This window comes from Papaver somniferum, chromosome 11, assembly GCF_003573695.1.
Source record: "Papaver somniferum cultivar HN1 chromosome 11, ASM357369v1, whole genome shotgun sequence".
Classification (NCBI taxonomy): domain Eukaryota; kingdom Viridiplantae; phylum Streptophyta; class Magnoliopsida; order Ranunculales; family Papaveraceae; genus Papaver; species Papaver somniferum.
In genome coordinates this window covers 105,395,018-105,467,106 of record NC_039368.1, presented here as the reverse complement: position 1 = coordinate 105,467,106, position 72,089 = coordinate 105,395,018, and the positions used below count along the sequence as shown (strand labels likewise).

Genomic DNA, 72,089 nt, shown 5'->3' with positions numbered 1-72,089 from the left:
TGATGGGGACAAATTAGTAGTATTAATATTTGATAGAGGGTAAAATGGTAGTTTCATCAAACTTAGACACCCCTTATCATTATTTATGGGGTGGATGAAAAAATCCATAGGCCCCGATTAAGTGGCAAAGGCCCCAATTTAGCCAGGTAAAAAAATATATTTAGGCTTGATTAGAAAAATTGGGGGAATATAGATGGTCAAAGGGTTTGTATTTAGTCTAAACAAAATTTCGGAGGGTTGCATTTATTCATTGTCTTTTTTACTTTTGGGGAAAAAGCCTCGCATTTTTAGGGGAGACCCCAAAAGAATTAGGGGCGACAAAAAAAGGCAAAAAAGGTCATCCAAGCGTAAATCTAAGCTACCCCTTATCTTCGATTTTTTGAAATGGCCAATATGCCCATATACAATCGGTAGCAAACACAAGAATCGGTAGTTACAGAATAATCGGTAGGTAGATATGTACTAAGTTGTTCCCGATTAATGTGTGGATATTTCGGCTAATATGCCCTTTTATAATCGGTAGATAATCTAACTTATAAACTTATCGATTATAAGTAGCCCAGATTCAACCTTGGCCAAATTCCAACCATAACCATTTGGTTCGTGTTGTGGATGTAGACATAATCGGAAGACACATAGGTTACACCACCTCCCAATTATAAGTTGCCCCATGATAGACACATTTTTGTGACCAAATTGTCCTCAATTTTTAGTATTCTTGGTACTCGATTTTCTACTTATTATGGTGTTTCATGTGTTTGTAGGTATTTTTGGAAAATTCGGATTGAAAAGTTGGTATAGGCACCCGGAGGACACACGTTATTCGAACTCTCAGTTTTGGATAAGGGGAACCTAACTGATAAGGGGCACCCCAAGGAACCAACTGCTGATCGCACCCCATTACTGGTTAAGGGGGTTCCATCTTCTTCCTTGATTTGACAAGAAAAAATTGGCGGGAAATTTGGTTTCAACGGTAAAGGATTTATTATCTTTAAGATAAGAATATATTCTTGCCTTACAAACATGAAGTTTTTAAGAAAAAGGAAGTTATCTTGTATTAAACAAGAAAGATATCCTTAGAAGATTTTATCTTGGATTTTATTCTGCGAACTAAAGAAGATATGGGTTTAGTAAAGAAATATATAGAATAAAGAGATGGAAAAATTCTGAAGATATTTTTAATTAAAAAGAGAAGATTTTGGAGTTATGGAAGAATATATTCGAGTGATGTGTATTTGTGTGTGTATAAATAGAGAGCTAGAGAGCACATTTGGAGAGTTTTTGGGAGAGAAAAGAAAATCATTGTTTTATCATTGTTTCTCCCATTTCATCTTTGTAAACACCCTTTGAGCAATAAAAATGAATTTTGAGCGTGTTTCCATGATGATGAGCTAATTCTCGCGCAACCAAGGCAGTGGATGAATCTATCTACGCATGAATGATTGGTAACAATTTTATTTTCTCTAATTTACAATTTATAATTCATTCAATCACCGCTTTTGCGGAGTTTTAAATGTTCACATAATTTTCTTAATTACCTGTGATTCAATTTGATAGATTATACTTTGTTTAATTGATTGATAGTCGATTCTTAGGGAATACAATTAATATTTGGGAATATGTTTGATTATGTGTGAATTAAGAAATAAAGGACTTAAAGGATAGTTAGAGTTTTGAAACATATTTGGTATCGTTCATTCATATGTAATAGTGGAATCTAGTGTATTGGTTACTTTTAATATCTTGAAATCAATTTTGCAGTAAGTTTTCTATTTTTAAGTTTTATAAGTCTAAAATCTTTTGCTTTCACAAGTCTCAACGAACTTATTACTACAACATCATTGAAAAATATCATCAGTTTTTGGCGCCGTCGACACGGACTTGTCTTTAGGCTAGAGTTTTTAGATTTTTTTTTTTTAGGTTTTTATTTGTTTTTCATTTTCATTTTATTTGTTCTTCTTTACGTTTTTGGGTTTTTGTCTTTTCCTTACAGATTTTGGAATTTGGAGCGAAAGAAAAATTTGCCAAAGCTTTTGGTGAATACTTAAAGATTTGGAGTAAAGGCAAAGCGAAAGGAGCGAAAGAAAAGGAGAATAAAAATTAATTAAAAAAAGAGAGAGAGAGAGAGAGAGAGACAATTTTTATTTTTTTAGAATTTTTTTTTAGATTATCTTTTTCTTTTACACTTTATTTTTGGACTTTGGACTGTGGACTTTGGGACTTTATTTTTTTAAATCCTACGAAAGGGTTGTTTAAATATCAATTGTTTGCAGAGAAGGACGACAATTACGATATCGCCTCGGCCCCTCGGGTTCGTACATGACATAGGAGTCGTGGCCCGAGTCGACTTCAGCGGTTCATCCCCCGTCTTGTACGGGAGGTAAGTTTGTCGAAACACTCGCGAATCCCCTGTCAGCGAGTTACTGTATTCATTCGTTTGCATATATGCTGAGGATTTGAAAACGGCTGCTTTAATTTCCTAGTAAAGGGAAAGGACTGGCCATACAAGATAAGGGTTCGGCTTTCATCACCGTTCCCTTCTTTCCCGCCTTAGGAAAACGAAACCAAACGCGAACCTAAGCCTAAAATTTGACTAGAACGAGACCTATAGGGTAACGAGCTTAATAGGAAAGTCATTCGAAAAATATAGGTTACTCTTTTAAGCATGCTTCAAAGTTCATGATGGTTTCTGTGAGTTGAATACGCCGCCTTGTAACGCCGGTGAGGCCTTGGGTATCAAAGCTCCATTGAGCTTCCCTCGTCTCGATTCAACTTACTTAAACTTGGATTGATTCTAGAGGGGTCTGCTTAAATTGTAACGAATTCCCTTTCGGAGGATTAGAAGCTGGTCTAGAAACAATTTAAGTGGAGCTATCATGCTTTTTGTTTGTTATAAATCTTTAGGTTTGCTTTGGTGGAGTCAGCCTTGTTTGTGTTTGCATAGAACTTCCCTTCCTTTTAGGATTTCTTTCTTTTTCTTTTGTTTTTCTAGTGTATGCCCAAGGTTATTAAAGATCGGGCTTGGAAAATAAACACTCTAGGTCGTTTGATTAGTGATAAACCTAGTATTTCTTCTTGTGAAGACGGGGAGCTCGAAGACTCTTCTTTTGAGAGCCCCTTTTTTGGAAACTTCAGTTTTGAGAATTTGTCTCTTCGTGAGGAAAATACCTAGTACTTCAGCTGTTCCAGCATGGAACTTTGAAAGATTACATGTTCCCAACTAGGTCCACCCGAGCTTCGTGCATTAAATTGCCAGCCACTACGGCTAATTTCGAGATAAAACCTAGTATTCTTCAGATGATCCCTATATTCTTAGGGAAAGATGATGAGAACCCTTATTTTCATATTAGGGACTTTGAGGAAATTTGTGGGACAATTAGAATAAAAGACCTTACTGATGAAGTCTTGAAACTTAAGATGTTTCCCTTTTCCTTGAGAGATAAAGCCAAGACCTGGCTGAACAACCTACCATCTGAATCCATTGAAACATGGCAGGAACTTATTGCTGCTTTCTATATGAAATTCTACCCTAAGCATAAAACTGCGTCTGTTAGGCAGAAAATTAGTGCTAGTGTGCAACAAGAGGGAGAGTCTCTTTATAGGTTTTGAGAGATTCAATGATCTCCTATCCCAGTGTCCTCACCATGGATTTGATAATGAAACTCGTAGAGATTATTTTGATGGTTTAGACTATTCAACCAAAGCCATGGTTGAGTCTATGTGCGCTGGTGAGTTCACTAGTAAAAGTGTTGATGATGCTTTCACCTTCTTAGGAGTGTCGCTGAAAAATCCCAACAGTGGGAGTGTGTTGAACCCCCCAAAAGACTCTTGGTCAATAGAAGTAGCACCAATGTGGTAGATACAAGCTTCGGGTCTGATGCTAAGTTTGCTGCTTTGTCTAGAAGGTTAGAAGCTTTGGAATTGAATCATCCTAAATAGGTCTCTTGTTGAACCTGATGATAGGTTTAGAGCCTCTCAAGTGTCTAGTTGTGGAGTAGAACCCAATAACTCGTTTTGGGAAGGTCAGGTTAGTGAAGAGCAAGCCCATGCTGTCTATAACAATGCTAGGTTTGAGAACCGTCAGAAGTTTGACCCATACTCAGAGACTTACAACCCTGGTTGGAGAAACCATCCTAATTTTTCTTGGTCTAAGGGTCAGAATCAAGGACAGTCTAGTAATTCTCAGCCTCCCCGGTTTTGGTTATGCTAAGAACTCTTCAGGTCAACCCCAGTTTCAGAATGAGAAAAAGATCTCCACCTTAGAAGAAACCCTTACTATGTTAGCAAAGAACCATGAGATGTTATCAAAGAACCACTGTGGTTTTCAAGAAGAAACCAGGCAGAATTTTAAGAATAATTCCCAGTCTCTTGCTAACTTAGAACTTCAAGTCGGCCAAATAGCTAAGTTTCTTAGTGAAAGAGAAGATGGAAGATTCCCTAGTCAAACTGATCCTAACCCTAAAGAGAGAAATCGTACAATCATGTGAATTCTATAACAACCCTTAGGAGTGGAAAGAAAGTTGACAATAAGGTTGCCATGCCTGATAGTGAACATGTGTAGTTCACCCTTCTGAGCCAGAAAATGAGGAGACTGATAGAGTCTCCAAAGAGACCAATGAGGGTCATGCTGAGCCCGATTTGTTCCCAGAGCCCCGTTCCCCCAGCTGCTAGTTCCAACTAAGAGGGAGTCCAACTTTAATGATATATTGGAGGTTTTTAAGCAGGTTACTATCAACCTCCCATTGTTAGATGCGATTAAGCAGATTCCCGCTTATGCCAAGTTTCTTAAGGATATGTGTACGCGAAAGCGAAAACTTAGTGTCCAGAAGAAAGCCTTCCTAGCTAGTCATGTGAGTTCTATTATTCAGAATACCACTACTCCTAAGTATAAAGACCCAGGGTCCCCTACTATTTCTTGCACAATAGGTAAATACCGTGTCGAGAAAGCTTTGCTTGACTTAGGAGCCAGTGTGAACTTACTCCATACCATGTGTACCTTAAGCTAGGACTTGGTGAGATGAAACCTACCCAGATGACACTTCAGTTAGCTGATAGGTCCGTTAAAATTCCTCGTGGTGTGATCGAGGACGTTCTTATTGAGGTCGACAAGTTTATTTATCCAGTGGATTTTGTTATCCTAGATACCCAACCTGTCCCTGACCCAGAGAACCAAATACCAGTGATTTTAGGTCGCCCGTTTTTAGCTACATCCAATGCGATCATTAACTGTCGAAATGGTATTATGAATTTGTCTTTTGGTAATATGACTATTGAGCTGAACATTTTTAATATTAGTAAGCTACCCTCTGAACTAGATGACTCGAGCATAGAAGAGGTGAACATGATAGGAACATTAGTCGAGGAGTCATTACCAAACACTTTGTTAGAAGATCCATTAGAGAAATGCCTAGCCCACTTTGGGATTGATTTTGATGATGACGATGTGATTAATGAGGTGAATGCTTTGTTAGATTCAACCCCTTTGATAGACACTAGTAATGGCTGGAAACCTAAGTTCGAACCTCTACCCGTTTCTGAGTCTACCCTAGTTCCTTCGTTAGAAAAGCCTCCTAAGTTGGACCTTAAACCATTACCAGATTCCCTGAAGTATGTGTTTTTAGGCCCATCTGAAACTTTACCTGCGATTATAGCATCCGACTTGGATAGTGATCAGGAAAGTAGGCTAGTGACTGTCCTTCAGAATAACAAGGAAGCTTTAGGGTGGACCATAGAAGACATTAAGGGTATAAGTCCTACTGATTGTATGCATCATATCTATTTAGAGAGTGACACCAAACCTTCTAGGGGATGCAACGTCGACTGAACCCTAATATGAAAGAAGTAGTTCGAACCGAGGTTCTTAAGCTGTTAGATGCAGGCATTATCTACCCCATTTCAGACAGTAAGTGGGTCAGCCCCGTTCAGGTTGTTCCCAAGAAATCCGGTATTACTAGTCCAGAATGATAACAATGAGTTAATCCCAACCCGGGTGACCACGGGTTGGCGTGTCTGTATTGACTATAGGAAATTGAACAAGGTCACTAGGAAGGACCACTTTCCCCTTCCCTTCATCGACCAAATGCTAGAGAGATTAGCTGGACGTAGCCATTATTGCTTTTTAGATGGATACTGCGGTTATAATCAGATTGTCATAGCCCCAGAAGACCAAGAGAAAACCACTTTTACTTGTCCCTTTGGTACCTTTGCGTATAGACGCATGCCTTTCGGGCTATGTAATGCCCCTGCGACCTTTCAGCGTTGTATGTTGAGCATGTTTTCTGACATGGTAGAACGGTTCTTAGAGGTCTTTATGGATGATTTTTCAGTGTTTGGTTCGTCTTTCGATGAATGCTTGCATCATTTGTCATTAGTTTTGACTAGGTGTAAGGAAAAGAATTTAGGACTTAATTGGGAGAAATGTCACTTCATGGTTCGTTAAGGAATTGTTCTAGGGCATATTGTATCTTCGAAGGGTATAGAGGTAGATAGAGCCAAAGTTGACCTCATTGAAACTTTACAGGTCCCAAAAAACGTAAGAGATATTAGGTCATTCTTAGGGCATGCAGGATTTTATCGTCGATTCATTAAGGATTTTAGCTTAATTTCTAGACCTCTTTGCAATTTGCTTGCAAAAGACGTTAAGTTTGTCTTTGATGATGCTTGTTTAGATGCTTTTGAGAAAATTAAGAATTTATTCACTACCGCCCCCATAGTCCAGGCACCCAACTGGAACCTACCCTTTGAGATCATGTGTGATGCTTCAGATTATGCTATTGGTGTTGTGCTAGGTCAGCGAGAAAATAAGTTACTTCATGTGATTTACTATGCTATCAAAACTATGAATGATGCCTAGTTGAACTATACCACTACGGAGAAGGAACTATTAGCTACTTTGTTTGCCTTAGACAAGTTTAGATCCTACCTCTTAGGTTCTAAGGTCATAATCTTTACTGATCATGCTTCTTTGAAGTATCTTCTTTCCAAGAAGGATACTAAACCTAGATTGATTAGATGGATCCTATTGTTGCAGGAATTTTCCTTAGACATTAGAGACAAAAAAGGTGCAGAAAATGTAGTAGCAGACCACTTGTCTAGGCTTTTTGTGGATACCCTTAATGATTCTTCTCCTGTTAGGGATAGTTTTCCTGATGAACAACTGTTCTTTGTTACCCAAGCACCTTGGTATGCGAATATAGTGAATTATCTTGTTACTGGTCGAATGCCCCAACGGTAAACAAGATCGTTCTAGGTTTTTAGCCATGGTGAAGCACTTCTTTTGAGATGATCCTTATCTGTTTAAGTATTGCCCATACCAGATTATTAGGAGATGTATACCTGAGAGTGACCAGTCCAGTATTATTTCCTTTTGTCATGATCATGCTTGTGGGGGTGACTTTAGTGCTAAGAAAACTGCTGCTAAGATATTGCAGTGTGGATTCTATTGGCCTTCGTTGCTTAAATACTCCCATAGTCACTGTGTTACTTGTGAGCGTTGCCAGAAATTAGGAACCATTTCCCGTAGGAACATGATGTCCTTGAACCCTATTTTAGTTGTTGAGGTCTTTGACGTGTGGGGTATTGACTTATGGGTCCGTTTCCTAATTCTTTTGGTAACCTTTACATCCTGGTCGCTGTAGACAATGTCTTTAAGTGGATTGAGGCAGTAGCGTGTAAAACCAATGACCATAGGGTTGTGATTGAGTTCTTGAAAAATAATATACTTACACGTTTTGGTACACCGCGAGCTATAATTAGTGATGGAGGGACGCACTTTTGTAATGGACCTTTAGGCTTTTGATGAAGAAATATGGTATTGCACATAAGGTAGCTACCCCATATCATCCACAGACTAGTGGTCAGGTAGAGGTTTCCAATAGGGAGATAAAGCGTATATTAGAGAAAACAGTTAATCCTAATCGGAAAGACTGGTCGTCTAGGCTTACTGATGACTTATGGGCTTACCGTACTGCGTTTAAGACCCCCATTGGAATGTCGCCTTACCGGCTTGTGTATGGAAAGGCATGTCATTTACCTTTTGAGTTAGAAAATAGAGCTTATTGGGCTGTTAAGCAGCTAAATTTTTCACTTGACAAGGCAGGAGCCCATAGGAAACTCTGGCTCAATGATTTGGAAGAGATTCGTATAGATGCTTACGATAGTGCGAAGGAGTATAAGAACAAAATGAAACTTGTGCATGATAGAAATATTTTAAGGAAGTCATTTTCTCCAGGTCAAAAAGTTCTTCTGTATGATACCCGCTTGCATCTTTTCTCTGGTAAGTTACGTTCTCGGTGGACGGGTCCTTTTATTGTTCGCACTGTCTTTCCTCATGGAGTTGTTGAAATCGAGACACCAGATGGTAGTAGTTCTTCGAAGGTTAACGGTCAGAGATTGAAACCCTTTTTAGTGACCTTTCCTTCAGGTGATGTTGAGGAGGTCCCTCTGGAGGACCCTGTTTACACTTGATTGACCATCGAGGCGATTGTATGTTGTATATTAGTTTTTGATTTCTCTCTTCACCCATGTACTATCTTTCCAACTTCTCTCTTTACTGATTCCTCGTGTTACCTTACTTTTTGGTATTGCTCTTTCATTAAAAACATTGAAGACAATGTTAGATTTAAGTTTGGGGGTGGGGAAGAAACTTTTTGTTAGCTTTTAGTTGCAATAAATAAACTCCAGAGCCTAGAAATTTATGCTTATTAAGGTTGGCACTAACCAATCTAAGTGGATGGGAACATCTTGGTTGTAGGAGTTGAGGAACCAATCTGGTTATATGGAAACATCTAAAGAGTCTATTCATAAAAGCACAGAGCTCAGGTGTTAGAATTAAAAAAAAAACATGGTAGTTTCTCCATAACTCGTTGAATCCTAATCCCTTCTGTTTTTATTTCTTAAGTGATTTGGTGGGGCACACGACTCAAATTGTTACCATTGCTAGGGTGAAATGGGGTGATTGAGATACCTAAAAAAAATAAAAATATATAGAAAAATAAAAAAGAGAAAAAAGAGAAGAAAAAAAAAGTTTGAGACCAGACCATCAGACCAACCGGAATAAAATCAATAAAGTCGACCACTAGTGCCCTTGTATATGCCAGTTGTGTTGACCTAGAGTTAGTTTTATCGACCACTGGTCCCCTTGTGTATGCCAGTTGTGTTGATATTAGTCAGACCGGTATCTCAGTCCATTAGGATAGGTTCATCTTGGCATAGGCCTTCAGACAGATATGGGAAACACCGTTCACTTTGAACCATCTATTTTTCTCTTTATCCATCCTCTTAATCTTTCCATGTGATTGGTTGACTCCGGTTATGATGTCTAGAAACTATCTGAGTAGAGCTCTGTCACTTATATATGAATTTTAGTATGTTGAGTGCAAACTCGTGTACAACAATTGGAATTTCGCATCAGGGTACTTCATCCTATAGTCAATGATTGTATGCCAGCCATGGAGATTCTTTAGTACCTTCCAAGGTTCTGCGTAAATAGCTAGGGTCTGGAGTAAAGGTTTTGTGGGTACACCTCTGGTAAACCCTCCGGAGACAACGCTCCGCCGCTAGGGCCACCTAGCAGTTTAACGACTTGCTGCACGTGCTAAGTGTAGTCATTTTTATTTTTCTAAATTAGATTTGCTCGAGGACTAGCAAATAATAAGTTTGGGGGTATTTGATTGATAAGTGCATATTTTACATATATTTAGTGTTAATTCCATGCTAGTAATTGTTTATATTCTTGCAAATTATTGTACATTACGCTTGTTTTCTCTTATTTGTGTTTTATTAGGTAAATCATCTGAAAGAAGTGAATTGACACTTAATTGTGCAATAAAAGAAGCTAGCTACAAGTGAAGAAGGGCCAAAGACTAGTGGAACTCGTTCAAATGGAGGATTTCTAGCCATCATTTTGTAGAGGACAGGAAGATGAAGTCAACGACGAAAGAACGAAGTCTTTCTGAGTTCGTATGAAGAAGTTACGAACAAAACAAGAACTTGGAAGATTATAAGGGTAATATGGTTATTTTAAAGGGAAGTGTTATTAACATCCCATTGTACGTTAAGGGTCAGTCATCCTGTTAAGGGGTGACTGTTTCAAAGGAACTGCTAAAGGAAGTCATGTCATTTACTGAGGGGAAGTTAGAATTCAAATAGTGTTAAGGACACCAGGCCATTCAGTTCAGGGCTGCCACCATCATCTTCTTTCCCTCAACAGAACACGATGAGTTTGCCGGCCAATCTCCTGTTGCCGTACTGAAGATTAACAGGGAAGTGGTGATCGATGGAGTTGATCAGAGACTAAAGGATATGGGTTCGGAGTTCGAGAAGATCATTGGGTTGTTGTTAGATGAGATGGGTCGATGACTGATTCTCGAGTTTATCATCACAGGCAACTCGAGAATCAATCATCGACCCATCTCATCTAACAACAACCCAATGATCTTCTCGAAATCCGAACCCATATCCTTTAGTCTCTGATCAACTCCATCGATCACCACTTCCCTGTTAATCTTCAGTACGACAACATGAGATTGGCCGGCAAACTCATCGTGTTCGGTTGAGGGAAAGAAGATGATGGTGGCATCCCTGAACTGAATGGCCTGGTGTCCTTAACACTATTTGAATTCTAACTTCCCCTCAGTAAATGACATGACTTCCTTTAGCAGTTCCTTTGAAACAGTCACCCCTTAACAGGATGACTGACCCTTAACGTACAATGGGATGTTAATAACACTTCCCTTTAAAATAACCATATTACCCTTATAATCTTCCAAGTTCTTGTTTTGTTCGTAACTTCTTCATACGAACTCAGAAAGACTTCGTTCTTTCGTCGTTGACTTCATCTTCCTGTCCTCTACAAAATGATGGCTAGAAATCCTCCATTTGAACGAGTTCCACTAGTCTTTGGCCCTTCTTTTCTTGTAGCTAGCTTCTTTTATTGCACAATTAAGTGTCAATTCACTTCTTTCAGATGATTTACCTAATAAAACACAAATAAGAGAAAACAAGCGTAATGTACAATAATTTGCAAGAATATAAACAATTACTAGCATGGAATTAACACTAAATATATGTAAAATATGCACTTATCAAATTCTCCCACACTTGGCTTTTGCTACTCCTCGAGCAAACTACCTAACTTAAAACAAAATACAACAACTCCATTTCGCCGAGGATACGATTACACTTAGCATGTGCAACAAGCCTTTAAACCCGTAGGTGTCCCTAGTGGACGAGTTATAGTCTCGTGAGGGCTTACGAGAGGTATACCCAAAAAACCTACTCCAACTTCTAAGCGTTCCAGCGTCCCAATCATCCAAACATCTATGAGGACATAGAGTTTCTGCATGCTAGTAATAAGAAATTAGAAATATCAAAGAACATATTCATTCTTAAATCTTGAGTGAGAAATAACCACACCATAATGAGAGAATGCGTGTTTGAGAGCGATCAATAAGCATTTCGCCTCGACTTCTGCCTCACTTAAAAGGATTTTATGATAATTGCACTCAATAAGACAGCTTTTTTATGGGTCTCACATGTGTGCAGGTAGGAATGAAGAGAGAATCCTACACACGTTGAATAGTGGGAAGGAAACCTTCCGAATTATTTCTGGAGACCCCACAAGATCGAGGGAAATAAAAATATTTTCTGATGATCTCTAAGAAAGGAAATCAACCACTATAGCAAGGATGGGAGTACTTACCACCTTCACATCCGATCGGCAGTGACGAAAGCACCACTCTCACAGCATCCAATAGAAACGTAGTCTTCAGCTCGTCTTCTTCATCTTCTCGGTCTTCGTCTTCGGCTTCAACTGTTGATGATAAACTCTTAAACTTCGCAGAACTTTGACAATTTGTAACTCTTTTCCTCAATTTCCTTGTTGTTTGAAACTTCTTTATCTGTTTTTCTTCCACATGGCCTTATTGATGAAATAACAACCTAAATGCAAATCTCTTTGTATTATTATTATTATTATTATTATTATTTTATTTTGAAAAGAGATTGCAACTAAAACAATAAATATGAAATACAATTAACATGGCCATGTGAGAAGTATGTTACCACTTTGATCTTCACAACTTGTAATGTCTTTGTATCATAAACTTCAATAATTCTCATCTTTTGATTTTCTTGCTCTTGTAATAAGTCTTCAACATGTATATAAAAATCCGCTCATTATATGTTGTTTTTACTTGGATATGAAATTTTTGCTCTTCCTTGAATTGTTGCTTGTAAACCTCAAACGTCTTGAACTTCCCTTGTAGATTCTGATGTCGCTCCACTTGTTGATGATGATGGTGTGTTTATATGGAGCTGTCGTTGGCGAGAGAGAATGGTGCTAACTGCAAATCAAACTACAAGAAGGTGGTTTTCATCTATAGACGTCACCCTCATGATTGACAAAATTAGCACTCAAGAGATGAAAAGTAGTGATTCTATTGGTGGGAGGTTGGGTAGCTCACCATTCTACCCGGAATTAACGTGCGGTGACACACACTCAGAAGAAAGCTCTTTAGTCATTTATAAAAAAGAAATATGGTCTGGTGCCTCGGTTGATATGAAAATGGGTAGTCTCCACTAATGATAGATCAGAAATTCTAATAATGCATTTCTCCCTGCACCTCATTTGCATCACCGGCATGATTAAATCCATTATTTAACACTCCAATTCGTAAGAAATCCGAACGTAGTTCCCTAACACTTCCAAATTCAGTTATGCCGGTCAGAATTCTCTATGTAAACATACCTAGAAGTATGCTAGTGACTCTAAAATCTCTACAAGTTGAAGGTTTTATGCAAAAAAAAATGAAAAATCTATATGCAAAATACTCCCCCACACTTAAACTTCACATTGTCCTCAATGTGTAAAACCGAAAATTCTGCAGCAGATAAAACGCAAAAACTGTGCAAATTGGTGCGGAATTTGGAAAAACTCTGTTTCACAAAAGTTGTTCATCTAAGTGTTTTCTACAAAGTGTCAGGGCACAGTGTTTTGATAAACAGTCTGACAGTTATGGTCTCTGGACTGAAGTACGCGCAGTCCGAATATTTCTGACGAAAAGGTATTCGTCATAATTCTCTTCTAAGATAGATTCCGGATTCAATGAAATTAAACATGGGGATGAAAATATGATATGAAAATAATAAAAACAAAAAATAAAAGGGTTTAAGATACAAAACCTATAGGTTGCCTCCCATTAGCGCTTGGTTTAAAGTCGTCAGCCCGACTAGGCAGTCTCCTTACTACTCCTCCAGAGGGAGTAAATCTTGAAGTCTAATTGCGTCCACCTTCTCAGTAGAGAAGTTTTCGTAATATGGTTTCAATCTATGGACGTTGACCTTGGATGTTATCCCGGTTTTACTACTAGTAATTTCAACTGCACCATGAGGAAAAACATTACTAACAATAAAAGGTCCAATCCATCGGGACCTTAGCTTACCAGGAAATAAACGAAGACGAGAATTAAATAAAAGAAATTTTTGTCCCACAACAAAATTCTTTCGATAAATCATCTTGTCATGGAAAAGCTTAGTCTTTTCCTTGTATATACGAGCACTCTCGTAAGCATTGTTACGTATCTCCTCTAGCTCAATGATTTGTAGTTGCCTTTGTTTCCCCGCTTTGTCATACTCCATATGGCACATCTTTACTACCTATAAAGCCTTGTGCTCAAGTTCAACTGGGAGATGGCAAGCTTTTCCATAAACCAATCGATACGGAGACATACCAATCGGCGTCTTGTATGCTGTTCTATACGCCCATAATGCATCGTTTAGTCTAAAACTCCAATCCTTTCGTGTGGTGTTAACGGTTTTCTCAAGGATGGACTTAATCTCACGATTTGAAATTTCAGCTTGCCCACTAGTTTGTGGGTGATACGACTTACCAATCTTGTGTGTAATGTTGTACTTCTTGAGGAGAGCGTGAAAGGATTTCTTGAAGTGCGAGCCTCCATCACTGATAACCACTCTTGGTGTACCATGTCTAGAGAAAACATATTCCTTTACAAACTCACATAAAACTTGAGAATCATTAGTAGGGGTGGCTTTTGCTTCCACCCATTTAGAAACATAATCCACAGCAAAAAATATATAAAATTTTCCATTCGAATTAACAAAAGGACTCATAAAATCAATGCCCCACACATCAAAAATCTCGACAGTGAGAATAGGATTGAGGGGCATTTGATTTCGAGCACCTAGATTGCCTGTTCGTTGACATCTATCACAAGATTTGCAAAAAGAATATGCATCCTCAAATAGGGTAGGCCAATAAAAGCCACTCTCAAGGACTTTGAGAGCGGTACGTTTTACACCAAAGTGACCACCACAAGCATAAGAATGACAAAAAGATAAAATAGATTGAAATTCAGAGTTAGGTACGCACCTGCGAATAATATGATCATCACCATATTTCTACAAGTAGGGCTCATCCCACACATACTGCTTGGCTATTTTCTTAAGCTTTAACTTTTGAAAGTTAGACATCGTACTAGGTACTTTCCTTGTAACCAAATAGTTTACTATATCAGCATACCAAGGTGTTGATTCTTCAATTGAGAAAAGTTGTTCGTCTGGAAAACGATCTTGTAAAGGAAGTGCTTCTTCGGAAACAACAAGTCTACTAAGATGATCGGAAATTGTATTCTCAACACCTTTCTTATCTCTGATTTCCATATTGAATTCTTGTAGCAAAAGAATCCAACATATGAGTCTTGGCTTGGCCTCCTTTTTTAATAGGTACCGTAGTGCTGCATGATCAGAATATACAATCACATTGGTACCCACCAAATAAGCTCTAAATTTTTCTAATGCAAATACTATAACCAACAACTCCTTCTCAGTAGTAGAATAGTTGATTTGAGCATCATTTACGGTCCTTGATGCATAATAAATCACATGTGACCTCTTTTCTACTTTCTGACCCAAAACAGTTTCGACTGCATAATCACTTGCATCACACATTAACTCGAACGACAAACTCCAGTCAGGTGACTTAATAATTGGTGCAGTAGTCAACAATTCATTCAATTTATTAAAGGAATACTTGCACTTCTGGTTGAAGTTAAAGGCAACCTCCTTTTGCAACAACTTGCACATCGGCATTGAGATTTTGGAGAAATCTTTGATAAACCTCCTACAAAAACCTGCATGACCAAGAAACGAGCGAATATCCCTCACTGAAGTGGGGTATTGTAAGTTTCTAATCAAGTCTATCTTTGCCTTGTCTACCTCGAGATATTGAGAGGAAACGATGTGGCCAAGTACAATTCCATGGTTTACCATAAAGTGGCATTTCTCCCAGTTTAAAACCAAATTAGTGTCTATGCATCTTTTAAGCACAAGTTCAAGATTATTTAAACAAATATCAAATGAATCTCCATAAACACTAAAGTCGTCCATAAACACCTCAATGATGTTTTCCACGTAATTAGAAAATATACTAACCATACATCTTTGAAAAGTGGCAGGCGCATTGCAAAGGCTAAATGGCATTCTTCTGTATGCAAATGTACCAAAAGGACAAGTAAAGGTAGTCTTCTCTTGATCCTCCGGTGCAATAACAATTTGATTGTAGCCCGAATAACCATCCAAAAAGCAATAATGAGAATGTCCCGCTAACCTCTCTAACATCTGATCAATGAAAGGCAAAGGAAAGTGATCCTTGCGGTTAGCCGAATTGAGCTTTCTGTAGTCTATGCACACTCGCCATCCTGTTTGAACTCTTGTTGGAATAAGTTCATCATCTTGATTTCTAACAACAGTGACACCTGATTTCTTAGGCACACTTCCACCGGACTAACCCATTTGCTGTCAGAAATTGGGTAAATCACCTCCACACTTAGTAATTTGAGGATCTCTTTCTTCACGATCTCCATCATTGAGGGGTTAAGCCTACGCTGAGCATCACGTACTGGCTTTACATCATCTTCCATTAGGATTCTATGCATGCACATGGCTGGACTAATTCCTTTGATATCAGCAATTGTCCAACCAATAGCCGTTTTGTGCTCTTTCAGAATCCGAAGAAGGCGTTCTTCCTGTACTGCTGTGAGATTCTTTGCAATAATGACTGGAAGCTCTTCCCCATCACCCAAGTAAGCGTACTTTAAGTGATCTGGTAGAGGTTTCAGCTCTAATTTAGGTGCCTGCACAACAGAAGGTAAAGGAATTTCATCAGTTACAGGTAAGGAGATATATGAAATATTACCTCTGGTAACTTCTTGTGATGCCGTTAAAGCACCACATGTTTCAACAAACTCTTTGGTAATATCAACATCCAAGTTAGGAATGCCATGGACGTCCATATCTATGTTATTTTGTAGCACAGATTCAAGTTCATCTTCGTTGTGCAAATCAAACATCTGTTGTGCTAATGAACCAATAACATCAACAGAAAATGCGGAATGGATATCACTTGGATAACGCATGGCTTAAAAAATATTGAAGCGTATAACCTCTTTGTCAAACTCCATAGTGAGTGTACCAGTATCACAATCAATTTTCGTCTTAGCAGTCTTCATAAATGGTCTCCTAAGAAGTAATGAAGTAGACGAACAATTGTCCTCATTTTGCATATCCACACCAAAGAAATCATCCGGAAAGATTAGTTCATTCACTTGCACCAACACGTCTTCCACGAGTCCCTTAGGATATATGTTAGACTTATTAGCCAATTGAATGATAATCCCTGTCTCCTTTAAAGCCTAAGATTCAATGAATCATAAACATCGGTTGACATCACACTTATGGAAGCTCCCAAATCAAGCAAAGCACGCTCAAACCGTTTTTCACCAATAGTAATTGGCACTGTAAAACCACCAGGATCCTTACACTTTGCAGGCATCTTCTTCAACAACATAGCTGAAGCACTTTCTCCTACCTGAGTGATCTCGTTAGCAATTAACCTCTCATTCCTTGTGCACAAATCCTTCAGAACCTTGGCATACCTGGGTACCGTTCTGATGGCCTCAATAAATGTAATGTTAATATGCACCTTGCTGAAAATATCCATAATCTCCTTGTCTAGAGCTTGCTTCTTTGACTTGGCAAAACGAATAGGAAAAGGAGGTGGTGTGGTAAAGGTATGAACTTTGTCCTTAGGTTGGCCAGTTGAGGTTGGCTTTTCCTCTTCCAAGTCGTGACTAAACTTTTCTTGTTGTTTTGGCTCTTCTGTTTGCTTCCCGCTTCTTAGAGTTACAGCATTAACGTTCGCTCTTGGATTCACGAAAGGCTGTGATGGCAACTTTGCCGAATTTTGTGCTTTTCATTCATGTCTGTAGACAATTGTCCAATTTGAGTTTGCAAGTCCTTTATAGCCATATCTTGCTTCTGCAGAATTGTATTTTGACACTGAGCATTTGCATCTTGCTTTTGCATCATCATTTTCATCATCTCCTCTAAACTAGAATTCTGAGTTTGCTGTTGAGGTGGAGGTTGTGGTCGGAAATGTGGTTGTTGAAAACCATTTTGTCGCCCATACGGATTAGGAGCTGCAGCTTGCTGATTTGCATAACTAAAATTTGGATGATCTTTCCAACCTGGATTATAAGTGTTAGAGTAGGGATAATAATTTGGCCTCTGATTAGGGAACATATCATTCACCTGTTCAGACTCTTCTTCATAAGTAGGAATAATCACTGCCGCCATTCGTTGTACTACCTTCTTTATGTTGTTCATCCGTTGCTCTGACTGTACAGACTCTCCTATCTCGCTAACTCTTCTGACATTAGAGTTGTTTCTGGTGTAGAATTGTTGAGCATTGGAAGCCATACTCTCAATCAAACTGGTTGCCTGCGAGATTGTCTTCTCAGTAAGTGAACCACCGGCATCCGCATCAATCAAATTCCTCTGTTCTGGAAGTAATCCTTCGTAGAAGTATTGAATGATAAGTATTAAGGATATATTATGGTGTGGGCAGCTTGCCAACAACTTCTTATACCTCTCCCAGTATTCATATAAAGACTCCCCAGACATCTGTAGAATGCCATTAATCTCCTTACGAACGGATGCCGCTTTCGAAGCAGAAAAATATTTCTCCAGAAATAGCTTTTTCATCTCAGTCCATGTTGTAACACTCCATGGAGGAAGACAATACAACCATTCTTCTGTTAAGTCTGTCAATGAGAACGGGAAGACTTGTAGCATAGCCATATCTCTGTCTGCGGTTTCATGCCTCAGACTTGTCATTGTGTTCTGGAACTGTTGAAGGTGTCGATTTGGATTTTCACCTGGATGTCCCTTGAACTTTGGTATATGATGAAGTAGATTCGACTTCAGCTCCACTGGGTTAGTGATTGTAATGCACAGTGGTTGCGAATCTAAGCATGGAGATGTCAACTCTCCTAACTTCCTCTCCACGGGTGGAGGTGGTGGAGGATTTCCCCCGTCGTCTTTATTAACCATCTTTACTGCAGAAGGTTCTTGTTGCGACTTTGGACGTGCTTTTAGTACCGTTCCCTTTCGAGTTTGAATTCCGCACCTGGGGTAATCCCAATCCTTTGATGCCGGAGATTAAGTACCTAAAACAAAAATCTAGAAAACAAAGTTAAAAACTAAAAAAGAAAATTTAAAAGAAAAAAAAAAACAAAAACAAAACTAAAAGAGACAACTAAAGCTACCGACTGCTCCCCGGCAGCGGCGATGAGTAGAAGATGATAACTCATTGGCAGTGATCATCATAATGGTGACGAGAAGGCGACGCTGCTCCGATTCACGATGAAATAAGGTCAAGATGGAGCAGAACTCGAGCTGGGATTCAAATCAGTTATGACTCGGGTTTTGCTGCTGCCGTTGGCAATAAAGAAATGAAGAAGCGGGACATCGGTGTTGTTGTTCATGATAAGTTGATCAGAATGAATTGGTTGCTCGATCTTGGCAGATTTGGACCTCGAGCTGGACAAGGAACATATAAGCACGTACCTGAGGAGTTTGATATGTTGTTAGCAAGATATTCGACCAAGAATACAGGATGGAACTGATGCTGCTGCCGTAATTATTGTGGACTCTATAGGATATTTCCGCGTCCAAGATAAACAAGGAATCATCGATACGCGTTTGTGGAGGTTGGATAATCTTTGGAAGTCAAGACTTGAGCGACAATTCAGTCAGAGAATGGTTTTGGATTGATACTGCAGCTGCAAAACAGCCACCGAGTGATGCTTTTACCGTTGAATTTCAAGATGAATGGTGAAGATTAAAGCGCGTTTGATTGTTCGTGGCGGTTTAGAATTGTTGTGTGGTTATCAGATTCGAATTTTCAGGGTTCGATTGCTATAAATAGAGGTCCAAATTGCAACCAAAAGATATTTCCTCACCCTCACTTTCACGCCCACAAACTGCTCGATAAAATTCTCCAGAGAAGAACAGAAGCATAAAGACTTCACATATGCACTAGTAGCAGAAAGGTTATAGCAACAAGGAGACAGTGGCTGATCTTTTGCGACATAGGCAGTAGTAGCTAAATTTTTCTTGCAACAAGGAGACAGTGGCTGATCTCCTGCAACAGAAGCAGCAGTATCTAGAGTTCTTCTACAACTACAGTTTGCTTTCTATAAACTCCATTATGTCTAGCTAATTACTTATTTGATTGAGGATGAATTCTAAGTACTATATATGATTTGATTTAGTATATGAATCTGTTCTGATTTCTTCATATGATTATTGTTTGTGTTTATTATTAAAAATGAATATGATTGATTGATAAATTGTTTAGGTGGCCAACTGAATATATTTGTTAACTCAATCTAATGCTAATAAGGGTTAGGATATCCGTAATTGTTGAATAATTTCTTACACAAGTAGAGAATGTGAGACCTTGCGGAGGGATTCCGTAAAGCAATCGCGTGTAAACACAACACTAGAAAGTAGACCGAGCGTACTGAGTCTAACTACTAGGATTAAACCTAAATTCACAGACCATAAAGCATTCGACTGAATTACATCTTGTAAGCGTACCTCAAGTTGGTTCAGACGGATAGACTATGGCGACTAAGCGTACCTGTTGTCTAGTGGCTTAAGGGATTTTGGAGATAGCTAAGCGTATTTGTTATCTTACGGTTAGTAATAATCTACGATTAATGATGAATGGATGAATATACTACTTTGATGAATATTTAGTTACGAAGAAGGATTCCTCGATCATCTCACTCCATTTTGCTTGCAATCTTAATTACTTCTCATTGCTTTATTATTTATTTAGCTTTTGAATCTAAAACAAAAACCCCCATTTGTGACATTTTTGACAACTAAAATCCTTGCTCTTCGTGGGAACGATCCTTGCTTCCATTATATTACCAGCTAATTGTGTGAAAATAAGATTATTCATTTGTTGAGCCTACAACACCCATCATTGATAGACACATTTTTGTGACCAAATTGTCCTCAAGTTTCAGTATTGTTGGTACTCGATTTTCTACTTATTATGGTGTTTTATGTGTTTGTAGGTATTTTTGGAAAATAAACATTTTTGGAAAATTCGGCTCGAAAAGTTGGTATAGGCACCCGGAGGACACATGTTATTCGGACTCTCGGTTTTGGATAAGGGGCACCCCAGGGAATCAACTGCTAATCGCACCCCATTACTGGTTAAGGGGGCTCCATCTTCTTCCTTGATTTGAAAAGAAAAAATTGGCGGGAAATTTGGTTTCAACGGTAAAGGATTTATTATCTTTAAGATAAGAATATCTTCTTGCCTTACAAACATGAAGTTTTGAAGAAAAAGGATTTTATCTTAAAAGATATCCTTAAAAGATTTTATCTTGGATTTTATTCTGCGAATTAAAGAAGATATGGGTTTAGTAAAGAAATATATAGAATAAAGAGAAGGAAAAATTCTAAAGATATTTTTAATTAAAAAAAGAAGATTTTGGAGTTATGGAAGAATATATTTGAGTGATGTGTATTTGTGTGTGTATAAATAGAGAGCTAGAGAGCACATTTGGAGAGTTTTTGGGAGAGAAAAGAAAATCACTGTTTTATCATTGTTTCTCCCATTTCATCTTTGTAAACACCCTTTGAGCAATAAAAATGAATTTTGAGTGTGTTTCCATGATGATGAGCTAATTATCGCGCAACCAAGGCAATGGATGAAGCTATCTACGCATGAATGATTGGTAACAATTTTATTTTCTCTAATTTACAATTTATAATTCATTCAATCATCGCTTTTGCGGAGTTCTAAATGTTCACATAAGTTTCTTAATTACTTGTGATTCAATTTGATAGATTATACTTTGTTTAATTGATTGATAGTCTATTCTTAGGGAATACAATTAATATTTGGGAATATGTTTGATTATGTGTGAATTAAGAAATAAAGGACTTAAAGGATAGTTAGAGTTTTGAAACATATTTGGTATCGTTCATTCATGTGTAATAGTGGAATTTAGTGTCTTGGTTACTTTTAATATCTTGAAATCAATTTTGCAATAAGTTTTCTATTTTTAAGTTTTATAAGTCTAAAATCTTTTGCTTTCACAAGTCTCAACGAACTTATTACTACAACATCATTAAAAAATATCATCACCCCAAAATGAGTTTTTTCTAAAATCCTTGATGTAATGAATTTTGGAATCTACCGTAATTGGGACAACCCTACCGATTATAAGCAGCCCCGAATTGAACCTTTGACAAATTCCATAGGTTATGAGTTTACAGAGCCAACCATAACCATTTGGTTCGTGTTGTGGATGTAGAAATAATCGGAAATCAAACAGGTTACAATAACCTCCGATTATAGGTTTCTCCAAAATGAGTTTTTTCTAAAATCCTTGATGTAATGAATTTCGGAATCTACCGTAATCGGTAGGATTTATTACTACCGATTATAGGAAGCCCCAAACTGAACCTTTGTCAAATTCCATTGGTTATGAAGGTACAGAGCCAACCATAACCATTTGGTTCGTGTTGTGGATGTAGACATAATCGGAGTTCACATAGGTTACACAACCTCTCGATTATAGGTTGCCCCAAATTCAAATTTAGAAATCTACTACAATAGGTAGATATTCTAACTTTCGCACCTACCGATTATTGTCAAAATGGTCGTTTCAGTTCAAACTAAATATATGAAATAGTCGTTGCAGTTTTTTGGAAAAATAAAAAAGAGCCGTTGCTCCCTAAATCTCTATAAAGAAACTCAAATGTATCAACCCATTTGTACCAAACTCATTCCTATCTTCAGTTCTAAGTTTGAAAACAAAAACATGGTATTACTTTTGCGGAAGAAGAAGATTGTGCTATTTATAGAGCGTGCGTTGTGGTAACTACTCATGATCATGTTCACAGGCTCCACAAATCAGAATGCGAAGAGCAGTTATGGAACCATATCTTAATGGTATTTGAGGCGTTAGATGGTAATCGAATTTGAAGATCATCCAATGACATTAAGATGAGAAAGAATGCGCTCTATAAGGAGATTGAAAAACTTGACGATGAGGAACGATTTGTTAGGAACGCTTTTCCTTGGTGGGCGTATGAAAAATGAGTAAGTATCTTTGTAACTCCGACTCACATTAACATAAGTTAGTAATAACTTGTTACTCATTCGTAATTTCAGAGAAATCTTGCTGACCGCCGGTATATGGACCTCTACGCGAAACGATTTGAACATGAAGGATGTTACAAAATCAAGAGAGACGATTTCTATGGTCACTAGAAGTTATGATCTTTTTGAATACTTTTATTGTCAATTAGGAGTATGGATTTAGGTGCTATTAACGTGATTGTAACGTTAAGGTCTTTTGAATTTTATGTAATTCATGTAATCGGAAGCATATTAATATAAAAGGATCCCCGATTATGCTTAATCGGTAGTTTATTTTGTTAAACAAGCAACCGATTCACATAATCGGACATTTTATGAGTTAGGTTTCTTTCCGATTATGGTTTTGTTTTAATACAGAAAACAATATTTTTTTAACATAGAATAATCGGAGGCACAATATAAACTATACCTACCGATTATGGTAGTCGTAATTTAAGGAGTGATTTAAATTTCCGATTATGGTGTTGTTTGGTTCCAGGAAACAAAGTTTTTTCACATAGAATAATCGGAGGAACAATATAAACTAAACCTACCGATTCCCATAATCGGAAGCCCAAAGGTACATTTGTTTTCCGATTATGGTGTTATTTGGATACAGAAAACAAAGTTTTCTTCACACAGAATAATCGGAGGAACGACTAAATTAGAAATCTTCCAATTCTGACAAAATATTTTGCAAAATCTCCAGAATCTGTAGATTCATAATATACAAAGCTTCCGATTCTGACTAAAAAATGCAAAATCCCAAGTATCGGAAGATTTATATATAAACTTAGCTTCCGATTGTGCTACAAAAATCAACAGTTTCATATCTCTTCATGTGATTCGCTTGCGAGTCATCGATAAATGCATAAACATAGCAATAAAACCATTCATAATCCATAAAAAGAACCATTCACAAACCATAAACATAATGTACCAACTAATAATCCGACACAAACTTTGAAAACGACATAATCCGAGTTATCCATAAAGTTAACAATAAACATAGAGAGTTTACAACATCGAGAGTTTACAACATCGAGAGTTTACTAGTTCTTCTTTCCTTTGACTTTGCGAGCTTTATCACCTCCACGACTTGGATCAACATCATCATTGGTTTCATCAACTTGAGTGCTCGATGACTCCCGAGTTCTTTTATTCACCTTGGTTGCAGGTTTCTTTTGCAATTTTTTCCCGAACTGAGATGCATATGCTTCATTGTCAACGTTATCAATTAACTCTTGGTGCTTTCTTATCTTCTCAATTGACACAGGCTCTCCGGACTTTATGCAATTAATGCACCATTTGGATAAACTCTTGAACCTGCTCATCTGTTTTAAAACATATCATACCATCAAACGGTTATTACTCTATTTTGACCCATAATATTAAACTAAATTAAGAAAACAATACATACCAATCTATCAAAACCCGGAGGTTTGTCCTTGAGGATACTCTTGTAAGGATCCGTGGGCTTTGGTTTTGGATCATGGATTACACGAATATGAGAAACATCCCGGTACCGATCCATATAGTTGGGAGCATTTTCAAAACCTTGGTTGGCTGGCCTTCCTTGGTTGATCAAGTAATGCGCCCTTCTATCCCAATGGAATTTACAAGATGGTTTACCCTTGTAAAACACTGTGATAGAATCTTTATCAGACTTGCACTACTCCAAATCCAAAGAGAAATTTCTATGGATTTCCTCCTTTGGTATACCTTGTACATAAACGTGTTGTCGCATCACCCTTGAAGCATTGTACATCACATATCATGTGGGGTGCCACAACGGTCCAAAATAAAGGGCCAAATCGGAACGAGGCGGTATATGTCCTTTAGCTCGGTCTTCCTTGTATGGATCAAAGCATACGTCTTGGGATTTCAATGAGTCCAAAATCTCCCTCAAACGAATCAGCTGCAGCTCCTTTGTCCTAGAATGGTTGTCATCGAAGACGTACTTTTTTCCTCTAGGGTCACATTCCTCCCACGCCGGGTTTTCAATGGCCAATTCCAACATAAGGAAGTGGTCGTAGATCCATGTCTATATTGTCATTTTTGCAAGTATTAGGAAATTGATTCTTCAATGGTAGAAAAATAAAAAAATAACCAAGTATGTAGAGTTAATAAACAATACCTGTAGTAGACTCACGTTCCCGGCCACTTGGCTAATTCCAAGCCTCGACGCCTTTCTAAACTCTTCCATCAACCACGCATGGCATGCCGTGCCCCAAGAGTACTCATGCACTTTATCGAGAGGATGCATAAGTTGTCAAAGGTTGGCGTCAACCCGATTTCCACTGGTATTGGAGAAAATGACACATCCCAATACACATAGGAGATATGCGGTGGCCGCGTGGTTCACTTGCTCATCAGTTAAAGTTCTTTTCTCTTCTTTCTTCTTGGTCCCCTTGAACATATCCATCAGAGTACCAATGTTGAACTGTTTAGTTCTGTACTTCATGCATATATTGAACTCAGTTTTTGATGTTTCTTCATCCCAACCAAAACAGTCCTTAGTTATAGAATAAAGTTTGTCCCATTCCAACTGCTTTGTGTACTCAGCTCTGACACCTTTGTGTACTCAGCCTTATAATCTCCTCTACATCATCTGGGGTAATCGTCATCTCCCCAAACGGCATATGGAAGGTGTCGGTCTCAGGATAAAGTCTCTCCACAAACGTCGATATAGCCACACGGTCATGTTCCAACATAGAGTTCTCGGCAGCATCAGCCAACCCGAATTTGCAATAATTGTCTTGAACCTTTCGCATTCATCCTTCAAAGGCCAATCCAGCATTTTAGTTGGTACAGCGGTGGGTTTGAGTATACGAACCACATCGGAATGATACTATTAAACACAGGACAAGTTAAAAAAAAATAGAATAACCTAAAATTATAACCCTTAAAACTATTACGAAGAAAAAGATAATACGTAAATAAAATGGATATGATTATTACCTCGGTTTCATAAATTTTTTTGGCCCAGGAGTTTTTGTATCCAAATAAAAATTGTCCTCCATCCTCCGGCAGCCCAAGGATTACGCCTTCTGGAATATCCCTCACCTTCAGTTCTTGTGGGACAAGGTGTTCCGCTTTATTTCGAGGAAGATTTTTCTTTTCGGCTTCTCCTTCTTCTGGTACTTTATCTTCCGATGCTTCTAGTTGAATTTCAGTTTATGATTGTGGAGCACTTGGTTGAACACCTTCTTGAACTGGTTCTGATTGAGGGGCAGTTGGTTGAACACCTTATTGAACTAGTTCTGATTGCGGGCAGATGGTTGAACACCTTGTTGACTTGCTTGTTGAGTTCCATCTTGAGCAATTGAAGTGGATTGTGCAGTCCTAGCTCTCCTTGCACTAGCTGTCAAGTTCCTACGTGTTTCCTTCCTTTCACTATCTGAGAGAATTGCATCTTCGGCTTTTTTACCTCGCCTATCCCTAAACAACAAAAGAAAGTACAACATGTTAGTGTACATATGTTACCAAACTATATAACCGGAAGTTAATCTAAATCCAGAGTCTCGAATATAAATATTCGGTTGGTTGAATTAACCATTAGCCTCCGATTGTACATAATCGGATACTTAAGCTAACCATAAGCTGCCGAATACGGATGATCGGAAACAAAAGAACACTTTTGGTGTTCAAACATAATTATCCTATACATTATAACCGGACGCTACATTTAAACATAATCTTCCGAATACTCATAATCGAAAGTCAGAAACAGTGTACCCTACCGAATACATCACAATCGGAAGCCTTGCAAAACTAACTTCTACCGAATATTCATCACTCTGTGTCCAGAAATTACTAAAGTGGTTGAGCCTAAATAATCGGAAGCAAATTACAAAACATATCACCTGATTACCGCGTCTCTAATACTTGTTCTTCCATAGTATATTCAGAAGGCAATGACACATTTAACTTCCGATTATGGTCGATTTAGGTCTCAGTAATGAAAAACATTCTACAATCGGTAGGAAACCAAAATATTTACCACCCGAATATGACCAATGTTCTTGCGAAATGAAGAATTCGACCACAATCGGAAGTTTAAAACAATAACTAAACTACCGAATCTGGGTAATAACCGAAAACCCTAAAAAAACAACATGGAATCGTCGAATTGAAGCAGTAGAAACCAAATTAATGGTAGAATCTTACCTAATCGGGGCCATTTGAAGTTGCCTGAGAGTTTGGCTATCAGAATCACCTACTTCAGGGACTTCATCTTCTTCGTGTTCTTCGGGTTCGTGAGTTAAAACCTCTTTATTACGGGCATGCAATCCAATGTTTGTATCCTCACCACGACAAACGTTCTTGGTTTTAGCTTTCTTACGTTCCGTTTCTTTCATCTTTACAGAGAATAATCGACGACGATTCAATTCGATGATTAACGATAACGATGTATAGCGGCGTAGTTCAACGAGGGAGGAAACTTTCTCTCTGTAGTTGGAAGGGAATAGGAGAAGAGGAGTTGAAGTTGAAAAGAAATGAAATGAATTTAGGTTGACGTTGGTTTTATCGGTCAAACGGTTAATAATCGGTAGCTAATACCATCTCATTAGCTACCGATTGTTAAGTAGCCCCAAATCGGTAGAGATTGTTACTTATAACCTACCGATTATGAAAGTCCCAAATCGAACCTTTGCCAAATTCCATAGGTTTTGAGGGTACAAAGCCGACCATAACCATTTGGTTCGTGTTGTGGATGTAGCCATAATCGGAAGTCAAACAGGTTACAATAATTTCCGATTATAGGTTGCCCCAAAATGAGTTTTTTCTATAATCCTTCATGTAAGGAAATTTGAAATCTACCATAATCGGTAGGATTTGTTACTTGTACCATTCCGATTATGGGAAGCCCTAAATCGTTAGCTTAGACAATTTTTTATTCATCCGATTATATAGGAGCCCCAAATTTTAACATTGCAAAATTCTAAAGATTTCTTATTTCTATAGTTTAACAGTCGGTAGTATCTTTGCGTTACTAAACTTCCGATTTCATTATACTAATCGGGCACAAAATAACCTCCGATTATGTAAAGGCATTAACGTATTCTCCGCGTTTTTGTACATCCCTTAACGTTGTATATAGGTTGGGAATAAAAAATTCGCTTCTAATTCTTTTGGGGTCGCCTATAAAATGCTAGGAAAAAAAGAAGGTTGGTAGACTCTTATATATTTGATGGACGGTCGGTTCCGGGTGAACGACCGTGTTATTGGGCTGAATACTAAAGTCCGAAGCGGTCTTCTTTCCTTTATTTTCTTTTTGGTAAATAGTTGGTAGGGTTCGGGATAAACGACAGAATTATTGGGCTGAAATATAAAAAACCTTCTTAAAACCCAACATTACTAGTAGGCGGCAGGTGAATGTTCTGCGAAAAACAAGTAAAGAAAAACCCTTGTTTCTCTCCCTTTCTTATCTTTTTTGCTGGAGCTTTTCGCTTCTTTTTGAAAATCTTCCGGTAGACAGAGAGAAAAAAAATAAAATAAAAATTCAAAAATGGAGAAAATAGCCATGAAGATGATAATGGTGATGATGTTAGTGGTAGTAACAGTATTAGTTGATGGAAGTGAAGATACAAATAAGGTTTACAATCCATGTTCAGACACAAAGATACAGAGATTTGATGGTTTTAGTTTTGGTATCGCATTTTCAACTAGAGATTCATTTTATTACAACCAATCTCAACAACTATCTCCTTGTGATGGAAGGCTTCCTTTATTATCCAACTCTCAACTATCTGTTTTCAGACCTAAAGTTGATGAGATTTCTTTACTCTCTGTTAACACTTCGACCTTCTTCCCGGTATACTTACTTACTTTCTCATTTTACTTGTTTTTTTTCATTTTCATTCATATATCTTTTAATGATTTCACCGTTTTAGTAGATTTGTTTGTTTTTTCATGTTCTTGTTGTTGTGGATTCATATGGAATATATATAGTTTATAAGTTCTAAGATCTTGATGTAACTATTCTAGGATTTATATAGGGTACATTGTCAAATTGGGATTTGAGAAGTTAAAATTTAGTAGATATGGAAATAATCTGGTAGTTGGAAACTGCAGTGACAGAGGAATCGAAGTAATAGAGGTGAATGTATGGTTTGTTTGCCTTAAATTCCGAACCATTTGGTGTTGAGAAAGAATGTGATTGTTTTTGAGCTATGTTAGTATGTTGTTGATGACATTCAAGTCAAATTTTGAAGCTAATGATGTTTATATTAAGGTGACGAATGAGTTCATCCCTAATTCTTGGTCAGTAGGTTGTTTGTCAATATACCAAAATTGGGGTTGGTGACGCTAATGCTGTACAAACTATTCGAGTTTTTGTATTGACTACCTTGAAAATAAAGACACCTGGTGACGAAATTTTGGAATTTGATAGATAGTTTTCTTTTTCACTGAAAGCCCAATAGTTGGTTTCAACAAGGTCTCTTCATAGTACCATCAGATGAATTGTGTTGTCCTAAGGATGATGGCTTCACTGAACCTTCAAACTTGCTATGTTATTTAACTAAGTAGCTATTGCCTAATAAATATAACTGGTGTCAAATTAGAGAAGATTACGTGATTGAAGTTAGTAGTTGCATTTCCATGTGTCAGAAGACAATATGGAGCTGCATGCTTGAAGAATGGGCATTCTCGAAAACTTTCATCTATAGAGACTGCTAAATAGAGAGTTGCCACATTCGCTTTCTTATGAACGGGGAAGTTTCTCAGCATAGGACAAGTTCGGGAGAATCTTTGCCCAGTTAGTTACTTTCTGCAACTGTACGCACTTCCTGAGATACAGTCTGCTACTTTTAAATTTTCATTAGAAATAACTGGTTTTCTTCCAAACTACCAGTAGGGTTGATTAGGAACAAGGCTTGAAACATGAGATAGAACATCTTACAGATTCCGGCTCACGAGATGGTCAGTCAGGCCATAGAATGAACTCGTATCCGTGATAAAGCATTCTATCAGCGTCCGCGTAGATATTTCTTGACAATGATGCAATTATTCATATTTTATCTAGGTCCAATAACCAGAGTGAAAGAGATTTATGTGATCATGCTGACTTGTGAATTGCCATGGTTTCCAATGATTAAGTTACATTGATTTCACTTTTCTTTTTAGGCCCTAGATTCAGGAGCTCCTGCAGCTGGTACCTTTCCCATCGATAATATAAAAAATCGAAGTATTGGTTTAGAACTTGTTCTACTACCAACAATTAATAACCACTTATAGTACATCAGTAGGTTCTAGGCTTGGGAGTGGTTATTGCATTAATAAAATCATTATGTGAATCATGATACATACTGGCTTGAAGTTTATTCCTTCGGTATCCAGTAATATTCTCTTCTATATAGTTACCACATCTGTAGCCAAAATTAGTAAAAGGAGATGATCTACGGGTTACGAAACACTCAGGATGTGTCTTCTTTTTTGGATTTGCAGGATTCATATGGTGGGTACATGGTAGCTTTTGCTGGTCGGAAATATGCAGCAAGATCTCGTACTGCATTTGTCGCGAACACGACATACACCGTGACTAGCTTTACTCTGGTAAATAGATAATATCACCAGGTTTACATTAAAACCCAATTCAGTTTCTTCCTTCATCTCGTAACATGTCAAACTGATGTGACCACATGAAATAGGTACTTGAATTTCAAAAGGGTAGGTTGCAGAACATGTATTGGAAGAGAGATGGATGTGCTTCATGCTCAGGGAAGTCTAATTTTGTTTGCCTCAACAAACAAGATTGTGCTATTAGAACAACCAGCTGTAAAAACCGAGGGGGTTCTGTGGATTGCAGCCTTGGCATACAACTGGCATTCTCTGGAACAGATAAGCACTTGAGAACTCTCAACTCGTGGTATGAAGTAGAAAACCTCCGGCAATACTCCCTCTACGGCCTGTATAAAAACCTCAGGGGTCCTCTCACAGACCAATACAACAAATTTTTCTAACAGTTGGGTGACTTCACATAGTCGTAGTTAGTTCTTTAAGCATGTAACTGTCTTTAACTCAGAATTTTATTTTGATCCAATGTTCTGTGTACTGGGTTGTTTGTATCGAGTATTATGTGTATGTACCTTATGATTGTTCAAAATAACACTTATTCCTCCAACTGGTTTTCTCTGCATCTTTTTCTACTTTAAGAATCTGTGTGCCTGTGTTAATTTCCAGATGCCTTATAGAGAGCCTAAGATAGTGACACTCAGCTATATGGATTTATATGCAGATTTTTTACCATTATCAACAGCAGCTTTTATCTTGAGTTTCAGGACAATTTTATAGGTTGGTGCATTGCAACACCTGGTTTGGGAACTTTTCCAGACTCTAAGAAGTGAAAGGGATCATTCGAAGGACTATCAAGATGAGGACAATCCAGAACTATAATTATTGAGAAATTAGACCCCAGGTATGCTTCTTATTCTTCATATCATGTTCTCTAGAACTGTTTTTTCCTTTGCTAGAGCATCGAGGTAGGTTTGGGAGCAACAGTAGTTGTGGCTTATTGAAGGTTTCTCTCTATTTATGTTGTTGGTCTCTATTCGAATTGGGATTTATCTTTCTTAATTCTTATTTATTTGTAGTGGTCAACCGAACTGCACAATTATTTTCTTGTCAAAGAAGACTTGGCCTACTGTAAAAATTGGAAGGCCCAGATCTTGCAGTTTGTGCAACCATGTTAGGATCTGCATTAAGTTATATATGTTTCCTTGGATTAGATATTGGACCTGGTTTGAATTTCTCTAGTTAAAGTAGTGAATTAAAAGCAAATCAACAATAACAGAGATATAGAGTGGGTTCAGGGTAATATTAAATCTTATTGTTGTTTAACATTACTTGTGTAAAGGTGGTGGCCGTTACTGTTAAACCCGTTAAGTTTCACCTAAAATTTTCTTCTTTTTCAATATATTAAATCTTATACTAATTTGGTTAGAAGCTTAGAATGGATTCTGGAAAGGTTTATATTAGACTATATTTAGAGCGTAACAAGCATATTAGTGTTTCCTGCAAGTACAAATGCATTTGGCTGTAAAGCTACCTTTCTTTTAATTAAGATTTAATTAAATTTCTTAATCCATCTTATTCTGTTTTCTGTAAATTTTCAGCTTTTAATACTTTCTTAAATCAGAGTGTAATGCTGACATGGTATTCGTTGGGAATCCATCCCGTTTGCTCTGTAATGCAACACGTCACATTGTCATCTAACCTACCCAAGTATGATCTATTGTCAATTGTTAATTTTCAATAATTAAATAAACATTAAACAGAGAAAGGAGATCCACTTGGTTAATGGTCCCCTCCTTCACAAGAAATGGTCCTTAAAGTTACGAAATAGTTAATGAGACTACTAAGTAATTTCAGTCTGATGTGCAAGTTTGCACCACTCTTTCGTACATGTACATTGACATGATCATCCTTGTTATGGAACAACCCTATTAGGTATAAACTTTCACTATTCAGGCCCAGTCTTCTCTCCACTAGCTAGAATATTAAGAAATTGATAACCACTTTCTTTTCGCTTAGTGCCAATTAAACCTAGCTACATCCAGTTCATTCTTTATCTTTAAATTTTTCCTATGAAGATTGATCTCATACTTAAAATGTGAACATCGTATCTTGATTTTCAGCTGCACACTATGCATTTATTTTTGTGTTCACACGAATCACACTCATTCTTTGAATGTCAGCCCCACCTATTAGTAAACATCATGTACTAAATAATTCTAGCTAATCGGAGGATTTTAGTCATTGGATCCACGAACTTTAGGATTTGATTTCATTTTCTAGGATTTGAATTACGAAACTATGGGAGGAAAGTGCTTAGTTAGGTTAACCGAAATTTAGGACAGAGGAAATAACTAGAAAAATAGATAAAAATGAAGTGGTTTTTATGCTTTTTAATCATCAGAATCAGATGCGTTTTTCATTTTTCTTTTCTTGGAATGTAGCTCTCAGTAGTATACTATGTGTTTGTCCACAAAATAAATAAATTAATCTTTCTTTGTGTTCCAATTAGGAAAAACTCATAAGTCAGGCCACCGATAGAAATCCTTTTACTTAGTGTCAAGGTTTCTCATGTGGAAAAATTGTCATGCATATGAGTACTCTATGTATATGGAATAACTGAACTAAATTTTGAAAAGGATTGTGGAGATGGAATTACCTGTATTGACTGGGGACCAAGGCCAAGGTGGACGATTACAGCGAACAGAAGCGGTAGTGGTAGAGGATGTGCAAGTTTTGTTTAAACCTTAGACAGGATCATTTTTGATATTTTCTAACCCAAAAGCTAAAGAAAAAAAAAAGATATGATCCATAATAATTAAATTAATTCTTGTTCTCTATGTACATTGCATGTTAAACAGATATAGCTATACGCCTATACGTATTAATTAATGCTCCAACAGCATAACATTTAAAGATATATCTCCGACAACATAACATTTGTATATTTGTAAGTTTGCTTTTAAAGGAATTTTGTAGGGCAGGGATATGGAGGAAAAACGAAATGCAAGGGAACAGAATTCCGAGGCTGCGAGGCATGCATATGGTTGGGTTCCATTTGTGATGTAGATAGCACAAACAACAGGCCAGGGGTGAGGAAGAAGCAGACTTATCAAGTACGTAAAGTTTTTACACATTTTAGTGTTGATGATTGATTGATGATATCCATCTGCGGGAATGACTGAGTCACTGAGGAGATGATACACAGTGGTATACATAATTCTCATTATCTCTAACAAAAATAGTTCACGTTTCTTTCCTTCTGAAGACGAAGGAGCGAGGGCAACTTTCAGTTTCAGGAGACTAAGGGTGTCTTTTTGGACCACCTTATTCTGCTGTAACAAGAGGAAGCAATGTGGGTATCACCACCCACCACCACTTATCACACTTTCAATGGTGCTCAAGGAGAGTCGGATTTTTGGAAGAAAATCAGTTTACTACATATAATCGGTACTTCCCCTGGGAACATACGGCTAGGCTTTCTCATGCGTGTCTGTCTACTGTTTTAACGGTATAGTCCAGGATTCGGACCTCCCTACTCCCTAATCTGAGCTCCCACTTTCAGATTGATTACAATTTCTGAAGAGGAAAAGAAACCTACACGTTGCATCACTGCTGACGAAAATTCCAGACCAAAAAAAAGAAGAAAAACACTAAGAAAAAAACAACAAATATACTACTGCAAGGCCTTTCAAAAGATCTGTTAATGAATAAAGACTAGTGAATTCTACACGTTCCCACTATACAAAATCCCAGATCTTAAATAAACACCCTATGATTATTAGTAGATTACTACATATAATCAGTCTCCTTATCTTCTTTCCTTTATTCCTTTTTCTCCGTGCTTTATGGGAGCAACCCCTTACTGTCCACCTGTGAATTAATAAGGATAACCTAATTTTTCTTACCGGCAATGCTATTTGGCTCCCTAATCTCCACCTCCATATTCTCCTCCCTACAATCTAAACACCACATTAGGGGAATGGTGAATCCCATCTGAACCTGAATGCGGATCTCGATATAAATGTGGGGTTTAGATTATAGAAGGTGAATAGGGAGGTGGAGAATAGGGAGCCGACTAGCATTTTCCTTTTCTTACCGATGTTGTTACTTTTTGATTACTGAAAATGAAACAACTAGAATATAAACTTACTCGATCAAAATGGGTAAAATGACGATGAAAGCTCTTTCATTACTGCTTGTTGTAAAAACTATAGACAGGAAAGTGACGTAAGTTTGTGTTTTGCTTGATGTTGAAATGTTAATCCATGTCATGTTCTCGTCTTTGTTTCACCATTGTACTCGTTTTGGAAAATCTACCTAGTATCTGTCCATTTGCTTGCCAAGACAATCTTTGGTGGCAAACAGTGTAAAGTTTTTATGGAATTCGTTCATGGTTTCCCTACTCTCGCAATCAAATAAAAGTCTCTTCTTCTCTAATTGTTACACTATATGCTTCCTTTTTAAACTTTGGTTAAAGCTGACCAAACAAAGTAAAAGCATCAAAAGACACTAAAAAGGAGAGGACAAGGAGGTGGAGAGAGAAATGTATGAGTTCTTGCGAATAGAGGTGAGCACTCAAGTCAAGACTCGAGAGTAACCAAATCTAAGTGATCAAATGGTTGTGATTCTCGCGAATTTTGACTTATAAATTCCAATTTTGATTGGGGATGGAAGAATACTCTTCCAAAATGAAATCATGTCACGTAGCTCAAGGACATAATAAGGTACTACTATTTAGATTTTAGAGGAATCTTGTCCTTGCAAAAGATAAATATAGGGTAAACCTTACTCTGTCTATGTTGCTTATTTTCTCGTTCATTCCCGTTATTTGGCTTGTTTTTGGTAGGCAGTTATAGGATTGACTGTACGATTGGCCATTTTTCTAAGAAAATTAGTGTTCTTATTAATATTAGTTATCTAGCTTTTAGGATAGTAAAGGCCAAATGAATGGATTAATTAATTATTGCACACACCTTATCTATCTGCATAACATTTTTTTTTCTAGAGGAGAAAGTAACGCTCAGTTGCATCGTAGGCGGAAAAACACAATGGCTCAAGTGCGACAATAGCTTCACGGAAAGCTTGATGAACTATTCGAGGTGAAGAAACAATCGTTTACTATGGATGAGTCACTAATTAAACAAGGGAATAGAAGCCAGCCTAACTAAGCTTACTTCTGTGCTTCACTAATTTTGTGTACATAATAAATGGTACTAACGAGCTAGCTCAGATGCATATATGCTTCCCAAATTGCAATATATATCGACTCATAAATGCAGGAACTCTGCATGTTAGGCTCAAGATGACACTATATATATGCAAATGTGTCATCACATACAGATCGACAAGTTCCACAAATAGTGATCCTAGACAATCAAATTATCATTAACCATTGGTTTAAAATTGGATTTTCATATATCTAACATGATCAAACATATTACTATGACATGACTGCTTTTAAACATAGTTTTCCTTAATTTGAAATGATAGACATGCCCAAACGAAAAGAATAAAAGAATAGTATTGTTAGGTATATCAAGAGAGATAGCACAATTTGAATTAATTAAGTATGATGATTATGAGAAAAATAAATAATGGATTTAGCTTTCATTATTATTCAATTAGTGTAAATACAAAGTCTTGCATGAAAGCTCTAAACCATTGGTCCTTGCCTTTGTAGCTCCCATTACTCTTTCCCTCTCTCCCCTCTCTTTCCCTAACATGATATCGCTCGACGTGGCTCTTTCCATTGCCAACTTGCAATTTGCTTCCCTTGCGCTCAACTGCGAAGTCTGCGAGTACTCTCTCTACATCTTTCTCTTACAGTCTCTCTACATCTTTCTCTTACAGTACTAGAACTTAGTATTTTACTATGCATGTCAAGCTCTTTCTTTGTTTTTTCTTCTTGATTTCACATATACTTATCTCAATTGCCTGAAGCTTTCTTCATTTAGTACTGTTTTTCTCTTCAAAACTGAAATGATTTGTGTTTGATGATATAAATGAAGTTTTTCATTTTGTCTGTAGTATTTTTTCTCAAATTGCTTCATATTACTGCAGGTAAGAGAAGATAGTATCTGTTGATCACTGAATCATCGTTTGGTGCCAACTGAATTGCCTCGTCTTTTTTGTCGTCAAGGAACGAATTCATGACAATGCATACGTTATTCAGCGAACATCCTATGAGTATTCCTAATCAAACTTCACCACAATCACCACTTCCTCCAGTGCATGCGCATTGGTGGAGTGCTGCTGGGGGCCTTGGATCTCAATTGCTTTACGGTGAGTCTTTTGGTACTAATAACCAGTTAATGAAGCTGTCATCTTCATCTCCAATGGACAACAACAACCACAACAACCCTAGTCTTAGATTTGGTGATCAGCTCACTGATGCCCAACATGGGATAGACCTAAGTCCGCAGTATCAGCAGAAGGAGAACTACTACAGTGCTCCTCGACAGTTCACTATTTTACCTGGTATATTTCTTGATCTTAATCTATATGCTATTAAAATCTTTCATGTCAAATTAAAAGATGAAAAAGAAAGAAATACTATGACAAAGAATGTGAGTACAAAATTGAGTCACATCTAATCTATTGTTCCATGATATGTTGGAGTAAATGGAGCTAGCTAGGGTTAGTGGGAGATAAGATATGTTCAGATAAAAGCATGCAATTGATATTGATTAGACAATTATATAGTACATCATAAATATCGTTATGTTATTAGTGCAATTCAAAGTAGGATAATATTAAAAGTTTTCCCCCTTAATAATAATTTTAGATGAAAAATCATGTAAGGAGAAATGCTAGTCAGCAGGTACACGATGCAACCCTTGGTCTTATCTGTTCATTGCAAACAACACACCTTTCAAAATGCTCGCAGAATCATATGGAGGGACCCGTACAAGAAATAAGGAAGTTCTCACTGTTTTCTTTCAACAAGTACGGTTAAAACAATTATGGTGGAGTCAGTTACGCCGTAGTAAATAAACTGCCAAAGATGAATTTTCCCAAGTTTAAATTTCCTATAACTTGTAAAATGATGATGCATCATGCATGTATTACCGAAACACTGATATGATGCTTCAAAAAATAAAATGATATGCAGTTATATTACTAATTAATGAGAGCCTATAGGCCATAGGTGTAGACCATTAGCCGATGCACATCGATAGAGTTGCTTATACTCATCAGATGCTCATAGGTGTCGTATAGTTCAATGCGTGAGAATCTCTGTGCTACATACAAGGCTTGAAATTATCTGAATCATTTGACAACTTAACCAATAAAGTAATGCTTTATTCAGGTGATGGCAGAGAACCGTTGTTGAAGGTTCAGAAGGCTCTTCCATTTACGTCAACCTTGCCTGAGTATGCTCTACGGCAATCATCTCGACCTGAGTATCAAGCTTGTTTCGGTTTAGGACTTGGTCAACCTATGGTATGATTTCTCCTTTTGATTAATGTGGTGCTCTTTTTGTTTCTTTGCGTCTCTGAACTTGATTTATTTGGGTGTTGATTGATTGAAAATAATTCACTGTAAAACCAGCTCCTCAGTTTGTTTGTCTGTTTGTCTTACTATGTGTAGATCCGTCCAAACTATCCTAACATTAGTCCTCATTATGGCATGTATGCAACTTATGGCGGATACCAAACAACAGCGGTAGGTTTCCCTATCTCTCTATTATGTCACTCGTTTTTCAGTGATTACCTAAGAAAATAACAGAATCCTCAATGCTTTTTCTTTCTTAAAAAGATGACACAGGGCCGCGTGATGTTGCCATTGAATGTGAACACGGAAGATGGACCGATCTTCGTGAATTCAAAGCAGTACCGTAGAATAATGCAGCGACGTCTTTGCCGTGCAAAAGCACAGCATGGAAAGAAGGTCGCCAAAGTTCGAAAGGTGTGTTTCTTTTTGATTGATAGAATCTTTTGTGAACAGTCATTCTGGAATGTTTTCGTAGATTTTAAACTTTAACCTTAAGATACTGAACAATTTTTAAGGCTTGGAAGTAAAACACTAAGAATCTAATTTTATTTTTTTTAACAGCCTTACCTTCATGAATCGCGCCATCTCCATGCAATGCGTCGAGCAAGGGGATGCGGAGGTCGTTTCCTTACGAAGAATGCAAGTGCTGGAAAAGGTGGGACTGGCATCGATGACATCCAGCTTTCTCAACTATCCGGGTCTTTGATTTCTGAAGTTGCGCATTCAGACAGCAGAAATGCAAATTCTTCCGAGGGGAACGGAAACATATCTACTTTGTCAGGTTCAGAAGTAACTAGCATCTACTCAAGGGGAGATCTGTACTATTTTCAGATTGATCCTCTGCCTTTGACAGGCTTTCATAGTCTTCCAAACATGATCGACAGTGGAGCTCAAGTTCTTTCCATGTCCAACAAGTGGGTCACTGTACCTGAGGGCTACAGTGACCTGCTAAAAGTTTGATCACGGGAAAAACTGGGGTTGCTGTGAGTTGCAGCTTCGGCTTCATCGAGTTTTCATGATCCACTGTCAGAAAATGAGACGGCCATTTTGCATCTTAAATGAGCAGCAACCCGTTCCTAGCATGCAACCAAATGAAAGAGCACTGTGTACAGTGCTGTGGTCGCGGGATATTTTTTTTGTCCCCACCGCTGTTTGGTTGATGGCAATTCATCCTTGGCCATGCATTGACACATTTTCAGAATCTCAAAACATGCCTTCGGACGTCGTCTAAAGGCAGTTAAGGGATCTGAAAAGTCTTAATGTGTGAAGGTTACGATATAAGTACTAGTATGCAGTTTGATTGACAAAATCAGACAATAAAAGATTCGATTTGAGTATTAGTATGTAGTTTGATTGGAAAATCAGACTGAAAAAAGTTTGTGTTAGTACTAATATGTAGTTTGGTTGACAAAATCAAACATAAATAGTGTGTAGTCTGATTGACAATGTCGGACATAAACGTGTGAATCATTTTTTTTGGTTTTCTCGTTCATTTATTTTCTCTACTAATATCTCTCTCCTCTAACCTTAACAGATAAAAGTTTAAAAATTAAATATTTCTCAAAATATAAGTAAAAAATTAATAAATTTTATATATTCGGAAAATCTTCGACAATAGCTTTCCAATAAGTACCATTGTCGCTATGTTTCAGAGCTTTTAATTTTTTTCGGTATAATAATAATTCATATCCAAGAATGAACACTATTTTATAACATGGTAGTTCATTCTAGTTCTAGCGGTTCATTTCGTAGAATGAACTCATATACACTAGCAATTTATTTTGTAGAATAAACTCATAGTAATTGTTCAATTTGAAGAATGAAGTCGCAATGGTAGTTCATTATTATAGTTCATATTGAAGAATGAACTCGTGATAGATTTTCTTAGTTTCGAATGAATTCATAATAGTTGTTCATATTGTAGGATTGCTAATTCATGTTGTAAAATGAACTCGTAATAGTAATTAAGAATGGTAGTTCATATTGTAGAATGACCTCGTAATAGTTGTTCATTATGGTAGTTCATTTTATAAAATGAACTCGTAATAGTTGTTCATTATGGTAGTTCATTTTGTAGAATGAACTCGTGATAGGTGTTCATATTGTATAATGAACTCGTAATATGGTTCATTATACCAGTTTATTTTGTAGAATGAAGTCGTATGGTAGTTCATTTTGTAGAATGAACTCGTATGTTATTTAATCCAAAGAGTTCACTTTCTGGAATGAACTAACTAGCATAATAGTTCATTAAAGTAGTTGATTTTGTAGAATGAAATCGTATAATAGTTCATTTTGTAGAATGAACTCGTATAAAAGTTCATTTTATTGCTAAAAAAATAAGGCAAAAATTAAAAGCTCCGAAACATAGCGACAATAGTACTCCTTGGAAAGCTATCGTCCAGAGCTTTCCGAATATAAAAAATTTATCATTTTTGGACATATGGTTCAAAGGATATTTAAGTTTTAAGTTTTTATTTATTTATTTTTATTAAGAGAGAGAAAAAAAAAGGTATTTTTGCCACTATCAAAGGACTGTGGCATCACTGATGACATCATCCCGCGTGGATATTGTCCACTCTAGGACCAAATAATAATTTATTTGACCAAACAACAATATATATTTTTAAAAAGAACCAAACAGACAGTTGACCGAATCAACTAGACCAAAATAACTCTAATATATTATTCTTAGGACCAATTGGTATTTCCTACAAAAAAAAAACCTGTACTGCCGCGAACTTTCTTTCCCATGGTCAAAAAAATTTGTTGCCTTTCCCTCGTATATATATATATATATATATATATATGTATATATATATATTAAAAATGGGGTTTCTAATGGTAAGCGCAAATAGAGACAAACTAGGAAACTACCTCCATTTAACACCGACTGCAGTTTTCTTTGTGGAAAAGTTTAACCACCGCAGCTTTTCAGACTCACAGACTCAAGCTGCCTATAATTCAACAGGCTTACAAATAGAAGACTTAAATCGGCATTTCAAAACAATTTAATTGGTACGAATCCACCTCGGAACAATGGAATAAAAAACAAACAAAAAAACAACCTAGTACAACCGTTGCCACGGTGGGAGGGCCGACCGAAGAAGAATCTGAAGATGGGGAATGTCTTCAACTACTTTCGTCCCGTTTCAGAAAAAATGATATTTTCACCTTGTTTCAGAAAAAATGATACTTTTACTCATGTTCAGAAAAAGTGATATTTTCGCCCCGTTTAAGAAAAAGTAATACTTTCACCTTGTTTCAGAAAAAATAATACGTTCACTCCGTTTAAGAATAGGGTACATAAGGAACACCAGGATACATAAGGATTTTTAATTTGTGCCTTAGCCCATTGTACTTTCTCCCCATCTAAAAAAAACAACACTTTCGCCTTGTTTCGGAAAAAATGATACTTTCGCCCGGTTTCACAAAAGGAGCGAAAGTATCACTTTTGCTCTAATGGAGTGAAAGTATCACTTTTTTTGAAACGGAATGTGAAAGTATCACTTTTCCAGAAACAGAAAATTGGTCGATCCATATACCAAAATATGGTTGCATGGCGTGTTATGCATCCTTTGTGGTGGTCTGCATAATGACTATGTATTCAATTTTAAAAAATTGTGTCTAAAGTGAAACTATCACTTTTCTTGAAACGGAGGGATTACATATATAATTTTTTTTTTGAAGCATGTACATAATTTTATTGGTTGCAACCGAAAATTAGTTGATAAATAAACCAAAATATGACTACACAAAGTATTATGTATCCTTTGTGGTGGTTTGCATAATGGATATATATTTAATTTTCTAAAATTGTGCCTAAAATGATAAACACTTCCGATTTTTTCGCAAAAACTCTAAATTTTTGATATTGTCGTTTGTGCTCATTGCATTGATTTTTTTTATAACTTTCCAACGAGATAAAATTTGTAAAAGCCCACGGCTCGGTTTTTTAAATATTTTATATTAAAGTTTGTTTTTCAATTATATCCCTAAAAGAATATGATACATAAGGATTTATGTGTAAAGGCTTCACCAGAAAAAGCCTTACCAAATTCAATCTTTTGATCAAATTGAACATTTTTGTTAGGTTTCAATTTACAAAAAAGTGGCCATAAAAGGAACTACCTCCCTTCGGGCCCTCCGATCGGACTGCCCAATAATTCAAGCACTCTCACAAACCACCAATATTTTCAGATGGCCTTCGATCGTGGTTTTGGGTAGCGGTCAGTTCACATAATACATCACTTGTGTCACCTACTGCTAACATTAAGACTAATGTAGGAATTAAGAGTTAGAGTTTCTCCAATGATTTGTGTGTGGAGATAAATGTCAAAATCCACCTAGGATACACATCCATTTTATCTAAAATCATTCTCCAACCGTGATGTCTTAGACCAATATATAGATGATTTTGGGTAAACAATGTCAAGGAGAATGTCAAGTTTTAGACATTTCCCTTGACATTATCTACCATCCTAGTCAGCTTTTTATTAATTGAATTGACTTATATTAACTAACCAATTTTAGCTTTACGAAAATCTTAATTATGGAAAATAAAAATTATACTAATTGAATGAGAATGTTACATGCAATACCGTTGGAGATGGATTTTTTTTTCTCCCTAATTTTAAGGAAAAACAGACACATAGGAAATGTCTTATTTATGTTGCCACATAGGGAGCAAAAACAATGACCATTGGAAAAACTCTTAGTGGTGAAGGACTTTGATTTAGATTCCGGGTATAATCGATATGAGATGGTTTTGAATGCCCATACAAGCTTGCGATATTTCTATATTCTTGGTCTAGAATAAGTAGATCTGATGCAGATAATAATAGTCCACCCACACAGTAATAAAATATTTGGAAATTACCAAGTTGTAGGATTTAGAAAGCAGGAAACACCGGCCTTTGTTCCAGCAAAGGCATAATTATGCTTAAAGACCTTATATTAGACATGTTGTCACCTAATACATGTCTTCATTTCATTCGCCTCTACTGATCACAGTTGTACCAGCGTATCTCTAACACGTGCTCCTTTCTCATTGGTCTTAAATGCCATGTCACAGATATGTTGTCTGTTTTAGTTATCAGTGTAGAACTACAAATGTTGTGTGTCTTATCTTGAGTCTGTAACGAAAAAACACAGACTTTGTCTGTTTCATTTTCTGTTTGATTCTTCTGTATTTATGTTCTTGAATTGGTTCTTGATTTATGAAGAATTATGGTATCAATCGTCTAGAACGATTATTTTTCCATTGCTAAACTACTTTGATCTTTGATCAAATATCTCTGCAATCTTCAGTCTCTCTGCGATCCTTTTCAATTTCTTTTTTAGATCTAAAATGGCTTAAAATCATTATGAATCTCGAATTTATCAGATTCCTCTTAATCATATCTCTCATATCATCCATTTTAAACTCACTAAAGATAATTTCATTACCTGGAACAGTGTTTTATTTCCATTACTGAAGAAATACAAAGTTTCAGGATTCATTAATGGATCTCTTCCTTGTCTGAGGAAATACATTCAAGAATAGGTTGATGGTGATAACAGGGATGTCATCAATCTCTCTTATACTAACTGGATCAAAGATGATAAAACGTTAATTCTATGGATCCAATCAACGATTTCTGACTCTATTCTTCCTTATGTTGTTGGAGCTAATTCTGCTAAAGAACTTTGGGATAACATCGAATTATGATTTTCAAGAATCTCAACAACACATTCAATTCAAATACGCACTAAACTTCAATTTATGAAGCTTGGCTCAGAATCGATGTCAACATATCTTGGTGAAATCAAGAAGATTGTTGATCAATTGGATGCATATGGATCTCCGATCTCAGATGATGAACTAGTTTTCACTATTCTAAATGGAATTGGTCATGATTATCAGGCTTTTAGCACTTCGTTCGTATTTGATTTCCACTGTTAAATTCTCGAGAACTTCACAATATGCTTCTCTCTGAAGAAATTGCAGTCCACAATCGATCCTCAACTATTATTTCTGCGGCAGATAGCAAAGCCTTTGCTGCTTTTCAGGATGCTATGCACAACCAATATGCTTCTTGATCTCGTGTTCATGGTAGACGTAATTATCAATCTCAACCAACTAGGAGTCACTTTCAATTTCATCCAAGATCACATTCTCCTAGTTATTTCAATTTTTCATCTGTTCCACCACCATCACCTCCACCGCCACTATCATATCCTTCTGCTTCACCAGCATCTGATACTCTCATTTGCCAAATATGCACTAAACCTGGTCATGATGCTCTTTCTTGTCGTAATCGGATGAATTTTTCTTATCAAAACAATAAGACAACTCATCATCTCAGTGCAATGTTAGCCTCTGCAAATATTTTGGGGGAAAATCCTTGGTATGCAGATATTGGAGAAAATAGTCACATCACAGCTGATTTCTATGAAGTACATACTTCTAATCCTTTTGATGGTTCGAAAGAAATTCACACAACTAATGGTTCAGGTATGAAAATGTCTCATATTGGTCCTACTCAGATGTTTTCTTTAAATAACATTCTTCATGTGCCACAAGCCTCAACAAACTTATTGTCAGTTCATAAGTTTACTTCTAATAACAAATGTTCAATTACTTTTGATCCTGTTGGTTTTACTGTGAATGATCTCTTCTCTGGGAAGATTACTTTACAAGGCCCTTACAGTAATGGTTTATATCCTACCAACTTCAATATCAAACCTTCAGCTACACCTTCTACAACACATGGAATCATACTTGTTCAAGTACCACTTCACCATCTGCAGTGGCACATAAGATTGGGCCATCCTTCTTTCAACACAATACAACATGTTAGTAGAGTCCTTTCATTATCAACCATAATAAAGACACCCATATTTTCTCATGAATGTCATCTTGGTAGAAGTGACAGACTATCTTTTTCATCTTCTTCTCATTGTAATACTAAACCATTACATTTACTTCATCTTGATATCTGGGGTCCAAGTCTTGTTGTTAGAGCATAACTCGGTTGAACCCACCAAGCGTACGTTACCTCAAGTTCCGCATCCTCTTATCCTTTTCTTTGCATATTTCCGGGGAGAATATCTTCATGTTTTCATCCTCTTGCAAGAACAAAGGAACAAAAACAACAACAACCTTTACCAGAGAAAGGTTGAATCGGTTTTAACTAATGCATAGCAAAAGTTGAAAACCCGAAACACATATGCTTTTATGCTAAACCCAAAACGAGTCAACATATTGTGACTTTTTCACACATGAGTTTCAATCGGAAACTCTTATGATCCTTTGATAAATCCTACGAACATATGGGATAGAACTTAATCCCACTAAACCAAAAAGTCACCCAAACCATAAGGGTTCACACCATATGATATTGAATATTAAGTTTATGAAAATCGAAATCAAACATTCCATAAACATAATTTGCAATACACCCTAAATATTCAACAAAAAATCACGAATTTCTATTACCTCAATCTAGTAGGGAACTGAATTACGAAACCAACACAAAAATAATGAGGTCATTCCGAGTTCGGACGAAGAAGTTATAGGTAAAACAGTTTTACACTTCTTCGTGTGAACCAATCACTAGGACCGGTTATCGTACCAGGTCATGATACCAGGTTATACCAACTAGGTTATGATACCAGGTTATACCAATCACCAGGACCGGTTACAACATGAATCCATACACGAAACCTTTTTTAACATAACTTTTGCATACGATGTCCGAATTTAGTGATTTTTGGATCGTTTTAACCATGTAAACAAGAGCTACACATATATGATCAGTACATATCAACATAATAAAGTCCAAATTACCGTTCCTCAAAAGTTGATATATAGATAGAGAAGGTATGAGAATAGAAGAGAAGAAATCTCCCTAAAGATGTTAATTAGTCATATGATAACCGAGAGACCATATGCTCAGTTTCACGTGCTTCCTAACCATTCATAAAATTGAGCACAAAGGTGAGCATGCACATTCCAACACAAATAGGTTGTGTTGAGTTGATACTTGTCTTGTTCGTCATGAGTGACTAAGACAGAATCATCATTCTTGACCGCTTGCTTGGTTTGTTTTCTCTTGTTCCATCTCTTCTTGCTTGGTTTGTTTTATATTGTTCCATCTCTTGTTTTTCTTCTTTTACTTGTGATGAAGAGTGTCATTATCACAATGTTCATTAGTACAAGAGATTTCAGACATGATGTCTTTCTTTAGTCTTTCAAGAAAACTCTTGTAATTATTGTCACCAAAAATTAACAACTGAGAGTCATTCTTGTGACTAACTTTTGGTCCCTTTTTGGCTATGAAGGATTATGGGACCCATTTAGAGGACGGTTTTGCGGGAGCATATTTCTCCTTCATACAATTATGATCATTCCCTTTTGGATATTTTGCGAAACATTCTTTCTCCAATTTGGAACATCGGATCTTGTATTGGTATTTGCAAAGTCATCTCTTTTCCTATAGTAGGGTCTTTTATGAAATATCCTTGATGAGCGATGCAGACAACTTGAACTATCATTATAATTATCTTGCCTAAACTTTGGATAATAGTGATCCGAGTTTCTTTGGGGAGCAATCTTAGCCAATTCGTTTGATACAAAAGAAAGTGCATCTTGCATCTTACGAACTTTACATCCACATTCTAAATGCCCTTTATTACAACAATGATAACAATTCTTAGTAACATACGAAGACTGAGTTTTAATGTTACTTTTTTGTGGATCCTTTTGCATTGGAGCTCGACGAGTTTCTTATTCTTCTTCTTATCTTTGTTCAACGTAGTTGATTTCTTGACATTAGCAGAAATGCCTTCTTTGATTACTGCTGGTTGAACACTATTCTTAGGCTTGATAGACTTTTCTTCTTTACAAGAAATAGGAGCATCTTTGTCATCAGTGGAAGCCTATGGTTGAGAAGAATTTGTAGCTTTAACAAATTTTATCTCATTTTTATCGTTGGAAGCATCTGATTCGTTAAATCCTAATCCCCGTATATCACCATGATATCTTCCTGCTTCTAACAATGAGGATAAATTGTTTGTACTATCATTGGATTTTTTCAAGTAAAAATATTCTTCTTCCAACATCTTGATTTTATCAAGATAACAAGCTAGATCAGCCTCACAGTGTTTTTCTCGTGAGAGATATACACCTTCTTTGTCTTCAAAACTCTTCTGTTGAGAGTTAATCCTTGTATCAGATTCAACAAGTTTCTCTTCCAACAAGTGAATATTTTCAAGAACAACATAACGCTCTTTCTCTAACAATGTTGTTTGAGAGAGACTAGCACTAGCTTTTTCTTCAAGATCCTGTGTTTGTCGAGAATTAAACATTGCTTCCGATTCAGCACGTTTCTTTTCCGATAACAACAGTTCTCTTCGAAGATTTTCACACTCTAATTTCTTAGAATTTATATCGTTTGTATGATCTTTAATAAGATATTCAGCGGTGCGAGAACCACAATATTGTCCTTGAAAAACTTTTCTCAACTTCTTATTATATCGACATAGAGGAGTTAAGAGATCAATGACATCAGAAGTTTTGAGTTTACTCTTTCCCAAAGGCTTTAGTATCTTGGAGTATTTTGGGATATCATCATCCACATCTCGATCAATATCTGAGTCACCATCATCGGATATTTCATCCAACTGATTTTCTAGGCATGATTCCCAGTTATCACTAATTTCTGCATCATTAACAAGATGAACTTGTCTAGTAGATTCCCTTTCATGAAGGTCTTCAGATATTGAATTGTAGATGCCATCATCAAGTGTTAATTCAAAAATCTTGATGTCTTGATTTACGTTAACTGAATCATTATCAGGTTCTATACAAACTATTTTTAGATTCCAATCTTATAGGTTGGATCGCACCAAACATAGATTGTTAGATCTTTTCGTGTCTGCCTGCTCTGATACTAATTGAAAATACGAGGGTACCCAAATATACCTTAATCTAAAACTTTTCAACCTATAAGTACTTCATCCAAAAGTGATTGTCTATGGACTGAGTCGAGACAATGCAACTAATCGGTTCACACTTTGTGTGATCGTCTATGGATACGAGATCGAGACAATACAACAACGAAGTATGATTACTTGATAATTGGTTTGGACTTAACAAATAACTGTAGGATTTCTATCAAGTAATTAAGAGTTAACGTTTGTGTATTTTACTTCTAATTATAATAAAAACAATTATAATTACAGAAATAGATAAGTAAAAGACACATCATGATTTTGTTAATGAGGAAACTGCAAATGCAGAAAAACCCCGGGACCTTGTTCAGAATTGAATACTCTCAGAATTAAGCCGTTATACAAAATCTACACGAACTTCGTATAGTTGAGACCAAGCAACTAAATCTATAGTTCACCTAGTTCCCTCAGTATCCCTACACCTCCAACTTTTAATAAGTCACACACTTGGAACAATTCCTTTGGTTCGTATTCCAAACAGTAAAGAAACAACAAATCTGTTCGGTAACAACTCTTTTCAAACAACGTGATGTGAGTTTGACAAAAGGCTCTTCCGTTTATCCCAATAAACTCCTTTGTCGGGTTCTTAGATCAATCTATTCAATAACTACCAAAGTAATTGTGTAGACTATGCAATCAATACTATAAATCACAATGAAATGTATTGATGCTGATCTTCGCAACTAATCAATCCATCTATTAAAAGATAAATCGATTATAGTTAAATCCCCAACCGGTCAAGTTTTATGCACACCAAATATTATGAACTCAAATAACAAATTTTCTTTGTCTTCAAATATTCTTAGAAAACATGTTAGAGCATTGCTCGGTCAAACTCGCAAGTGTTGCTATCTCAAGCATGTTTGTCAATGATAGTGATCAAAACTATAAGTCTTGATTTCTAGTCTACTATAGCTAAGGTCTCAGACTAGGATAAAAAGTGTAGTTGAGCTCAAGAAATCCATGGAAATCATCATACAAGACAAAGGACTACTCAAGGAACCGGTGGATCTTCATCGACTAAAAGATATGTGGAGACTTGAACTTATCTATCACTCAAAAGTCTATCTACTCTATCTCCTATCTTGATACAAAAGTCGTTTTGCTATATAAACTTAGATTATACACATTTGGTATTTTGAGCCGAGTTTACCTCGCCTATCTATTTCTCGAAATATGTGTTGGTAAAGCTTTCGGTTTATCCAAGTTCATCTTTACCTAGTGACGAAAGTCATGTTATGTTTCAATCACATTAAAAATTGCTCTGACGAACAATGGTTTGTGAATAACAACTATAAAATGTCATCTGAGAATGTTTCAATGATTAAAATGAGACTTTAGATTATATAACCATTAATGGATATAAGCATTGTTGTGGAAACACATATATGTATAAGTCCTATTCCATGAACCAAAGTTTGCGAACTTTGTTGATCAAGAGAACCAGAATTGTTTGCACAGTTTGCGAACTCAGTCCGCGAACTGGAGGAAGTTCTCATCCAAGAATATTTGCTGGAGTTTGAAAACTCACTCAGCAAGCTCATTCCGCGAACTCACTCCGCGAACTGGAGAAGTTCTTAAACCCGAGAATTTCTTCTGGAGTTTGTGAACTCCATGCGGGAACTTAAGTCCGCGAACTTGAGTAGGTTATATATAAAAACGATTGTTCTTGAACTCATCTTTATTGATTAAGGAATTCTTTTGCAAACTGTGGCTATAAAGTTCATGAACCGATTCGAGTGAATCAAATCGTTTTTGATTCGATTGTGTCTTGTGATGTTACATAAGATCTAAGCAATTGAACAACTCTCTAACTAGTTCATTTGAGTCATTTGAACTAGTTATGGTGAAGAAGAATATGGTTGATATGAAAGTGATCATATGGCTAACCATTTGGGTAACTATTGTTGAACCAACTAATGTACAAGTTTGGGTACGGTTACACAAGCCCAGGAACGTGCATTTCATTTGTGTATGACAAGCTATGTTTCCGATCTAACGGTTGATAAATATTATCTTATATTTAATCAGCTTTTCATCTAACAGTGAGTATTTAATGCTTTTTACTAATCTAACATTGATTGCAAACCCTGATTTGAAAGACTATATAAGGGAGAACTCTAGCAACTGGGAAAACTAATCCCCACACATTATGTGTGATACTAGTTGTGCTAAGCTAGAGTCGATTATCCTTTAACCTCTGGTTTTCTTTTCTCAAACCGGTTTAACGACTTAAAGACTTCATTGGGATTGTGAAGCCAGACCGATTCTACTTTTCTTGTAGTTGTGTCATCTGATCTTGATGTTTCTATCATATGAGTACAATTGTAATAATTGGCTTGAGATTTCTATCTCTGATAGGTAAGATAAAAAGTAATCACAAACATCTAAGTCTCATTGTTTGTGATTTCACAATATCTTTTTTCGCTGCGTCGATTAAGACTATGGTGAGGTGATTGATAATACTAGGCTGTTCTTCGGGAATATACGTCCGGATTACCAATTGGTTCCTGTTCACCTTGATTTATTAAAAGACGGAAGAAAACTCGTCGGTATATTCGTGGGAGACGGATTTATCTATTACTGTAGACTTTTCTGTGTGATACATATTTGTTTATTAAAGTCTTCGACTTTGGGTCGTAGCAACTCTTAGTTGTGGGTGAGATCAGCCAAGGGAATCAAGTACGTAGTATCATGCTGGGATCAGATTCGGAGGAGCATAACTGTACCTTAAATCAGTGTGAGATTGTTTTGGGTTCAACTAAAGTCCAGAACGAAATTAGTTTGGAGTAGGCTAGTGTCTGTAGCAGCTTAATACAGTGTGTGTTCAATCTGGACTAGGTCCCGGGGGTTTTCTGCATTTGCGGTTTCCTCGTTAACAAAATTCGGGTGTCTGTGTTATTTCTATTTCCGCATTATATTGTTTATCTTTATAATTGAAATAATACAGGTTGTGCATTGAAGATCATCAATTAGAATATCCAAAATTTGGCTGTTGATTTACATTGATTGATCCTTGGATATTGGTCTTTGGTACCATCCAAGTTATTCCTTGTATTTTATTAAAGACTCACTGATTTTATTAGCTCGATTAAATCAAATCAAGAGAGAGATATTAACTCCTCGATATACTTTAATCTTTGATCATGAGCATTCATCCAAATTTAAGGATGTTGCGTTCAAAGCACTAAAGGACACTAAATTACTTTTAAAAAGTAAAAAAAGTGTATATCTCTGAAAATGATCACTCTGAGACAGATTCATCAGATGAAGATCTTGACAAATAAGTCTCGATGATCACAAGACAGTTTAAGGACCTTCTACTGAAGAGAAGTAAACGGTTTTCCAGAGATAAGCCTAAGGCATCAGTCAAACCTCATAATCGTGTTCCTCCTAAAAATAGGGATATTGATGAAACTGATGACGAGAATATGCCTCAGTGCTTTAAGTGTAAAGGATTTGGTCATTTTGCAAACGATTATCCAAATCGTAAGAAATACACTGGGAACGAAGGTCTTGCTGCAACTCTTGATGAAACGTCTGACAGCTATGAGTCTAATGAAGACGAGAAATCAATTGTTGCACTTCTCGGTGAAAATATTTATTTTGATAAATGTAGCAATACATATATCAATCTTGATATTCTTTCAGAAGATAATCCAACTAGTCTGGAAGATAAAGTTGACTCATCCTTTGGAAACCATGTTTGTAATGTTTTAGGTTCCATCATGTGCCTAGCTGCTTGCACATCTCAAAAGGTTGATTTTTATCCTAACTTGACGTGTTCTTATTGTTCGTTAAAAGGTTGAAAAAGCGGGGGTCTAACAACACCACCCAATATTTCACTTAGCAATCTGTATGGACTAACTCCAATATACTTTACTAGAGAATCAATTAGACGGTCAGACTCAATCTAGATTAAAGTATATCGAGGAGTTAATATCTCTCTCTTGATTTGATTTACTCGAGCTAATAGAATCAACGAGTCTTTAATTACAAGGAATAACTTGGATGGTACTAAAGACCAATATCCAAGGATCAATCAATGTAAATCAACAACCAAAGGTTGGATATTCTAATTGATGATCTATAACGCACAACCTGTATTATTTCAATTATAAAGATAAACAATATAATGCGGAAATAGAAATAATACAGACACCAGAATTTTGTTAACGAGGAAACAACAAATGCAGAAAAACCCCGGGACCTAGTCCAGATTGAACACACACTGTATTTATCCGCTACAGACATTAGCCTACTCCAAGCTAACTTCGGACTGGACTGTAGTTGAACCCCAATCAATCTGCCACTGATCCAGGGTACAGTTATGCTCCTAGTCCTCTGATCCCAGCAGGATACTGCGCACTTGATTCCCTTAGTTGATCTCACCCACAACTAAAAGTTGTTATGATCCAAAATCGCAGGCTTTAACAATAAACAAATCTGTCTCACACATACAAGTCTATCAAAGGATCAATCTGTCTCCCACAGATAAACCTTAAAGGTTTTGTTCCGTCTTTTGATAATAATCAAGGTGAACATGAACCAATTGATAATCCGGTATTATATTCCCGATGAACTGCCTAGATTAATCAATCATCTCACAACAATCTTAATTGTATTGTAGCGAAACAAGATGTTGTGGAATCACAAACGATGAGACGAAGTGTTTGTGATTACTTTTTATATATTTCATATCGGAGATATCAATATAAATCCAATCAATCTGATTGTACTCGCACGATAGAAGATGCAAGATCAGATCACACAACTATGATAAAAGTAGTATCGGTATGGATTCACAATCCCAATGAAGTCTTTAAGTCATTAACCCAGTTTGAGAAAAGAAAACCAAAGGTTAAATGAGAATCAACTCTAGCACGCAAACTAGTATCACACGTAAGGTGTGGGGATTAGTTTTGCAGAGTTGCTAGATGTCCCCTTATATAGTCTTTCAAATCAGGGTTTCGCCTTGGTCATAAAGCAAACAATATCCACCGTTAGATAAAAACCTGATTTAGATTCAAGCTAATATTTCTCAACCGTTAGATCGAAAACTTATCTTGTTATACACAAATGAACTGCACGCTTCTAGGTTTGTTAACCGTACCCAAACGTGTGCACTTGTTGGTTCAACAATAGTCAACCAAATGGTTAGCCATATGAGCATTTCATATCAACCATGTTCTTCTTCACCATAACTAGTTCAAATGACTCAAATGAACTAGTTAGAGAGTTGTTCAATTGCAAGGAAATCTTATGTACTACACAAGACACAATTGAAGCAAAGATGATTCGATTCACTCGAATCGGCTCATGAACTTTATAGCCACGGCTTGCATACTGCATTCCTTAGTCTTTATAAGTTTAAGTTCAGAAATCATCTTCAGATATATAACCTCCTCAAGTTCGCTGAATAGGTTTGCAGACTTAATTAAGCAACCGGGCAGAGTTTACAAACTCCAGCAGAAAATCTCGGCAAGAGACCTTCCACCGGTTCGCAGACTGGGTTCGCGGACTGGTCTAGTTTGTCAACTCCAGCAGATGTTCTCGGGATGAGAAGTTCGGCAGTTCGCGGACCGGGATCACGCTATTCTTCTGATTTCTCTTGATCAAAAAAGTTCGAAAACTTTGGTTCAAGGAATAGGACTTATACATAAATGTGTTTCCACAACAATGTTTATGTCCACCATTGGTAATGTAACCTAAACTCTCATTTCAATCATTGAAACATTCTTAGAGGACATTATATAGTTGTTACACTATTTCTCGTCAAAGCAATTTTCAAGATGATTGAAACATATCATGAATTTCGTCACGTGGTAAAGATAAACTTGATGGAAGCGAAAGGCTTACCAAAATATTTCGAGATATAGATAGGCGACGTATACTCGGCTCGAAATACAAAATATGTATAATCCAAGTATATATATATATATATAACATACGACTTCTTGTCTCAAAGAGTAGGAGATAGAGTAGATAGACTTTTGAGTGACAGATAAGTTCAAGTCTTCATATACCTTTTTGTCTAGAAGTTCCACCGGTTCCTTGAGTAGTTCTTATACTTGTATGATAAATCGCCATGAAGTTCTTGAGATCAATTACACTCTCTATCCTAGTCCGAGACCTTAGCTATAGTAGACTAGAAATCAAGACTTATAGTTTTGATCACTAACATTGAAAAACATGCTTGAGATAGCAACGCATGCGATTTCGACCGAGCAATGCTCTAACAATCTCCCCTTTTGTCAATTTTAGTGACAAAACTATCAATACATATGGAATACAAAAAAGATAAATAAACTTTAGTAGCTCCTATTCCACATGTCTAATCTTCAACATTCCTCGAAATCTTCGTCACTTCCAAGTACTCCAATGATCCCAAAGGTTGTAAGTTTAGCATTACCGTTGTTAAAGATCCATAGCTATAACAATGAGAAAACATAGTTCTCAATCATTGTTATACAGTGTTATAGTATTATTACACAACATCGAAGTTCATTTGTATCACCCTCCCTAAGTCAATATTCCATCTCACATGGAAGCCACTTCCCCTTACATAATGATCTGAAAACCATATGTATTTGTACTATGAACTACATATTAATTCTCCCCCTTTTTGTCAATAAAATTGGAAAAATTACAAGAACGGGATCAGAATGAAAATTCCGAAAGAGACATTTCATGACAAAAGGAAAAGATACATACCAACTAATTTAGATGCAATCATAAAGCCGCAGCTAAATGCATTCATCAAGGAGTTTAAAGATACAAGATAACCCCTCTAATATTCCACAGCCGCACTCCCCTCAAGATATTACCATTAAGCACAATTTCAAAAGAACTCTCCCCCAATTGATGTCATTCCCGAAAGAACAACAAGAGCGACCTTAATTTCAAAAGAAAAGAAGGATTTTATTGGACACCAAAATCATGAGAATGAGTTTCTATATCCAAAAACTAAATCAAATTAATCACAAGTAAACCCATGATTAATTTAGTCGGAATGCCATCAAATTAAACACACAAGGTGATCAATTCAATTTATTGTGCTCAACATAAGAGAACTTATGGAGACACAAAAAAACTCAACTAGATTAATCACAAGAGAACCCATAATTAATCTAATTGGAATACACAATCAAACTAATCACAAAAGTAATCAATTTAATTTTCAATTGTTTTGATCGACATAAGAAATCTTACTGAGCAATAACTAAATAACCAAACAAGATGATTAATTTAGTTCTATATGCTCAATATAAAGTACCTTACGGAAAAACCAACAAGGCTAATCATAAAATAATCAACTTCGTTGTATCGTGCTCAACATAAGATGCATTACAAAGCCTCACAGTAATACATAAAGATATGGATCAGGGATTATCAACACTGCGGAATACACAAGGATTCATTCTATCTTCAATCACTATTTGCATAACGACATTAATAGACATAATCCTTAAAAACAAAAGATTTTAACCTATCTTCCATCAAATATTTGACAATATAGGCTTAACTTTTGTATTTGTCAAAAGTCTATTCATTCTTTTACCAGTACGTGAATACCGATCACAAACGACTTTACTTTTGACAAAATATGGGACCTTCAAGTTCACGGATGCAAACATACATATCCCATAAAACATTGCAATATATCAAATCAAAAAGATTAATACTGCAAAAATCATCTTCCAAACAAATTTAGAATTTAAACCAATAAATATAAAAACATGAAGATGAAGATGTTGGACATAGCTATGTGTAATCACAATAATGGATATTCCAAACTCTAGTTATTCTTCTCTAAGAAAATAGAAGATTTACTAGGCATCAAGACAAACTCGTAATGCACATATAAGATGATTTGTCCTTAGAGGGTAGAATCAACCTTTTTCGCCCGGATTTACACCAAGAATAGCTACCAAAGGCGTATAAAAGGTTTTCTTAACAAAGAAGAACATACAAAGTCATTAACGACTATGCACCATAGTTCACATAAAATGATTGTGAATATTCAAGAATACCATAGCAATGCGTACTACAACCCATTCTTGAACTTCCTTCTTTGTGATTCACCAAAAACATTCTTGTTAAATCTACAAATGAGCTTAGAAGAGTATTACTCCAAGAATCCAAGTTCCCAAGTCCAAGAGAATTGGAACAAGTGCGATGAAACGGAACAAAACACTCAAAACAAGAGACGTGACAAATACCAATCTTAACTCATCCAAAATAAATAATTCTCATCTCCATTTTGAAGAGAATTCAAAGAGGAAGAGATTTCAAAAAGAATGAGTTCATTGCGAGTTCGGACGGAGAAGTTACGACCAAAACAAGTCGACCGAATATCGACGTCTACAGGCAAATATGCATACGGGTTCGCAAACGAATTTTCAAGTCCGCGAACTTAAACCCCTGGATTTTCATTTTAAAAGAAGTTATGCATACCTGGTAGGTGTACCATGAAACCCAAGCACCCCAAACTACTATTTTCAAACCTAAACATTTAAGAACCTTAAACACAGATCAAGTTAGGTAAAAATGAACGATAAGCAAGGTACATGGATCATTATAAGTCCTCTAAGCAAGTAAAAACACAAATTTTGCTCAAGTTTATAGACATAACTTTTTAGAAGAATCCAATTGAATTCTACAGCCTTACCGAACATAATCTGTGTGCCCCAATTCTTGTGCTTCCCTCACCGTATACATAGCAGGGCATTTCTTGGTGAGGATGCACTTACAACACAATAAAGTTGTGTTGAGGTGAACAATATCTTGCTCACTACAAGTGACTTTTGGATTATCATGAAAGAGATCGCTTTTATAACCTTTCATATCCAAATCCATCTTTCCAAAGAACTTGTTAAGTTCCAACATCATGGATACTGCCTTCTCCATAGTCATGGAGTTTTCTGGGAGATCATTCCTTTTCACACTCAAACCATTATTGACTTTCTTTGGTATCCACTTCTGAGTAGGGCTGAACATGGTGTCGGTTAACCGTTGGAAACCGACCGAACCAGACCAATAAGCAAGAAACCGAACCAAACCATTTAGATTTGGATTGGTTTGGTAAAAAAAGTTGAAAAACCGACATTACTGGTTTGGTTTTGGTTTGACCTGAAAACCGAACCAAAAACCATTAGGGAACCGATTAATTTTTAAACTTAGTTTCTACCGTCGATTTAAAAGTATTAGATTCTACCCATTGATTTAGAGGATAAATAGAAACCCTAAATCTAATATTTCATTATGATACTCTCCCTCTTTCTCTTTCTCCTTCTCTCAGCCGCCTCCCTTCTCCACCCCAAACAACAGCTGCTGCTACTCGACTTTTTTCTTCCCGTCTTCCTTCTTTTTTATTTGTCAATAATTAAATTAAGATATATTATATATCTTATTTTGATCTCTAGAATTAGAGTAAGCTTACACTATTCTTGATTTTTTTTTTGTCTGTATATTTGTGTAAACCAATACTATCGACAACTACGATTTTTTTATCTGTAAATTTGTGTATTTTTTTTTTGGTTTGACATAATTATTGGTTAACCAAAAACCATCGGGACAAACCGAAACCAACTGGAACCATTTGGAAACCGAACCAATGGTTAATGGATTGGTTTGGTTTAGATTTTTAGAAACCAATAATATTGGTTTCTGTTTTGGTTTGGCTAGAAACCGAACCAAAACCGACCATGAACAACCCTACTTCTGAGTGCGTTTAGGAACAATCAGAACCTTCTTCACATTACTCTCTTCTAGAATTCTCGGAAGAGAGTTGGATTGACTATTCTTTTGCAAGTTAGTATTTCTCCAATTGGGAGCATCGGATCTTGTCTTCGTCTTTACGAAGTTATCCTTTTGATAACCATCACGATTGTGAAAAGGATTCGTATGACGTTTATAGGTAAATATAGGTTTATCACAACACTGATTCCTTTGCCTAAAGGTTGGACAATTACAACCTGTAACGTTAAGGGGATTAGTCTTAACATGTGATCTTGGTTTCACAACTTCTTGTGATGCCCAAACAAGAACATCATGAAGTTTTTAATTCCTTATACGGAAACAACATCTCCTTTCCAGGTGACCTTTATTTCCGCAATAGTGGCAAACATAAGGAATGTTCCTACCTCGATCCATGTGTGCTGACTTTGGAGGTTGATAAACTTTGCTCTTTTGAACCTTAACTGCAGGTGAAGGTATTTCACTTTTGACATCAGTGGAAACCTTTTGTTGAGAAGAATCACTAGCCTTGACAAATTTTACCTCTCTGTTAATACTTAGAGCATCTATTCCCTTATATCCCAATCCTCATGTATCACGATAATTTTTGCTTTCTCCTAGCATAGTGGTTAATTTGCTTGAACTAGTATTGAACTTTTTCAAGTCATCTTCCAACATCTTGATTTTTATCAAGAGCAGCAGTTAAATCAGCCTCAATGCGTTTTTCTCAAGCGAGATAAACGCTTTCTCTGTCATCAAAACTAATTTGTTGAGAGTTAAACCTTGCTTCAGATTCTGCAAGTTTATCTTCCAACAAAAAGTGCTTTTGATAAAGATTATCACATTCAAGTGACTTCATACGTAGGTTTTCCTCAGAATCCTTGAGGATCGATTCGTAAGAACGATTCGAAAAATAAACACCTGCGTAACATCTTCTCAATTTCTTGTTTTGTCGACAGAGAGGAGTCAGCAGAGGTGAGACATGAGAAGTTCTAATCTTCTTCATATTCCACGAATCCAAAAACTTAACATACTCTGAGACTTCCTCATCAACATCTCTATTAATATCTGAATCACCTTCATCAGAAAATTCATCCAACTGTTCTTCTAGGAGAGTTTCCCAATCAGCATTATTTACATCAAGAGAATGTTTATATATTGACTTAGATGTGACGGTCTCAGGTGAATCCAAGCTTTTAGAATCATCTGGTAATTTCTGAACTGGTACGTTATTAGAGATAGACTCGTCCATAATCAGATCGCTACAAACACAAACTTATAAGGTCTTTAACGTGTTTGCCTGCTCTGATACCAATTGAAAAAGCGTGGGTCTAACAATACCACCCAATATTTCGCTTTGCAATCTGTATGGACTAACTCCAATATACTTTACTAGAGAATCAACTAGACAGTCAGACTCAATCTAGATTAAAGGATATTGAGGAGTTAATATCTCTCTCTTGATTTGATTTACTCGAGCTAATAGAATCAGCGAGTCTTTAATCAAATACAAGGAATAACTTGGATGGTACTAAAGACCAATATCCAAGTATCAATCAATGTAAATCAACAACCAAATGTTGGATATTCTAATTGATGATCTATAACGCACAACCTGTATTATTTCAATTATAAAGATAAACAATATAATGCGGAAATAGAAATAACACAGACACCAGAATTTTGTTAACGAGGAAACCGCAAATGCAGAAAAACCCCGGGACCTATTCCAGATTGAACACACACTGTATTATGCCGCTACAGACACTAGCCTACTCCAAGCTAACTTCGGACTGGACTGTAGTTGAACCCCAATCAATCTCCCACTGATCCAAGGTACAGTAATGCTCGTATGCCTCTGATCCTAGCAGAATACTGTGCACTTGATTCCCTTAGATGATCTCACCCACAACTAAGAGTTGCTACGATCCAAAATCGCAGGCTTTAACAATAAACAAATCTGTCTCACACAGACAAGTCTATCAAAGGAAAAATATGTCTCTCACAGATAAAACCTAAAGGTTTTGTTCCGTCTTTTGATAATAATCAAGGTGAACATGAACCAATTGATAATCCGGTCTTATATTCCCGAAGAACAGCCTAGATTAATCAATCACCTCAGAACAATCTTAATCGTATGGTAGCGAAACAAGATGTTGTGGAATCACAAACGATGAGACGAAGTGTTTGTGATTACTTTTTATATCTTGCCTATCAGAGATATCAATCTCAAGCCAATCAATCTGATTGTACTCGTATGATAGAAGATGCGAGATCAGATCACACAACTACGATAAAAGTAGTATCGGTCTGGCTTCACAATCCCAATAAAGTCTTTAAGTCGTTAACCAAGTTTGAAAAAACAAAACCAGAGGTTAAAGGAGAATCGACTCTAGCACGCAAACTAGTATCACATATAAGGTGTGGGGATTAGTTTTGCAGAGTTGCTAGATGATGAGTGCTAAAAAGTGCATATTTCTATATATTTTTCTTGGCATTTAACTCATCTTTTGTGCATTAATTCTACATTTTATCCCATATTCTGTATTTTCATTGTTTTCAAGAATAAATAATTTTCTTAATTAATTTTGCATTTTTAGGTACTAAATAAAGCCTGGTTATCTCACGGAGCAAAAAGAGCAAAGAAACGGAAAGACTCCCGCAGAAAGGCAGCGAAGAATGATGTTTGCAAGAGTCGGATCAATTACAAGTGGGCTTGAAGAGGAAGAATTTTTCTTAAAGAAGATATGGGCTTGGCATACCCAAGACCCTTACCCAAATCCATTTCCATTATCCATACCCATTTCCATGAGAGCCGTCAGATTGGATCCATCTCATCATCCAACGGTCGCCTCATCATTGTGCATCAAACTCCGAAGCTCCTGTCAAACACTATAGTACCTAACTCCATCTGAAGCCGTCAGTTTTGTTGTATCTCATCATCCAACAGTCGCTTCTATCGCGCCGTTGGATCATTCCATCACCTTTTCATCCTACGCTTTCGCTTCGCTGATCATCAACCTTTGATACACCCGCCTCACACCCTAGCATCAGAAACCTATACCCTCAACCAAACGAACCCTAATCCTATTTCCATCGATCTCTTCCCCTCTCTTCTTCCCAAATTCTCGTCTGCAACACCACCACCTCCACTGTCTCCTCTGCCGCAACCATTTCTATCACTGCCACCACCTCCATCAGCTCAGTCCTTCCCCCAAATCCCATCCCTCTACTAGCCTAGACATTTTACAAAACTCGCACCTCTTTCTCTGAACCCTAGGGTGTGGGATTTGTAAAACATCTCGAGCTAGTATTTCAGAGACGACAAGAGCAGCAGCATTAGCAGGAGGAAGAGAAGATAAGGCATGGGTCGAGCTGAATTCGCAAATGGGTGAGAGAAATTGAAAATCCCCAAATTTTAGGGTTTATAAATTAGGGATTTGATGTAAGCTATAAATAGAAACTGATGTAGAATGTTTAAACGGTTCTTGGGTCATCCTAGTTCCCCCTAATTGGGTTAATTTCATTTTTCAATCCAATGCATATCTTCTTCTTATCCACTGTTAATGTTTGTTGTGTGAATGTTCAATTGTTTGTTGTCTTGTGAATCTTCTACTGTTAGTCCTGTAATTCCCCTGTTTACTTATATGTTCTTGTTTTGAGTCTTAATGCTTGATAACATGAAAGCTCCTAACTCCAGCATGTTCTAATCCATCACTAGGGTGAGAAGACCCTTGAGCCAAATGGTTAGCCATTTGTGTTAGTCCCTGTTGAGCTCAAAACAGTTAGGTTAGTGACTTTCCAAGGGTTCACTGACTTGTGATTAGTGGTGCTTTAAACAGACCATTAATGCTAGGAGTCAGTGATAGTCTGAGGGATTAACAAAGCCATATTAGTTAGAGACCTAGACCCTAAGTGACATGTGATTGCCTATGCTTTAATCAGATAGGCAATGCTAGGGGTTAATCCAAGGACTTTAGGTAGTTAACTAGACACATGACAGGGATGTAACCAAGGTGAACTAGCTAGGTGAAGGAGAATTCTCATCCATCTTCATACACTTCCATCTTCAACTGTTTTGCTTGTTTTCTGTTTTCTTTCATTTATTTTACCTTCATTGCTCACTGTTTGTTTTCCCCTCATGCTCACAGTGGTGTCTTAACACCACAATCTTTACTTGTTTCACTCACTGTTTACTGCCCCCATTCAGCTCTCATACATCAGTCCATTCAGCTCCATGTTAGCTTAGGAAGCAGCTAGAGAAGTTAGAAAACAACATTTGCTCCCCATTTTCCCTGTGGACTTTCCCTTTCTTCCCATTCTAGCTACAATTGACCCTGTATACTTGCAGGTCAATTTGTAGGTTGTTTATAAAACCCACCAAGTTTTTGGCGCCGCTGCCGGGGACTTGGTGTCGTGTAGTGAAGTCTTTGCATTTTAGTATAAGCATTCAGTGCATCATAACTTGCATTTTCATCCTTGCATAATTTTTCATCTTTGCATCATTTTCCCTTGCTGTTCTTGTTGTTCTTGACAGATTCTGTTGAGCTTTCCAGGTGCTCCTGTTGCTGTGCTGTTGTGACTCTGTTTTGCTTGGCTAAGCCCTTGCTGCTGATTGAGTTGCAGCTGGGCCTGCCACTTGCTGCTACTTTCTTCCTCTTCCCTGTGCTGCTGGCCTGTGCAGCTTGCTTCTGTGCTGAACCTGTAGAGCTGCTGCTGCCAAGCCTGCAACATTGCCCCTGTTCAGCTACTGCTTGTGGTGCTGCTGAGCTGCTTCTCCTGCTGCTGCTGCCAAAGCCCAACTGGGCTGCTGGAGCTGCTGTTGCTGTGATCCAAAGCCCAACTGGTCTTTTGCAACCAAACTGAGCAGCTGGGCTGTGCTTAAGCAAGTAAGCCTAAACCCATTAAGAGAACCCAACCTGTGGGCTTCCATTTTTAATTTGTGGGCTTGTAATAATTTTTTCCATTTTTTTTTGTTGGGCTTGTAATTTAAGTTAACTTTTGGTTTTGTATTTGAGCTTAACTGTGAGATTGTCCCTATCAAATTTTTGGGTTTCAAAAACCCAACAAACAACCTAAACAAGTTTAACTGAACCTACCAACTCAGCTGGGCTTCGTTCGTTTCTGGGCTTGCTGAAGTCGTTAGTGGGCCGTGTACCCAAACTCTAGGCCGAAAGTTGGGCTCTGTTTCACAACAATTTTTCCAAAACCCAACAGTGGGCTTGGCCTTTTATCCCATAAAACCAAAGTTTTCAAAACCCAATAAACCAAAGTGTTTCCTTTTCCCATTAGGTCCAAATTTTCTAAAACCCATTAAAAACCAAATTTCTTTTCAAACCCGACAAAACCAAATGTTACCCATAAAAACCAAATTTTTCCCAAAAATCCAAACTCATTAAAAACCAAATTTTGGGCTTTGTAACATAGTTACTTAGCTTTTGAGCCAAATCATGTCTAGATCTTGGTCTACAGTTGGGGAATACAACAAATCCCTCAGAGAACTTGCGTATGGACATACTCCACGTTATGAACCTCCCATAGACCATGATGTCAATAGTTATAGGAATTATTATGGACATTTTCAAAGTCCCGAGCCTCAATACATGAACCCTAATGACTATTCACACATGCATCATTCACTACAACGTGAAAATGAACATTTTGCTAGTGCCTCACTCACACAATCATCACTGATCGATCAATTAGAAGCTCGAATCGCAGCTTTAGAAATGCAATCACATGAGGAATCTGTCACATCTAATTTTCTTAGGCGACCTGAAATCTATGCATGTCCCGCATGTGGTAGTTTAGACCACCCTGTTGAGAATTGTCATATTTTGCATAATTTTAGGCAATCTAGAGAAAATCCAAGGTATGAAATGCCCATAAATTGTGAGAATGGTAGTCATTGGGACCATAATCAATCCTTTGAGGGTTGCGATCAATATTTTGTAAACCCTAATGACCATGCACACATGTACCATTCACCACAATTTGAACATGAAGAATTTTGTACTCCCATGAATTTAGACTCCACCACAGAAGCTTTAAGACTCAGTAAGCAAAACTTTGATAGATCTACATCACGAATTCAGGCATATTTAGATCAGATTTTGCTTCACCTACAAAAGGAGGAAATTCATGAGGAAATGTATGTTGTCCCTAATGAAGTGTCTAGTCCCATTCATGTAAATGATGTTGAATATGAACCTAATTTAGAGGAACATGAATCGACTAATGACACCACCACTGTTAATGAGGACCAATATGCATGCTACCATGATGATGATTATGATGATTATGATGATATGTTAGAAGAACATGAAAATATTGTGGAACCTGTTGGTTCAATAACATATGGCTTCTCGCCCTCGACCTTCATGAATGTTGTTTTTTCTAATACTCATTGTAATTCATATGATTTTGATATTGACATGGGATTCGTACAATTATTCTGCGAAGATGAGCATGACATAGGAATAGTTGAATCTTCTGTAGACACTAATGTATATGCATGAAAATATATTTGATGTGTCTGATTCTCTACCTAGGTCACATTGTGATATTTTCCTGATTTGCCGATGCATGAGAATAATTTTTGATGATGATGACTGATTGTGATCTTGATTTTGTTTGATGATTGTGAGCATGTTGTGACACGTGTAGAAGACTTAGGAGATGTTGATGTGATTAGTAATGATGTGCCTATCGTCCTACATAAGTCACAATCTGATGGCCTTCCACCCAACCTAGATTTGGTTTGTACCCATATTGTCAAACCGACTTTTCTGAGAGTCCCTAATCTAGGTTTGGAACTGTGTGCTTCCCAAGTCCTCTTGGACTATTTTGCTTCTAAGTATAATACTTTGAGGAACCACAGTTGGAATTAGCATGTTTGCCCGTCCCTAGCACAGTTCACTTTGAGTTAGACCTTGTACATGATGAACCCCCAAAACTGCGAGATTTTGTTTCCAAAATTTTATCCGTTGAAAAATCCAGGTTTGGGGGTAGCTCATTTTGTTTCACTTGCGTTTATTTCCTGTTATATTTGTGTGAAGCTGTTGAAACCTCTACACTTTGTCTTTTGGGTTGATCCTCAACTCTTTAGATTGTTAGTGTATGGTGAATTTTTGTATATAATCCAGTAGATAAAATTTTTAAAACCTTTTGTTCCTTTTGTATATATTTTGCTAATCCAATATGATCTCGGCTGACATATGTTGGATTCTTGCCTTGAATAACGGAGTTCTAATCTTGCTTTCGCCGAAATCGGGTATTCTCTTTCCTTTTTCTCTACTCAACATGATCCTCTTCATATGTTGTATTATAATTTTGTTCATATTTTGAAACATTGAGGACAATGTTTAGTTTAGGTTTGGGGGTGAAAAGTAGATACTTTGATAATATGCCATAATTGAAAACAAGAACTCCTTCTTTTTGAAAAAAAAAATTAAAAAATCACAAAAATGGAGCTCATTTACCTTGAAATGTTGACTCTTGTGCAAATATGTATTTTTATTAGGAGTCTTAGTCTAGATATTTAGGCACCCTGATTCTAGCACAATTCACATAGTGATAAGAAGTTTGCACGCGCACGATCTACCAATACATGTATAGCCTCATCCTTGAGGTGTTCTATCGGAAGTTTTAGTTGCCAATCACTTTAGAATACTGAACGAAACTTGACTAGCTTGTTCTTTGGTTGGTTGGGATAGAAGGTGGAGGTTACATTAAGAAAGACAACCATCGAATTTAACTGGGTGCATCAAAAAGGGCTACCTCTTGCAAATGTCATGTAATTTTTTGTTTCTTTTGTTATGTATCAAAAGTGTTTCCTTATCAAAAAAAAAAAAAAAAAAAAAAAAAGAAAAAATTCAAAAAAATCAAGTATTTAGCAATTCCATTCTCTCTTGTTCCAAAAATAAAAGAGAGTAGTCAATGTAAATAAGAGTCATGTAAAGAGTCATCTTTTGTTGTTTCATTATAATAAGCAAGGAGGGTGTATGCCATTGATGTACAACGCGAGTAATTGTGAAACACCTCCAACTCATTCACAATTCTCGTAAAGTCCGGACAGCTAGCTAGATTTCGACCTTGGTTCTTAGCCTGAGAAACTATCTCTTGGTGATTAGTAGTCATAACATCTGATCTTTCTTTACACATGTGTAGATACACTTTACACTCTTATCACATGTCTTTATTTGTTATCAGTGCTAGGATTGTGCCTTAGATAGCTAGATTGACATCTCCATTTTGCTGTGAGCTTAAACTGTTTTGCACATGTCACATTTGATGGAATATGAGCTTATATTTTGTCCTAGAACTTTGTAGGTACGTTCTAAGCAAACCTTCACGAGACTTCACTCGTCCACTAGGGACACTTAGTGGTTTAAAAGGCTTATTGCATACGCTAAATGCATTCGAGAGACCAGCGACAGTGGTATAGGTAGGATTTCCTTAGTTTTGTTTTACTTGAGGACAAGTAAAATTCAGGTTTGGGGGTATTTGATGAGTGCTAAAAAGTGCATATTTCTATATATTTTTCTTGGCATTTAACTCATCTTTTGTGCATTAATTCTACATTTTATCCCATATTCTGTATTTTCATTGTTTTCAAGAATAAATAATTTTCTTAATTAATTTTGCATTTTTAGGTACTAAATAAAGCCTGGTTATCTCACGGAGCAAAAAGAGCAAAGAAACGGCAAAGACTCCCGCAGAAAGGCAGCGAAGAATGATGTTTGCAAGAGTCGGATCAATTACAAGTGGGCTTGAAGAGGAAGAATTGTTCTTAAAGAAGATATGGGCTTGGCATACCCAAGACCCTTACCCAAATCCATTTCCATTATCCATACCCATTTCCATGAGAGCCGTCAGATTGGATCCATCTCACCATCCAACGGTCGCCTCATCATTGTGCATCAAACTCCGAAGCTCCTGTCAAACACTATAGTACCTAACTCCATCTGAAGCCGTCAGTTTTGTTGTATCTCATCATCCAACGGTCGCTTATATCGCGCCGTTGGATCATTCCATCACATTTTCATCCTACGCTTTCGCTTCGCTGAGCATCAACCTTTGATACACCCGCCTCACACCCTAGCATCAGAAACCTATACCCTCAACCAAACGAACCCTAATCATATTTCCATCGATCTCTTCCCCAATCTTCTTCCAAATTCTCGTCTGCAACACCACCACCTCCACTGTCTCCTCTGCCGCAACCATTTCTATCACTGCCACCACCTCCATCAGCTCAGTCCTTCCCCCAAATCCCATCCCTCTACTAGCCTAGACATTTTAAAAAACTCGCACCTCTTTCTCTGAACCCTAGGGTGTGGGATTTGTAAAACATCTCGAGCTAGTATTTCAGAGACGACAAGAGCAGCAGCATTAGCAGGAGGAAGAGAAGATAAGGCATGGGCCGAGCTGAATTCGCAAATGGGTGAGAGAAATTGAAAAATCCCCAAATTTTAGGGTTTAGAAATTAGGGATTTGATGTAAGCTATAAATAGAAACTGATGTAGAATGTTTAAACGGTTCTTGGGTCATCCTAGTTCCCCCTAATTGGGTTAATTTCATTTTTCAATCCCATGCATATCTTCTTCTTATCCACTGTTAATGTTTGTTGTGTGAATGTTCAATTGTTTGTTGTCTTGTGAATCTTCTACTATTAGTCCTGTAATTCCCATGTTTACTTATATGTTCTTGTTTTGAGTCTTAATGCTTGACAACATGAAAGCTCCTAACTCCAGCATGTCCTAATCCATCACTAGGGTGAGAAGACCCTTGAGCCAAATGGTTAGCCATTTGAGTTAGTCCCTGTTGAGCTAAAAACAGTTAGGTTAGTGACTTTCCAAGGGTTCACTGACTTGTGATTAGTGGTGCTTTAAACAGACCATTAATGCTAGGAGTCAGTGATAGTCTGAGGGATTAACAAAGCCATATTAGTTAGAGACCTAGACCTTAAGTGACCTGTGATTGCCTATGCTTTAATAAGATAGGCAATGCTAGGGGTTAATCCAAGGACTTTAGGTAGTTAACTAGACACATGACAGGGATGTAACCAAGGTGAACTAGCTAGGTGAAGGAGAATTCTCATCCATCTTCATACACTTCCATCTTCAACTGTTTTGCGTGTTTTCTGTTTTCTTTCATTTATTTTACCTTCATTGCTCACTGTTTGTTTTCCCCTCATGCTCACAGTGGTGTCTTAACACCACAATGTTTACTTGTTTCACTCACTGTTTACTGCCCCCATTCAGCTCTCATACATCAGCCCATTCAGCTCCATGTTAGCTTAGGAAGCAACTAGAGAAGTTAGAAAACAACATTTGCTCCCCTTTGTCCCTATGGACTTTCCCTTTCTTCCCATTTTAGCTACAATTGACCATGTATACTTGCAGGTCAATTTGTAGGTTGTTTATAAAACCCACCACTAGATGTCCCCTTATATAGTCTTTCAAATCAGGGTTTCGCCTTGGTCACAAAGAAAACAATATCCATGTTAGATCGAAAACTTAGCTTGTTATACAGAAATGAACTGCACGCTTCTAGGTTTGTTAATTGTACCCGAACGTGTGCACTTGTTGGTTCAACAATAGTCAACCAAATGGTTAGCCATATGAGCATTTCATATCAACCATGTTCTTCTTCACCATAACTAGTTCAAATGACTCAAATGAACTAGTTAGAGAGTTGTTCAATTGCAAGGAGATCTTATGTACTACACAAGACACAATTAAAGCAAAGATGACTTGATTCACTCAAATCGGTTTATGAACTTTATAGCCACGGTTTGCATACTGCATCCCTTAGTCTTTATAAGTTTAAGTTCAGAAATCATCTTCAGATATATAACCTCCTCAAGTTCGCAGACTAGGTTCGCGGACTTAATTAAGCAACCGGGAAGAGTTTACAAACTTCAGCAGAAAATCTCGGCAAGAGACCTTCCGCCGGTTCGCAGACTGGTCTAGTTTGTCAACTCCAGCAGAATTTCTCGAAATGAGAAGTTCGGAAGTTCGCGGACTGGGTTCGCCGATTTAGCTCACGCCATTCTTCCGGTTTCTCTTGATTAAAAAAGTTCGCAAATTTTTGTTCAAGGAATAGGACTTATACATAAATGTGTTTCCACAACAATGTTTATGTCCACCATTAGTTATGTAATTTAAACTCTCATTTCAATCATTGAAACATTCTTAGAGGACGTTATATAGTTGTTGCACTATTTCTCGTCAAAGTAATTTTCAAGATGATTGAAACATATCATGACTTTCGTCACTTGGTAAAGATAAACTTGATTGAAGCGAAAAGCTTACCAACATATTTCGAGATATAGATCGGCGAGGTGTACTCGGCTCAAAATACCAAATGTGTATAATCCAAGTCTATATATATATATATATAGCATAAGACTTCTTGTCTCAAAGAGTAGGATATAGAATAGATAAACTTTTGAGTGACAGATAAGTTCAATTCTTCACATACCTTTTTGTCGATAAGTTCCACCGGTTCCTTGAGTAGTTCTTTTACTTGTATGATGAATCGCCATGTAGTCCTTGAGCTCAACTACACTTTCTATTCTAGTCCGAGACTTAGCTATAATAGACGAGAAATCAAGTCTTATCGTTTTGATCACTAACATTGACAAACATGCTTGAGATAGCAACGCATGCGAGTTCGACCGAGCAATGCTCTAACAAATATCATGAACTATCAAGGTGTTACAAGTACAAACACCAACGAAGGCACGTCAACAAACTTCAATGAAGAGCAAATAATTTAGCAAGGAAGCTTAAACTTGCTCAGAAGACCGCTGAGATATGTAGGATTATATCTTAGTCTAAGAATTTAGTTTCCAAAGACAAAACAAGACCATTAGAGAAGAAAATATGGTCGAGCCGTTTTGATAAACTTAAGTCCGTGGATTCTTCTCAAGAGGAAGATGGTGTACAAATTGTTGTTCACCACAATGCAACTTGATTGTGTTGTTTGAAATCTTGTCTCATGTGCCTGATCAAAAGAGACAATGATTTTGTACCACTCAGGCTTTAAGAAAAGTTTTTTTTTTTTATTTCTTATTTTCTTATATTTCCTTCTTTTTGTCTATCAAACAAAAGAAAGGGTACTATCGACAATTCTACTCTTCATAGGGTTGAGAGTTGGTCGTGTACGAACCTGTTAAAAAAGGTTCAAAACATTACATTCCTTTTTCCTTCTCTGAAAACTCTTTTTATCTCAAGATTACTTGTTGAGAAATTTTGATTTCCTCTCACAAACCTATACGTTTATGGATACTCCAAGCATGATGTCTTCTGATGGAAAAGATGTTAATATGATTAACATATATTATCGAAGTCGCAATTACGCTAATAGTTACGGCAAGGATGCGTTATTTATTTTCTCTGATATGCATTAATATTCCAAAGAATTGAATCTTGATCCTAGGTCCGGTATTCTCCTTTTGCGCGAATGACCAAGAAAACGGATGTGCGCGCTAACGCGCAACGGCTTTATAGGTAGGAGCCGTTGCTTGTTAACTCCTGATTCAGATCACTCTAACACGCTTGGCTTAAACTCGGGATCCGACGCATCCAGCAGAGCGAACCAAGGTTCCATTCTTTTCGGCGGCATCATTCCGCATTGGCGGCGAGTGACGTGCCACAATCCCATTCAACATTTTGGATCTACATAGTCCAAAGCCATCCTTGATTAGCTCTTCCCAGAGGAAAGATCTATTTTATTTTACTGACGGATAAAAAGAGTGTTCTTATTCAAACCGCCGCGTGATCTTCAATCTGTTAATCCATCAATCACGAAGGAAAAAGAAAAATCTCCATTACCTCCAACATTGAAAAGGAAAAGAAGGAATGTGAGGAAGCCAAGAGCCGTTCCTTCAAATTCTCAGAAGTTTTCTGATGTTCTTGATGGGTTGAAGGAGATGCAAAAGGAGATTCAACAAATAAAGACTTTTACGTATAAGACTCATAAGATTCAGAAGGCCCTGGTTCGACAACATTATCCAATAAGGTTTATTGATATAAACTTCTATCTTAATGAACCATATGTTCCAATGGAGGTTGACGACAATGAGTTCGGGGACGATAAAGAATTTTTTAAAGGTCTTATTGCCTAGTAAATCTTCTATTTTTCCTGTTTTATTTAGAAGAATAACTAGAGTTTGGAATAGCCATGATTGTGATTACACATAGCTATGTCCAACGTTTTCATCTTATTGTTCTTAGATTTATTGATTTAAATTCTAAATTTGTTTGGAAGATGATTTTTGCAGTATTAATCTTTATGGTTTTATATATTGCAATATTGTTATGGGATATGTGTGTTTACGTCCGTGAACTTGATTGTCCCATACTTTGTCAAAAGTAAAGTCGTTCATGAGTTGATATGTATGTATTGATGAAAGAATGAATTGACTTTTGACAAATACAAAAGTTAAGCCCATTATGTCAATTTTTGATAAAAGATAGGTTAAAATATTTTGTGTTCAAGGATTATGTCTATGGATATCGTGGTGCAAATGAAAATTGAATGAGTCCTTGATTATTCCAAGGTATTAGGTCGATCTCCGATCCACAATTTTTGTACATACTGTGTTGTTCCATAAAGTGTCTTATGTTGAGCTATAGCGACTAAGTCATTGTTTTGGCATGGTTGTCATTCCATGAGATACTTTGTGTCGAGCATGACCAATTAAATTGATTACTTTTATGATTAGTTTGATTGTGTATTTCGATTAAATTAGTCCTGGGTTCTCTTATGGTTAATTTAATTGAATATTTTGGATTCAAATTCATACTCGTATGTGATTTGTTATGTCCAAAGAAATCCTTCTTTTCTCTTAAAATTAAGGTCGCTCTTATTGTTCTTTCGGGAATGACATTTAGTGGGGGAGAGTTCTTTTGAACTTGTGCTTAATTTCCAAATCTTTGTGGGGAGTGTGTCTGTGGAATAATTTAGGGGTTATCTTGTATCTTTAAACTCCTTGATGAATGCATTCAGCTTCGGCTTTATGATTGCATCTAAAGAACAAGTTGGTATATACTTTCTTTTGGTCATGAAATGTCTCTTTTGGAAATTTCATTAGGATCCCGTTCTTGTACCTTTGCCAATTTTATTGACAAAAATGAGGAGAATTAATATGTAGTTCACACTACAAATACATATGGTTTTCTGATCATTATGTAAGGGGGAGTGGTTTCCATGTGAGATGGAGTATTGACTAAGGGAGAGTGACATATCACCATAGTATTGTTGTTAAAGTTGTGATACAATTGAACATTGACGCTATGTAATAATACTATGACACTGTATAATAATGATTGAGAACTCTTGTTTTCTCGTTGTTATAACTACGGGTTTTAAACAACGATGATGCTAAACTTACAACCTTTGGGATCATTGGAGTACTTGGGAGTGACGAAGATTTCAAGTAATGTTGAAGATTAGGCATGTGGAATAGGAGCTTCAAAAATGTATTTATCTTTTTTGTATTCCATATGTATTAATAGTTTTTCCAATAAAATTGACAAAGGGGGAGATTGTTAGAGCATTTCTCGGTCAAACTCGCATGCGTTGCTATCTCAAGCATGTTTGTCAATGTTAGTGATCAAAACTATAAGTCTTGATTTCTAGTCAACTATAACTAAGGTCTCGGACTAGGATAGAGAGTGTAATTGATCTCAAGAACTCCATGGCAATCATCATACAAGACGAAGGACTACTCGAGGAACCGGTGGATCTTCATCGACTAAAAGGTATGTGGAGACTTAAACTTATCTATCACTCAAAAGTA

The 72,089-nt window shown here is 36.8% G+C and overlaps 2 protein-coding genes across 3 annotated transcripts; both read left to right on the top strand.

Annotated features, from left to right (window-relative positions):
- Positions 1-27,915: 27,915 nt before the first annotated feature.
- LOC113322973 lies at positions 27,916-30,653 on the top strand. The gene is made up of 3 exons (XM_026571184.1): positions 27,916-28,346; positions 29,981-30,088; positions 30,184-30,653. The coding sequence occupies exons 1-3, from the start codon at positions 28,041-28,043 to the stop codon at positions 30,493-30,495; spliced, it is 726 nt and encodes a 241-aa protein (XP_026426969.1). The 5' UTR covers positions 27,916-28,040; the 3' UTR covers positions 30,496-30,653.
- A 5,065-nt stretch (positions 30,654-35,718) lies between these two features.
- LOC113323416 lies at positions 35,719-39,037 on the top strand. 2 transcript variants are annotated; one of them, XM_026571715.1, is made up of 6 exons: positions 35,719-35,847; positions 36,110-36,526; positions 37,359-37,492; positions 37,640-37,714; positions 37,808-37,957; positions 38,105-39,037. In XM_026571715.1, the coding sequence occupies exons 2-6, from the start codon at positions 36,199-36,201 to the stop codon at positions 38,501-38,503; spliced, it is 1,086 nt and encodes a 361-aa protein (XP_026427500.1). In that variant the 5' UTR covers positions 35,719-35,847; positions 36,110-36,198; the 3' UTR covers positions 38,504-39,037. The 2 variants fall into 2 exon arrangements, with proteins under 2 accessions (XP_026427500.1, XP_026427501.1); XM_026571716.1 differs by lacking the exon at positions 35,719-35,847 and adding an exon at positions 35,859-36,002.
- Positions 39,038-72,089: the final 33,052 nt, after the last annotated feature.

What these genes read in the sequence shown, in the direction of transcription:
- LOC113322973 (XM_026571184.1), top strand. Translation starts at nt 28,041, where the DNA reads ATGGAGAAAATAGCCATGAAGATGATAATGGTGATGATGTTAGTGGTA. An exon ending in ACACTTCGACCTTCTTCCCG is followed by an intron (nt 28,347 to 29,980) that starts GTATACTTACTT and finishes TTGGATTTGCAG; the next exon opens with GATTCATATGGTGGGTACAT. An exon ending in CCGTGACTAGCTTTACTCTG is followed by an intron (nt 30,089 to 30,183) that starts GTAAATAGATAA and finishes CACATGAAATAG; the next exon opens with GTACTTGAATTTCAAAAGGG.
- LOC113323416 (XM_026571715.1), top strand. Translation starts at nt 36,199, where the DNA reads ATGACAATGCATACGTTATTCAGCGAACATCCTATGAGTATTCCTAAT. An exon ending in GCGGATACCAAACAACAGCG is followed by an intron (nt 37,715 to 37,807) that starts GTAGGTTTCCCT and finishes TTTCTTAAAAAG; the next exon opens with ATGACACAGGGCCGCGTGAT. An exon ending in AGGTCGCCAAAGTTCGAAAG is followed by an intron (nt 37,958 to 38,104) that starts GTGTGTTTCTTT and finishes TTTTTTTAACAG; the next exon opens with CCTTACCTTCATGAATCGCG.